General features: G+C 30.2%; 2 protein-coding genes across 2 annotated transcripts; both read left to right on the top strand.

Moving 5' to 3' along the window:
* The first annotated feature begins 29,570 nt into the window (after positions 1-29,570).
* Positions 29,571-31,662, top strand: LOC112284227 (L-galactose dehydrogenase). Its single transcript, XM_024523854.3, has 5 exons — positions 29,571-29,942; positions 30,060-30,383; positions 30,470-30,674; positions 31,087-31,215; positions 31,366-31,662. Exons 1-5 carry the CDS (start codon positions 29,773-29,775, stop codon positions 31,504-31,506), a joined length of 969 nt encoding a protein of 322 aa, XP_024379622.1. The 5' UTR covers positions 29,571-29,772; the 3' UTR covers positions 31,507-31,662.
* A 1,781-nt stretch (positions 31,663-33,443) lies between these two features.
* On the top strand, positions 33,444-36,884 carry LOC141045602 (small RNA degrading nuclease 5-like). Its single transcript, XM_073535279.1, has 4 exons — positions 33,444-33,458; positions 33,593-33,685; positions 36,210-36,458; positions 36,609-36,884. The coding sequence occupies exons 1-4, from the start codon at positions 33,444-33,446 to the stop codon at positions 36,882-36,884; spliced, it is 633 nt and encodes a 210-aa protein (XP_073391380.1).
* The last annotated feature ends 15,091 nt before the right edge of the window (positions 36,885-51,975 follow it).

Below are 51,975 nucleotides of genomic sequence, written 5' to 3'. Positions count from 1 at the left end.
TAGAACTAGACTTCAAGGCATCTTTGTTGCAATAACTTTTATAAAATAATCTTCAACAAGCACTGTGCTACAAAATTCCAAAACTAACTCTAATGAACTGCCTTTGTACCAGCCAACAGTAGATCTCTTCTTACTTAAGAATTCACTGAAAATTCATTAAAGCTTAAAAAATTCTAATAATTTTTTTTCTAAAAACAAGACTTTTAAAAACAATAAATACCAAAAATCACTTGGGAAGCAAGATATAAATCATTGAGAAATGATTTTTTGAAGTTGGCAGTTCTCTGAGGCCACGGCAGTGCATCCTTCTTCACTTGTAATTCTGCCAATAATTCATTAAAGCTCTAAATTATGCATGCTTGGAGACTTTAGAAAGCTATTAACTAGAGGAAGGTGAATACAAAATATTGCAAGAAAAAAATTACAGCTAAACAAACTGAAAGGCAGAAACCTAAGCAAAGTATTTTTTAAAAAATAGAAAAAATTGGCATAGCTTTGCCATAAAAAAGGAGAGAGAGGGCTTGGAAAATCAAGCCACTCTTATACAATTGAGTGGAGGCTTGTAGGAGGGTAGCCACATCTCCACCCTTGATTTCTAAGATTCCTAATCTAGATCTATAACCTACAATAATTCTAAACCTAAATCTGATTTCAAGGCTATAAATGCCATAACTCAAAAACTAATGCCTTTTTGGCAAAATTAACACCACCAATGTGTCCAGAACACAATTTTACCTTGAGATTGACCATTCACAAGCTCAAATCCGAGTTCTAAATCATTAAAACCAACTAATTTGCTAATCTAGTTGTAAATTTTAACTATAATTCTGATTCTAAGCATCCTAATTAAGAAATCAGCAAGGATTCTTGCCATCAAAGCCCTCATGATGACCATTCTTCAATTTGAACTCCTTTAAGTACAAACTCTTGGCAAATCACAACCCCTAATTTCAATTTGTCCTTGAGTTAATACACTTTTGATTTTTGATTTATTTAATTTTTCTCCATTCTTCAACTCCAAATAATGATAAAAATGACTATGAAAGGAACTTTCACCATAAAAAATAGCTCGTCTCCATCTTCTAAATATTATCATTAATTTAATAATTAGATTTTATAATTTTTAATTTATTTAAATTACAAAACGGAATTTAAGCTTCTAAGTCTTGAAATTAATTAAGAAAATAGAGCAATTAGATTTGATGATTTTTCTAATCATAGTCAAATTAGAAATTAGCCTTACAGTTGAAAATTAATATTGTGGATTAATTCAAGATATAAGTTCTAAGAATTAGAAGAAAATTCTACTAAAATTTTAGTTTTGGCACTAAAAGAGATTTTAAACCAAATCAAGAAAGAAATCATAGACCTTCTAAATTTACTATTCTTAAAATTTTAATAATCAATCAATCTAATAATTAGAAGTATCTATCTAATTAATAACCTAAAAATATGATAAAAGTCATAATTAACTAAATAAATAATTTGGATCTATTAATTAATCATCTTAGTATTAAAATTAACAAAAATATGTAAAAAATTACAAAATTAATTGTAATTAACCATTGGAGCTTTTAATTGTGTTCACAGTGTAGACATTATCATTTACTTCTACAATACCATAGAAAATTATATGAGATGTTCTTAGATTCCAGTGTCATGAATTTCAAGATTGAGATGAACACTTCTTAGGACTATAATAATTTTTTATACTACTGTGTATACTTGTTATTTAAATATTCTTTGAAAATTGAGTTAATATAATATATAATATAAGCAAAGACAATGATATTGGACTATCAATCCATCTAACTAAAAATCACTATGGCCACTTCAATAGACTTGATCTTTTTTTTTTTTTTTTTTTTTTTTTGTATAAAAGAAGCACCTCTCAATTTATAACAATGTACAAAGGAAGTGTCTTGCAGTTCTTGCTACTATTCCTTATGAATTAAGCCTTGCTATTACTTTTGTTCTTATATTCTAATTAATCAATTACTACTTGAGTGATTTAGGAACATCACTATAATTTATCTAATAGAAAACTCAAAGGTCCAATAGAGATGCACGTAAATAATTCTTAGCCATCTTTGATCTCATCTTGGTAATGAAACAAATGCAAGATATTCTAAAAATTGAGCACTAAAATACTAACTAGTTTGAAGAACATAAAAAATAAGTTGATGCAACTAGACTTATCTCTTTTGAAAATTTTTAGACATGATAATAAAATAATAAGTCACTTTAGACTCCAATCCTTAATTTTATTAGAAAAAATACCACCAACCATAAAAGCCAATTAAATTAGTTTTATCCAATTGAATTCAAATCCTTCATTTTTTCTATTAGAAAAAATACCACCAACTATAAAAGCCAATCAAATAAATTTTATCCAATTAAATTCAACTCTAATTATTGTACCAATAAAATTTATTGGCCTTATATTATACAAGTATGAAGATGAAGGTGATTTTTTCAAATGGCTAAAAGAGAATCTTCTTTAAGAAGATATTTACATTCAATTTGTAGAATTTAAAGCATCGTCCTTATATATTATCATTGAAAATGGATTGGATATATTTCAATTTTTTAAAAAATAATTAGAGAATTTCAAAAAAAATGAAATTTAAAGATTGTTAATACAATAAAAAGAAGAAATTCAAAAAAAAGAAAAAAATAGATATTTATTTATTTATTTATTTATTTATTTATTTTTTTTTTTCTTATTCTAAAGATATAAATGATGGTTCAAGATGGTAAAAAACTAGAACTTCTAGTCAAGTTTGATGCACTTTGGATATGACCATATATTATCAAAGAAGTCTTTGATAATAATTCAATTCAATTCAAAATATTAGATAGAATAGACTTTCCTATACAAACTAATAAAAGAAATTATAAAAAATATAGGATGTAACTAATGGTTCCAACACCAATACATCTTATTATTTATAATAGTTTTAACTCAAACCTATAGATTATTTTATCTTTAGAATATTATGAGACTAGGCTCAAAGCAAAAGTAGAGAGCATTATTATGTATTTCTTTTTTATGTGGTCTATAGAACTTGATTTTATTGTTATGGATTTACTATCAAGTAATATCCAATTTGAATCTCAATAGAAATATAAGTGCTATCAAATATTGAACTAGTGACTAAATATGAAGTTGCTACATATAGAGACATATCAAGTCTAAATTAAATAGTTATTTTTTTATTCTTAGGTCAATGTATCAATATTAAATATTTTTTCTATTAAATAATAATATTTATTATTATACTTTTTAATTTTTAATTTTTTCATAGACCATATTAAAAGTAAGAGTTGAATTTTCTCTATTCTTATAAATAGTTCCAAATAGTAATTATATGTTAGTTCCATTAATACATCTTAATTAGTAGAATAGTTAAAAAAATAATTTTAAGTCATTTCGTTTTATAAATATTAAGGTTAGATAATTTTTTTTATTATTTAAGTATGTATTAAAATTTAGAAATGTTTATAAGTTACAAAAGTCTTATTAAAATAAAAGTTACAAAAATTGTATTTTAATAAGACTTAGAAGTAATTATCTTAATTGATTTAGTATTTTTACTTATTATTAAGTATTAATGGTTAGTTATTGATACCAATGTCTACATTGGCCTCTTATATATATATATATATATATATATATATATTATCTATAAAAATCCTATCAATAATTAATTAGTAGTTAGAAAAAATGTAAAAAAGAACTTCATGTCTTTTTAATTAATTATATAAAAAATAGGATTATTAGTGGAATTCAATTTATTTTATTACTATAAAAAATTAAAAATATAAAATATCTTTAAAGAGATATTAATATTAAAAAATATTATAGAATTCTTTAAATTTTATTTAGAATTTATTTAGAATTATTTAGGAATTTTTAGAGAAGATTTCAAGACTTTGATAAAATTAAATTTTACTATCTTAGAAGCCATTATGAAAAAATGGAGTAATATTTAAAGGCCATATAAGATTCTTAGGCAATTTGGATGTTTTTGAATACCATGATAAAGCAAAAAATGCCAAAATATGAATTCTACGGGTAGAAAATAGGAAGACAAGTAGCTAGTCTAATCCTTATAAGAAAAAAGGTGCATAAGTCTTACATGGATTATAGTACCTTGAATAGAATTAAGAGGATAAGACTAAGGCCTTGTGGCCTCTCTTAATAATCTATATATATTATATATGAGCCTTAGTGAGGCTCAAATCCTTAATCTATAAGCAAGTTACTTTTGAAGTAAAAATATTTTTACTTAACTTTTTAATTATTCATTTCTTTTCTTTAAACTTTCACAACTTACTCAAAGTAATTCGGATTTATATGTTTCTTATGTCATTAAAAAGATAATAAAAATTTCTATCTTTAATATATTTTTAAATATTTATTTTAATTTTTTATTAGATAAAATTTAATAAATAGATTATGGATTACTTTTATTATATGTAATTTCTTGATTGTACTTATTTTATTTATTTTATGCTATACTTTCTTTTGTTCTTGTTTATTGCATCTTCTATTTTATACCACTAATTATAAGAAACTTTTAATTGAGGTTTTTTTTAAATTTAAATTGAAGAAAAAATTTACACAATGGTATAATAAATAGGATCTAATAATTGAACATTAAGTGGACTTGAGGTTCATTACTATCACTGTTACTTTAAAATTCTTTAAAAAAATCTATCATACAATAATTAAATAAAAGATCTAAGTTGAATACAATCTAGATTAGGTAATGTTAGTGATTGATTCTACATATAATCTATAAGCTATAGAATCATCCATCTACCTATAATATCAATGGAAGCATCTTAATCAAAAAAATCAATTGATTTGGAGCAGCATAATATAGCAATTGAATACTATATAATACAAAAAATTTACATCAATAACTATATAAGATCCATATTTAATTCTTGATAATTTTGATTAAATTTAGTATGAAAATATGTTCTATAATATGCCTTCAATTAATGAGTACTAAGCTATCCATTACATCAATCTTTATAATATCAATTTCCAAAATACCATCAAATTGAAACTTTATCATATTCTTTTTTGCTCCATTAGCCCTCCATAGCTAGAAACCTTCTAGATGTCTAATAATAGTGGCATATTACATCCAATTTTTTTTGAGCAACTAAGCTCTTTATCTTAGAAGTTAGATTGCAACTTTACTTCTAATGATTTCAATATAAGATTAAAAACTTACCATGCTTGCTAAATCCTTCAATCTTTGTATCTATATCCAATTGCATAGAATTGTGAAACCAATTTGAGCAAAGACGATATATAAATCTAGATAATCCAATGGAAGATAAGTTATCAATAATTTTATTAAAGCACAATTATATTTTGATTCTAATGTAATATCATGGATATACATAGATATTCTAATAAATACCTATATAATTAGATAGAAGTAAGTAAAAGTAGATAAAAATAGGTTAATTTCATAATATCTTCTAAAAAAACTTTCTAAAAGCTTCATAGATGTTGATTTGACTTTACATGTGTTTGTAGTTGATTATTATGTTAGAAACTTAGTCAACAAGTTAACCACATATTGATAGCTTGTAAGACAAGTTAATTCTATGGAACACATATAGAAAACTTGTTTTGTAAGTTAAGATATGTGTCTTCCAAAGTCAATATGTTTTGAAGGTCTTATAGGACATTGCTACATAGCTTTTAATTAAGAGAAAGTTTTAATTATATATAGAGACAAGAGTGAAGCCTTCTTCACTCTTATTAATGCCTTTTTAGTCCTTAGACTTGTTTCAAGTCTTTTTGATATTCTTGTTTTTAGAAATAGTCATTCTAGTTCAATAATATATCATCTTTGAATGACTTTTTAATTCTTTTTAGTATCACAAGACTCTTGTAGATTTCTTTCTTCAAGGTTCATGTCCTTGATACTTTGATAGGAGTGATAACTTATTATTTCTATCTTTTTTTAGAAGTTAGTAGATTACTCCATTCTATTGTTATATTTTGAAGATTGTGGACTATCAACCTTTAAACAAACAATCTTATTTTTTAATAGTGATCTTTTTTTTAAAGAAAGTGGATCATCTCTCTTTGTAAAAATTTTCATTTGATATTAGAGGTTGTAGATTATCCTCCTCTAATTTAATTTTTTTCACTTATTTGAATTGTCTATAGAGAGAAAGATTATGAATGCTACTCTTAGTGTAAGTAAAAATAAATTTGCAACTATTTCAGATCTTCATGAGCTTGTCAACAATTTAAGAATAAAAATCTCATGTATTTTTAATGTGAATTATAGAGGTACTATTCCTATACCAATGGAAGTAGTTCAAAGTCTGCAATAAGAAATTGTGCAATTGAAGGAAGCAAGTAGATAGACCTCACAACCAAATCTATGGAGTTTTTCTTCTACAAGTATGACGAGGATAAGGATTAGTATGCCTAAGAAGTTTGATAGAACAAGATGAAAATTTTGAGGATTTTTACAAGAAATCAAGTTTTATCTAACATTGCATTCTTTCTTATACTCCAATGGATTTATTTAAATCTAATTCATAGGTGCACTTTTATTACGAAGTGCTCTTTCTTAATTTATATCTTTAATGGAAAAAGATTCATGATTTCTTTATGATTTGAGTCTATTTCTAGAAGTATTTATAGCCATATTTGGAAAAAATAATAAAAAAAGAATATCAAAGAGTAAGTATAATATGATATAGATAAGATATTTGTATTATTGATATATAAAAATAGATAGTTGAAACCATATTTGAGAAGTTATGGAAGCTTTTAGAATAGGATCCATTGTAGAACATTTTAGAAAGAGCTCAAGGTGATTATTTAGATGAAGCCTTCTATGAAATCTTCTAAAAATAATTTAGGGTAATTATCTAAGTATAATCCATCATCTAAGAATATTTTAGAAAGTCTAGGGTAGTAAAAAAAAGTATAAATAGGACTAGCTATGGTCTTTTGGACATTTTATCAAGTATAGCTTTAAAGCTTTTTTCTTAGAAAAATTTGATTTTATATCTTCTTGTTCAATTCAGTTCTATTTTATTTCTATATACTCAGTTTTGTCTTTTGTATCCTATTTTATTTAGTTCTCTTCACTTTTATTCTAATTCATTTTGTCCTATTTTGTGATGAGGTTTTATGTTGCTATGGATTAGAAGGATCTTAGATTCTCAAGATAGATTGGTCTTGTTTCATTAGTATTAAAGTGAGTATTAGATTATTCTTTGGTAGTTTGTCAATAGTCATCATCTAGTTTGAAGTAAGTTATTGTGGTCACAGTGAGCATTATATTGAGGCTACTATGAGCTACTCTCAAAAAATCAATCAAAAGATGAGAAGACATTACAATAGTGGAATCCAGCCAAGAATTACATCATAGAAGATATGGCAAATCAATCCCAAATGGAGACTCAAATACAACACCTCTTAAGCCAATAGTTAATTTGTAAAGAAAAATAGAAGCCTTTAAGATAAAGAAGTCAACATCTGCTAAGCTGAAATTGAGTAAGCCTAATACATACTTTGAGACTTCAAAGCAAGAAGATGTATGTCAGTGGCTCTTCAATATGTGATAATATCTCCACCTATCTATGGCAAATACTACTAAATAAATTATATATGCAACCAACTATTTGAGAGATACAACAACTATTTGGTAGCAACATTGACTTCAAAGCTATCAAGCTCAAGGTTTATTTTGTAATTGGGAGGAGTTTGAGACTCACTTTATAAATCAATTTTGGTCCATCAATGTAGAAAAGGTATCACTTGATGAGTTGATAAATCTTATACAATCTAGGTTGATACAAGATTATGTCTCTTAATCTAAATTCTTATATTTCTTAATTAATAATATTTTAGAGGGGGAGATGATGGATTAATTTCAATGAGGTTTGAAACCTAGGGTCTAGCATGAGGTGGAGCTAAGGGATCAAAAAACCTTTGAAGAAGCAATTAGGATTGTAGAGATGGTCAATGCTATAGATTTCAAAAATTATAGAGCACGACCTATAGCACAAAGTTCTATGCAACTATTTAATCCTATGGCACAACAACCAATGCCAATGGAGATTGATGCTTTATAAGGATCATTGATGTCACAAATATTGGTGCAAAAGGGATTGTATTTTTATTATTAAGAACTAGACTATTAAATTGGAGGTTGTTCAAAACTTCAAAATTCAAGCAACAACAAAATAAGGTAGATTCTTAGTCTCGAAATTCATCAAGTTGATAATGAGATAGAATAGGGAAATAAGACTTTTGTCAAGGAAGTGAATCTTGAAGAAAGAAAATCTTCAATACATTCTTATATCACTAAAGAGAACTAGAAATTCATTCAAAAGGTGATGTAATATTGAACTAGAATGACTATTTTTTTTAAAAAAAGAATAGAAAGTCTTAAAATAGGACTAAAAAGTAGAAAGATATTGACAAGAGTAAAGAAGGCTTCGCCCCCACCTCCATACACACTCTTAATTAAGAGCCACGTGGTGATGTCCTATAGGACCTCCAAAACATGTTGACTTTGTAAGACACGTATCTTAACTTATAAAGGAAGTTTTCTATATGTACACCATACAGTTAGCTTGTTTTAGAAGCTATAAACATGTGATTAACTTGTTGACTAAGTTTCTAACCTATTAATCAACTACAAACAAATATAAAGTCAAGTAGTATCTATAAAGCTTTTAGAAAGCTTTTCTAAAAGGTCTTATAAAATTAACCTACTTTTATCTATTTTTACCTATTCCTATCTAATCATATAATTATTTAGTAGAATATCTATGTATGCCTATGATAGTTCTTTAGTAAATGCACCAAAGGCCAGTACTTCGAATAACTACTATTTCTCAAAGACAAATGGTATGGCCTTAGTCAACTTTAAGAAGAATCCATTGGTGGATCTAATAAGACTACTAAGAGGACAGCCATGTCAAGTGCTTGTGGATTGTGGTTCTACAAAAAATTACATCTTAACTAAAATTTTCAACCAATGTAGGATTAAAATTAAAGAAATCAAGGGAGGAAGTATATACCTTGTAAATTACCAAAAGAATATATTGAGTGAGATGTGTAAAGAAGAAACCTTGAAGTTAATTGGCACTTACATCTTAAGAGAGAGATTCAAAATAGGAAAGCTAAAATATGATATTATTCTTGGTATGCTATGGCTAGAGGTAGAAAATAAGTAAGTTGATTAGGTAGCAAGAAAAACCTCCTTCAAAGAGTGTAGATGTAAGATAATTCTTTGTACGTCCACATTGAGTGAAGAAGAAAAATAATCTACAATTAAATACTTACTCGTAGGGATTACCTTTATGAAGAAGCAAATACAACATAAAAAATTGATATATATATATGGTCGTTTCAAATCTTGCATTAGTAGTAGAAAAGACAACCAAAGGAATAAAATGAGTAGAGCAACTCATATGAAAATATCGAGATATCTTTCCAAGCAACCTACCTAGTAGCATGCTTTTTGATTGAAGTGCCCCCTTTCAAATAGAACTATTGCATGGAGCCAAATCAACAAGTCGGCCAATTTATTTTCCTAGAATCAAATAAACTTGAAGAATTATAAAAGATATTAGATAAACTCTTAGAAAAAGGCCTCATTTGAAAAAATATATCACCATAGGAAGTACTTGTATTCTTTGCACCTAAGAAGGATAGTGGACTTTGACTTTGCATCAACTATTTAAGCTTCAATAATTAGACTATTAAAAATGCATATCCACTTTTATGCATGGATGACCTTGTTGATCAACTTTAAGGTGTAATTATCTTAAGCAAATTAGATCTTTAAAGTGGCTATTGGAAAATACCTATTGCAAGAGAGAATAAAGAAAAGACAGCATTTTGTATGCATTATAGACATTTCAAATTACTTGTTATACCTTTTGGCCTCATAAATGCTCTAGCTTCTTTCATCAATGACATGAATAGATTATTTTGAGAATTTTTGGATAAATATATAGTTTTTTTTATTGATGATATCGTCAAATATAATAAAATCCCTAAGGAGCATGAACAACATCTACGAGAAGTATTATGCCACTGTCAAGGACAAAGACTCGATGAGGGAAAATATACACCAAAAAGCTATCTCGATATAACAAGTCAAAATATAAACAAGTAGATATATTAAAAGGAAACTGGAATGGCTATTGCCACAAGACAAGAAACTAAAGACTCTTGAACCTGGACTAGAAGCAAGAAAGGAGTTGACAAGACTGAAGAAGCCTTCACTCTTGTCTCTATGTATACTATCTAACTAGGGGCTACGTGGCGACGTTCTATAGGACCTCCAATATGTGTTGACTTTGTAGGACACATGCCTTGACTTATAAGGCAAGTTTTTCTACGTGTGGGCAAAGGACAAAGCCCAATTACTCTACACGTAATCGAGAGCAATAAGCAATTATACATACTATAAAAGTGTGGCAATACTAACTATTGAGGAAGCCAATGGTTGTTAGGACTAACCATAGATCCTTGCTATATGATTTACATTTGAAAAACATAAAATCACAAAGAGTAACCTTAATTCCTAATATTACAAAGAGTAACCTTAATTTGACTTGGCATAAAATTATAAAAATATTCTATTAATAAAAAAATTATATTTAAAAAGATTTATATATAAAGCTTCCTAAAGCATTTAGAAATGTTCTAATATCCTTTAATATACCAAGTCATAACTAAATCATTCACCGGTAAGCTTGATTTCCAATAAGCTTAAAAAAAACCCATAATCTCTTTACAAAAATCCATCTTTATACCATAATTTTGCTATAGCTCTATATCTCTATTTTTAATATGTATATAAAGTCTTGGCTCCCAAAATCCCCTTTATGTTGCATAAAATGTCCAAATTGTAGCAAAATCCTTTCAAAATATTTTTCTCTCATAGGATTTTTTTTCTTCAAATTTTATAAATTCATATCTCTTGTTCCAACAGTTTAATATTTTTCTAATTTTTAGATTATATAAATTTTATTCTTGAATTTTTTTTATAAGAAAAATAAACTATATATCTATTATAAATCATTTAGCATCTTAGAAATCCTAGCAGGTACTTTAAATCCTAATTTATAAGCACCTAAGTACTATTTTATTCATATCTTAAAAATCCAAAATTTAAATGTGACAAAATTTGTGTATAAAATTTAATAACATGATAATAAATATATTTAGAAAATTTTAATTAAAATCTTGTCAAATTGCTCAAGATATTACTCAAAATACAACCACTAGTAAATCAAATTACTTACTACCTTTAGATTATAAGTACTAACTTCAACTTCCTATATCTCCTTTATGCTACCTTAGATTTTATCAAAAAATATGTAAAAAGTGTAGCCAAAACAGTACTCTCTTCAATCTTAATTGCCGATTCTTCATTTTTTTTTATACACGTGTGTTATGTCTAAAAGAGTGATAGAAGGTACAAAATCAATACCTTAACTTTGAGCTCATATATCTCTTTCATAATAAATCCAAATCACTCAATATTTACACCAAAATCATAGCTAAAATCTTAAACTTCTTTAATCTAGCCATCTAAGCTCAAATAGCTTCAAAAAAGTAACCTTAATTCCTAATAAGGCCTCAAGTGGCCTCCTTAAAGTCCATTAGATATGAATTTTGGCCAATAAAAATATAGATTTTTATCATTCATCTCCATTCATCCATATGGTTAATCTAATTATTCTTTTTATACTAAAATCTTTTTCTAATTTTTTTTCCAATATTTTTTGTATAATACATGTCCTAAACATCAAATAAAAGAAATACAATAAGATTTCAAAAGTCACCAATGTTTAATAAACGTGGCTCTAAATGTATAAAAACTATTATCAACATAAAATCAAACTCAATAATAGCCTTTTAAAACTAACCACTTCAAAGTAGTAATCTAATCATATTTTGTAACTAACTAAAATCTAATAATATAGCTCTTATTACATTATATAGTAAATTATTTATTAAATATAAATATATATTATTTTCATATGGTAGCCAAACTACAATATGATAACATATCTCTTTTGGAGCCATACAAGACAATGAATATCCCAAGAAGAAGACAAATACCACCACCTCTTATAGAAGTAGATAATAATGAAGAATTTGAGATAGAAAAAGTCTTAGATTCAAGGCAACAGCAATTTAGATTAAAATATCTTATTCATTAGGATGGATATAATAATAAAAAAATACATATGAAAGCTAAAAAAAAATCTTGCAAATATAATAGAGAAGATCAAATTTTTTTATTAATCACATCCATTAAAATCAAGATGAAAGATAGTAAAAATTTGCTATAAAAGAAACATAATTTATGAAAGATTATATTCTACCTTCTATCTTTATTTATAGTTTCTATATAATTGTAGAATTCAAGATAATATAATAGAAATGAAGACCTTCAAAAATAACATATTTATCTTTCAATAGATGGCAAGATATAATATATTTGGTATTAAAAACCTAGGAAGAGAGTCTCAATGTTTAATCATTTTATTGGAGGTCGAAATAACTTTTGATGGTATTATAAATGTTTTGTTTGTAAGAAGTTACCAAGGTCTCAACAATGATCAAATAATAAGGTGGTTTTCTCACCTTGGATTATAATATTACTAATAGCTGAGAAGACCTATCAACTATCTTCAAAGAAAATAAAGATTAGAATACATAGCAAATATAATTCGTTGCATCTTAGACTTTCTCAATATATGATCATTGCTCTCTATAAAATTCATTCTTAGAAGGAAAGATAATGTCATGGATATGTATTTATTATAATTCTTATTTACATAATATAAATAGGTAGATGTATGTAAAAATATATTAATTTCATAAAACCTTCTAAGAATACTTTCTAAAAGTTGCATAAACATTTCTTTGATTTTACATGTGTTAGTAATTTATTGACGGATTAAAAACTTAATCAAAAAGTTTACCACATACCACACATATTGGTAGCTTGCAAAACAAGCAACTATATGGTATCTATATGAAAAACTTGCCTAAAAAGTTAAAATATGCGTTGTGCAAAGTCAATACATTTTAGAGGTCCTAAAGAACATTGTCATGTAGCTCCTAAGTATATAGTATATATAGAAGCAAGGGTGAAGCCTTCTTTATTCTTATCAAATTTTTTTATTTATTTCTAGTCTAGTTTCAAAAGTCTTTAGTTTCCTTATCTTTTGGCAATAGCTATTTCAGTTTTTTTTTTTAATATACCTACTTTCTTATTTTCATTTTGTTATACTTCTTGGAGAAAGTCTCACTTATTTATTTACTTTCATCAAATTTTTGTCCTTGAAAAGAAATTACAAAAGTTAAGAAAAACCAAGTTCTTATCATTAATGTATATGGAACATTAGAAGAACAAATTAAAGTTCTTAAAATGACAACTTTGACACATTTCTTAGATTTCAAAATCCTTCATCAAAAAATTTGGTTGGCATTAGACTTGTCAATTATTTTTCTATATGTAGTGATTGATATAAAAACTCTTTAGTATAATTTCTAATATGAGAATCCAAATAAAAACTCATAGATGTATCTCATAAAAGAAATAATTCAAAAATATTAAAATATAAACTTATTTAAATGAAGAAGAGATGTCTAGATATTATGATTTGATCATGAAATATTGAAATATTTTAACATGATTATACAAAAATTTGAAGGATATACCACTTAAAGTAGTTTAATGTTATATTTTCCTTATTCTTGATGCCAAGGAAATTAAACAAAAAAAAGCATATGAATTCCACTATCCAAATGATTATAAAAAAAAAATAGAAAAATTATTATAAGTTGGTTTTTTTAAATGAGTGGAAATAACAAATCGAATCTCTCTTATTGGTCTTGTAAAAAAAAAAAAATAGAAATAAAGAATGTACATAGATTATAGAAAATTCAACAAACATACTTAAAAAGATCATTTTCTATTTTTTTATTAATAGTATTTTAAATAAAATAGTATGTGTAATTATTTTTTTACTAACTCTAAACTAATCTAATCAAAATAAACATGTATAGGAGGATTCAAACATGGAAAAAGACTATTTGCATGACTTTTTATGTCAGGGTCACACAATTAATTATCTCTTAATCAACTAAAACAACCAAAAAAGCTATAATGTCTCTCACATTCTATCAAATAAAACATTGCAATCTATAATTCTATATTATGGATTCATTGTCTCTTCTCTTCTCCTAACTTATGATAACAATAGGTAATATCGTACTATCTTAAAAGACTATGTAAAACATTCTCTATTCAATCACTGGAATTCTTCAAAACTAATTGTCATTCTCAATAATCTGCTTCATATAATTCTAGACTATATAGACTTCTTCTTGGCACATTCTCAACTCTCAAAAATTAATGCATTATAATTCTCTTAGTTATATCCATACTTCACAAACATCTTCCATTATCAACTTTTCAATCCTTCACTTATAATTCAGGACACAATAAATTTAATTTTTCATTTGACATCATCTAAATCAAATCTTTCTTTCATTCTAGAATTTTACTTCACATTATTCAAATTCTATCCATAACTCTTCTTGTACAAAGAAAACAAAGAAACAAAGAGATAGCACCAAGCTTACCCTGGCTCATGACTATCACAGTCTCGCCCTATCTACTTCTTCTTCAAACTACTTATGCTTTTTTCAAAATGTCAACCACTACACAATTGACAATAACTACTTTTTCTGACTACATCATTCCTCGTGCCTTCTAAACTATCCATTCATCAGTTTACTAGCTTCTCTTAACTCTACATACTATGTATTATAAAACAAAAAATATCCTACCCATTCTACAGTGCATCATGAAACCTATATGTTTATGGATGGTTATTCACGTTATAATCAAATTTCCATAGCCTTGAAAGATTGCCATAAAATAGCTTATACCACTCTTTGAAGTATCTTCATAATTTTGATCATATCTTTTGAGCTTTGTAATGCCCCTTCTATCTTTCAAAGAGCCCTGACTTTTGTATTTTTGGATTTACTACAAAAATCTATGAAGTTGTTCATAGATGACTTTAGCACCTAATTCAATGCCAAGGACCATCTAGAACATTTAGAAGAGACCTTACAAAGATGTAGAAAAATAAAAATTTCTTTGAATTCCAACAAAATATATATGGCACTACAAAATGAAGTCTTGTTGGATTGTGTGGTGTCTAAAGAGGGAAGAAAATCCGATCCAAAAAAGATAAAGGTTATAGCTCAAATGAATCCTCCTAAAAATATTAAAAAAGTGAAAAGAATCTTAATACATCTTAGATAGTATAAAGAATTAATTTCCAACTATGCCACAAAAACTTTATCCATTATCAATCTTAAAAAAAATCGGTTAAGTTTAAGTAGACAAAGGAATGTCAAGAAGCCTTTGATTGGATAAAGGTAATATTAAGCTCCTATTCCATCTTAAAACCACCTAATTGAGATTTTTTTCTATATTTATTATGATGCTTTATATAAATATAATTAATAGCTCTAATGGTTAGTTATAATTACTTTTGTAATTTTTAACATATTTTTATTAATTTTAATGATAATAAAATTAATTTATAGATCTAAATTAGTTTTTTTTAGTTAATTAAGACTTAATTTATAGTTCTAGGTTATTAATTAGGTAGATACTTCTAACCATTAGATTGAGTGATTGTTAAAAATTCTAAAATAGTAAGTTTAAAATATCTATGATTTTTTTTTCTTGATTTGGTTTAAATCCTCTTTTTCTATTAAAATTAGGATTTTAATAGAATTTTTCTTCTAAATCTTAGAAATTACATCTTGAATTAATCCACAATCTTAGTTTTCAATCTCAAGGTTAATTCCTAATTTGATAATGGTTAGAAAATTCCTTAAGTCTAATTGCTCTATCTTCCTATTTAATTTTTAAGATTTTTTATGATTAAATTTCATGCTACAATTTAGCTGGATTAAAAATATAAAGTCTAATTGTTAAAATAATGATGATTTCTAGAAAATGGAACTGATCTAATTTTTATGGTGGAATTTCTTTTCATAGTGATTTTTATCACTATTTGGAGTTGAAGAATGGAGAAAAAAATAAATAAATCAAAAAATCAAAAGTATATTAATTCAAGGCCAAATTAAAATTAGGGATTGTGATTTGCCAAGAGTTTGTACTTAAGGAAGTTCAAATTGAAGAATGGTAATCATGAAGGCTTTGATGGCAAGAATTCTTGTTGATTTCTTAATTAAGATAAATAGAATTAAAATTCTCATTGAAATTTATAATTAGATTAGCAAATTAATTAGTTTTAATGATTTAGAACTTAGATTTGGACTTGTGAATAGTCGATTTCAGGATAAAAATGTATTTGGGACACATTGGTGGTGTTAATTTTTTCCAATAAGGCATTAGTTTTTGAGATATATGCATTTTCAAATGTGAAATCGGATTTAGGTTTAGGATCACTGTTGATCTTTGATCTTGGTTAGGAATTTTTGATCTAGATGGTGGAGATGTATCCACTACTTATGGGCCTCCTCCCATCTGGTTAAGAGGGCTTGGGTGGCTGAGCTCCCTCTCTCTCTCCATTTTTTTTCTTGTGGTAAAGCCATGGCTAAAATTTTTTCCCCATTTTGTGAATGCAAATCTTATCCCTAAACCTTGTATTGCCTCGGTTTTTTTTCACTCAATCTATTTTTATTTTCTTCTCATGAAATTTTGTAACTAGATTCTACTTACTCTTAGCTTTGTAACAGCATAAGGCATGCTTGATTTGGAGCTTTGAGGGATTTTTGGAAAATTTTTAAAAAGATAGGGGTCTATTACCCTTGGTAGCACAAAAGTTTTAAGTTCAAAAATCCATAACTTGGTGATCCCTACCTCAACTTTGATGTGAATTATTGGAATAAGTGTGCTTTGAATTATAGTTTACTATAAAGTTTGAATCACTAACTTCCAAGCTTTAAAACATTCGAAATAAATTGTTAAGTGAGAAGAATTCTTCTGCCTCAAGAGTTAGAACAATTGTTTTTGAAAAATCATACTTCAGTATTTACTTACGTCTTTGTACTGAATTTCATTGAAAAAGAAGCTTTAAAAAGTATAGTTCTAGGAAAAAATAAATTTGTGAACTTTGAATTATTAACCAATTTCTAGTAAATTTTTAAGTAGAAAGGGATCTACTATTTAGGTAGCTCAAGTCCTATTATTTTGAAAATTCATATCTAAACCATCAAGCATTGGATTACTACGAAATTTAGAATATAGAAAAAATCCTAAGTCGTGTTCAACCACAAAAAAATTTAAGTGCATAAAAGTTGTAGAAGAATCTTAGCAAATTTCTGAACAATAAGGAGTCTGCTGCCTCAACTCGACATACTCTAAGTAAGTTTTCTTTCTCTAATCACCCTCTAATCACATTTTTTAGCACCTAAATTTCTATATTATCACTCATTCATCTTATTATCACTAATAAATTTTATTTAATAATTTAAAAAAAAAATTACCTTACTCTAAAAATTAATCTTAAATTCTTATCTTTCTATCTATTTTCATCTTTTAAAGATAAAATAAAATAAAATAATATATCTATATATATATATATGAAAATTAATCTGATCTTTAAATTTTTCCTATTCTTTTTAACCTTAACCTTTAAACTTTTACTTTTAAACTTTAACTTTTATTTTTGTCACTTTTAAAATTTTCACTTAACTTTTAGTTATTAATTATAACTTTATTATTTATTTATTTATTTATTTATTTTTAATTTTTATAATCTTCCAACTTTCATCTTTTATCTTAAAAATCTTAATTTCATATTAGTGCTGAACTTAAATATTTAGGGCTACTTACTACAGGATTTTCAATTATGGATGAAGTTTGGTCATAAAAACTTCATCCGTAGATAACTTCCTATATATATCTCCGGTTCACATGGTTTAATATTCTTATGGAAAGCCCTAGATTAGAACTTTAGTGTGGTGTTAATTTTATTTTATTTTATTTTATTTTTTCTCTTTCTTTTATATTATTTTTTTAATTTTCAGAATTTAAGTTTGATGGGACAAGTCTTGGAAGGTACTTAACTAAATGAACTACAAATGCTAAAAATTAAATCATAAAAATGTGTAATTAACTTTTTTGTATTGTTGGATTAATTTTGATTATTATATCATTTTATTTTTTCTATCTTATATATGATTTGCATCTCCACATTAATTAATATTGGGCTTTAATCTAAGTTATAATCTAATTAAATCAAATTTAAGTGGGGGGAGAAAAAGCCATTCGCACTTTATCTATAGTAGTTAGTATTATATTATGACAACCGATAAAAAGTAGACATAAAGATTATCTTACAGTGTTTGCTAATAAAAAGTTAAATAAGGTAGAATGAAATTATAGTACTATAAAAAATGATTACTTAGCCATGTTTTTTTCTATGAAGAAATTCTATCATTAATTTCTATGAAATTCTATGGTATTTTTTGTTGATCATATGGCCATCAAATATTCAATATATAAGGCAAATTTGACTTGTCATATAGCTCGATGAATATTATTATTGGAAGAATTTTACTACAAGGTGAAATATAAATTCAAAAAATTATATAATCAAGCCAATCACCTTTCAAGGTTAGAAGGAAAATTAAGCCCTAGTCCTATTGATGACAACTTATTTTTTTCATTTTCATCCATCCTACTCGATACAATTACATTGCAATTTTTTAAATTCTCAATAGTTTCTTTAAAGGTTGTTTAAATATGAATGATGTAAGATTAGAATTAATAGCATTTATTTTGCTATTATAAAAAAAAAATTATATTATTTAAGAATAGATGGTCTACTCAAATAATGTATAATAATTGATGAAGTACTAGCTATATTAATGGCATGCTACAATAGTACATATAGGAGATACTTTTAGGATAGATTGACAACTCAAAAGGGAATGAAAGTAGGATATTATTGGCCAACTATGTTTTAAGATGCACATGATTATGCTAAACAATATGATGCTTGCCAACATTATGTAAAAAATGATTTATATATGGGACTTCTTTTTTACATTTTATGATTTTTTATTTTCTTTAAAAAATAAAGAATTGATTATATAGAGGAAGTTCATCCCAATTCTTTAAGAAAAATGAAATATATTATAGTGGCTACAAAATATCTAAAAAAATAGGCTAAACCAAGAGCTATCAAAACCAATAATACTATCCATGCAGCTAATTTTATATATGAGTAAATTATTACTTGATTTTTTTGTTCCAAAATCTTAATTAGTAATCTAAGTACTCACTTCTTAAATAATATAATTAAGAAGATCTCTAATAGGTTCAAAATAAATCATTATATGACTACTCTTTATCATCTACAAACTAACAATCATATGAAAAGAGTGAATCAAATTTTGAATAATATTCTAAAAAAAATAGTATAAGACTCTAAGAGGGATTGAAATACAAAATTATTAGCAACCTTGTGGGCTTATCATATAACTTACAAGGTCATAACTAAGGCCACTTCATTTTTCTCAATGTATAAAGTAGAAGCTATATTATTGATAGAATTTGAAGATAATTCTCTTGAATGATAAATAATAGATGATAGATTAACTATCAAAGAATCTTTGACAAATAGATTAGAAAAATTGGAAGGCCTTGGTGAAATTTGAAGGACTTGAACTTGATATAAAAAAACAATTTAAAGTAGGAGGATAATTATTTTTAATAAGAAAAAATATAAAAAGAAAGTCTTACAACTTGGAATGCTAATATTGTTATAAGATACATAGAAAATGGATTTTCCTAATAAATTTGATGCTCTTTGATTAGGTCTTTATTATATTTGAGAAATCTTTGAAAATAATTCTTTATAGTTAGAAACATTAAATGGTTAAGTATTTTCAATTAAAACATCCCTAAATAAATATAAGGAGTATAAATTGTAAAGCAATTACTTCATAGTTAAAATACACTTTAACCTCTTGTTACTTGAATGAAGTGGAGATCTAATTAAAAAACTTAAGAAAACTTGGTTTTTATGAAGAAAATAAGAATCTAGACTCATGAAGGGAGTAAGAATAATTCTTTACATGATTCTTGATTCTTGTAGAATATGTAAATAAATTTTGTAGTAAGTTATTGGTTGGTTATTGATAACCTTGAGAATTAGACTTATGATTAGGCAGTTTAGTTGGTAACAATAGGTTGATAGTAGAACAAATGGTTAAGAATTCAAAAGTTCATAACCTTTAGAATCTCCTAGCCAACGATCCATCTTTTGGTAGGATAAAGAGGTTGAGAAAGGGAAATCAAGGCCAAACTGTGATAGTCGTAAGCTAGGATAAGCTTGGTGCTATCTCTTTGTTTTCTTTGCTTTTATTATTTTCTTATGAAGAATTGTAATTGAGAGAAGTATTGTTGAAATTGTGATTAAAATATTATGGAATATGACTTTGGACTGACCATTTTGGAGAAAATCTGTGACCTTGAGAATTAAGATTATCGAATTGTGTTGTATTAAGTGAAGATATTGAATTCTGAGTGATGAATTGAAAAACTGAATATAATAAGTAAGCTAGAGATCAGTAATTGAATATATATATATATATAAAAACTGCAAAGAGAGTAAGTGGGAGATGAACTGATAAGCATATAGAAATATTATTGAATTGATATTCCTAGAATGGATTATGTGTTGAATTAAGATGGAAGTAGTAAGCCTTGGTCTTTTGTAGTTTGATAATTGATTTCAGATAGCTAGAGTATAGTCAATTGTGATACTAACAGACCCAATTCATATAACTAGTCTTTTCCCGTATTCGAAGCCATCTCTATTAGTTCAATTGCTTTGGTATATTGAAGCTTGAACACAACGAGAACAATATTTTGGTGCCGCTGTCGGAAAAATAATAATAATATAAAATATTAGAAATTGATTGTATGAGAGATGGAATTATATGTTGAATGAGAATGTGAGAAGGACCAATTTTAGGGTTACAAATATGTGAATTATAATTCAAAGCAGTATTGATTTTTTAAAGAAGAATGAAAGATTATGAGTGATAATCATAAAAAAGAGGATTATCAAAGAAATAATTGACAAGCAAAAGAAAGATAGGAGTGATTACGCATAAGAAATCTCCTACGGGAACGACAAAAAAGAATTGTAGGTCCAAATAAAATCAAAAGAAGAAAAATTCAAATTCAAATAGCAAGGAGACCAGTGATAATACCAATGGCCGCGGGAGTGCCAGAAGTACCAATTGTAGTACAAATGGAGGAAAAAGAGACCAAACTACAAGTATGGCACTATTACCTACTTTTAGTGGTTGGCTGGATTTTGATTCCGATCACCATATATCTCAATTTTTGACAGCCTGCTTGGCTAATAATGGTAGAACTGAAGACATTTGGTTGAGATGGTTGCCAAAAACTTTAAAAGATATAGCTTTTGAATGGTATAATCGACAACTAGTGGGTAGATTTTCCAATTGGGAGGCCTTGAGGAACGCATTCCTAATCCATTTTAGACCAATTGGATTTGAAGATCGACTTAGAGAAAGTTTGATGAATAGCAAGATATTTATTGGGGAATCAGTAGAGTCCTATTATGGCCGGGTCGCAGATATACTTCGTAAATGGCCAAATAATCAAATGCCAAATGCGTTTATATTGTCAATATTAATTAACAGTTTGAATCCACCAGAATTAAAATTGTTTGTAAAAAAGGTTCGACAAGCTACGGTAGAGGCATCATTGACACGAGCAAAGATGTGGGAAGAATGTCATTATGACCAATTATTAACAAAGAAGGCCACGATGATTCTAAGTTCAAGAAGCCAACAAATATAATCGAGAAATGTGTCGATGGATAATTATCCACAAATAGCTACTTCCAACATGAAGAATGTTATGTTACAAAAACGAATTAATGCTACCCCACTCCAAGCAATAGCGCTAATAACAATGACACCTTATTTTACATCGCCAACCTATCAACAATCGGAGTTGTTTACAAATGCGACTATTAAAGATCCAAATGAAGCCTTGTTATTAAATCTAATAAAGAAGATGGAAGAATTGGCCGTGAATTTGGCTACAGATAAGGAGAAACGACATAAGCCTTCTAATATAAGACCTAATGTATGGTGTAGTAATTATAAGGACAAGGTCATTTTGATACGGAATGTCCATCACCCAGACAAACAAATGTTCAATGTACATTTTGTGGAGGAAAGCACCCTACCCAAAACTATTGGTATTTACAAAGGCAACAACAATTCTATAACCAAACATTAATACAGCCAACTCAATGGGATGTTAATCAAGTACAAACTGGAAATATAGATGGTTGAAATAGTAATCACCCAAATTGACCTAATTATGGCTTTGGGAATTTTCAAAATACTAATTATAATCCGGTTTATGGAAAAAATATATAGAACGGTGGAAATAATCAAGGGAGTAATTCCCAAATTATACCAATTCAGTACTACAATTCTTGACCAGTAGCAACTAGTCAACTAGGATCATTTACTATGGCTACCTGGAATTGGCCTAGTAGATATATTCCCGTAGAGACTCCAAGTGTACCTAACGGTATGGGTCGAAAATCACTACGTTACTATCGGTGTTGGCAAATTAATCATTATGCCAGTGAATGCCTAATCCAAGGTTTATAGATAAATATACTCTAATATATGGAAATTGCAAGCAATCGGGTCATTTTCATTATCAATGCAATTTTCCATTTAACCCTAATAATCATGATCAGAAGATACAATCGACTATACAAATTATAGAGGAAAAATATAACAAGATACGTGAATCACCAGTTCATCAGGTGGAAGAAGTCCAAGCTATCCTTACAAGAAATCAATAGAGGAATAAAAGACTAATTCAAATATTGGAGGAATCAATTCTTGTAAATTGCGATGGACTATTATCAGGCAAAAGTAACCGAATATAAATTTTGAACAGAAATCCAATATTAGATGTGAGTCAAACTTCTCTATTTAATCCTATCAGTATATTTGGTCGACCATCGAATTTCAAGGAACCAATATCAGTCCAATTGGGAGAACAATCTTATCCATTGAAAGAATCAATTTTACAAGCTCAGTTAAATTTAGTTCTAATAGCTTTACCAATTTCTAATATAGAGAAAACCAATTTACCTACGTTGATGTCTAAGACTGGGAAGAAGAAATGGAAATTGGGAATTACCACTAATACAAAACCATATGATATTCTAAAAGATTTGGGCACCATACAATCCACGATCTCTATGAAGCAACTATTGGCTGTAGCACTTGAGTGCCGAACTATCTTGAATTCCTTATGAATTCATGACAAATCTCAAAATAAAGAAATCCAAGAAGTAAGTTTGAATCCTGATCTAGGTGCATTAACAATTGATGTCTCAATTGATGGAATATTAGTATCGGGAGTGCAAATAGATGGAGGATCTAGTATAAATCTTATGAATGCTGCTACAATAGAGGAGTTGGATTTGGATCACTTATTGCCTACTACAATGGTTTTGAGAATGGCTAACTCCAGCCGAGTTTAACTTGTAGGTAATTTACAAAATATTGATACAATAATTGCGGAGATTACTTACAAAATTAATTATATTATTTTTTGATTGCAAAGCTTTATACTGTCATATCCAATTTTATTGAGGCGACCATGGTGGTATTAAACTAAAGCTTAAAATGACTGGGGCCATGGTACATTGACAATTGGAAAAGGTAATGATAAAATTGTGCTTTAAATGTATCCTCTCCAATATCACGAAGAAACTCAATTTGTCAATTCAAAATTCACATCGGATTGTGAAGATGAGTCTACAGAAGAAGAAATTGGTGCATCTGACCCAATTTATGCTGATACAAGATAAGTTGTCGAGTACACTAGAATGAAGTACGAGTGTAGGGGACCAGGAGAGTACTTAGTTCCTCCAAATGTTATTCACGATTCTCATCATATGATTACATATTGGATGAATAGACGAGATATTAATCATGTTAGTGCTATGGAACTGGAATTATATTGGAGGAGAACACTATATCAATATGCCAAAGACAACATCGACTTAATCCAAAATACTCACTTATGGTAAAAGAAGAAGTAGATAAACTCTTGGAGGTTGAATTTATCTATCCAATTCCTTTCAGTGAATGGGTTTTACTAATTGTTATGGTACCAAAAAAGAATGGAAAAGTTTGTATCTGTCAAGATTTTTGTAAATTAAATGCGGCTACCAAGAAGGATTATTTTTTTTTACCATTCACGGATAGTATATTCGATGTTGTTGCTGGACATGAATGTTATTCATTTCTTGATGGATTCTCTAGTTATAATCAAGTTAAAATTATAAAAAAAGACCAGTTAAAAACTACTTTTATTACGGATTGGGGGACCTTTGCCTATAAGGTTATGCCATTTGGGCTTTATAATGCACCAGCTACATTTCAAAGGGTAATAATGCAAGCATTTCAAGATTATCTACGAATTTCAATGGAAATATTTCTAAATGATTTCTGTACATTTAGTACGAGAGTCAGGTATTTAGAATGTCTAGATCAATGTTTGAATCAATGTACCAAATATGGAATTTCTTTAAATTCAAAAAAATTATAATTTGATATGCCTTCTGGTAAACTGTTGGGTCATATAGTTTCGATGGCAAGCATTGCTACAGATCCGGATAAAATAAAGATTATAGTAGAATTAAAGCAACCAGACATTGTTACGGGTATTCGAGCATTTGTTGGTCATGTCAATTATTATCGACAATTTATCTATCTATTCACAGTTATATGCCTTTCCTTGACAAATTTCTTGAAGAAACCACCAATCGATGGGACCAGTCCAATTTGGGCAGAGGAATGTACAATTGCATTCAAAACATTGAAACAAAAATTAGTTTTAGCACCAATATTGGTGGCACCTTGTTGGACAAAACCATTCCAAGTTTATGTGGATGAATCTTATGTCACGATTGATTTTGTGCTAATCTAGAAAGATGACTAGGATTTTGATCACCCTATTTATTATGCAAGTCGTCAATTGGTAGCAGCTGAAAGAAATTATACAACAACCGAAAGAGAAGCACTGGGGATGATTTATTCTGTACAAAAATTTTGACATTATCTTCTTGGTTATAAATTTGTTTTCCATGTCGACCATAATGCTTTAAAATATATGATTAATAAGCCTCAATTGAGTGGTCGTATTGTACGATGGATTTTATTCTTGCAAGAATTTGACTTTATTATTCAGGTAAGACTAAGAAAATCACATTTCAATATGGACCATTTATCTCGGTTATTCAATATATTGGGTAATGAACCCATTAATGATGCACTATCCAATGCGGAACTGTTTGCGGTAGATATAATTACTTCGGAGTATAGTGAAATAATTCAATACTTGATATTTCAAACCTTTCTACCTAATTTTAATGAAAAGCTTAAACAATGCTTAATATTAAAATGTACACCTTATACGATGATTGGTGAAGCTTTATATAAACAAGGCAAGGATGGAGTTTTGCGACGCTATATTTATCAAACTGAAGTGAGTACTATATTGGAAGGTTGCCACTTCGACAATTATAATGGACATTTTGTGAGGGACAGCACGGCTCGTAAAGCTTTATAGGCTGGTTATTAGTGGCCAATAATGTTTGCAGATGCCCACCAATTCGTCCGTCATTGCGACCCATGTCAGAGAATGGATCGACCTACTGGAACTTCAGCAATGCCATTGGTACCAATTTTGACTCAAGCGCCTTTTGAAAAATGGGAAAAATGATTTTGTGGAACCAATTGCACCAACCTCGAGAAATGGACAAAAACGGTATATACTGATAGCAACAGATTACCTAACAAAATGGACTGAAGCTGTAGCTACGAAAATCGATAGTACAATTTTAGGAGCGGGAACAGATTGAGACACTAAGTTGTTCGTAATTTTACGGGTATACCATACTACGTATAAAGTTACTACCAATGCTACCCCTTTTCAATTGGTTCATGGCCAGGAAGCAATATTACCTATTGAATTGGAAGTCCAAAGTTTATGAATTGCTATAGATAATAGATTGGGAGATCATGATTCATTACGGCACCGTTTAGAAGAATTGAAAAAATTGGATGAAATTAGAGCCAATGCATTAATGATAATAGAAACTATACAAAAAAGAAAGAAGACTTATTATGATAGTAAGCTTAGACCAAAGGCTTTTATGCCAAATGATTTGATACTTCTTTATGATAGTTGATTTAAAAATTTTCCTAGAAAATTTCAAGTTCGATGACATGGGCCATATCAAATTATTGACGGATTTTCAAATGGTTCAATGCAATTGGAAGATTTTATGGATACTAAATTTATGACACGGATCAATGGCAATTGACTTAAACTTTACTATACATAAATCCGGGACAGGTTTTCTGTTACAAAAAGAGGGAGGATAAATAATGATGATGATAGGGTAGTAAATATAAGGTGATAAGAAGTATGAGGAATATGGATGGGATTAGTGACGGCGGTAATAAAGACTAGTTGTCAGACCTAGTTAGTAGGGTATTTCATCATGACAAATCATGGGAAATAAGGGAGAGTCGACCCAATTGATTAGACCATAGTAAGAAGTAGGAGGGGGGATCTTGACAAGCATTGTGTTTTCTTTTGTGTAAGTAGCCATATATGTGTGTTTTGAGAGATTAGTTGTGAGTACTTGCTTGTGTTAGAATATAATGGCGATTGAGAAGACTAAGAGGTAGTTGAATAGGGAGGAAAAACAACGCAATATAAGGTGCAAGGATGAATTGCCACCATTGGAGTGTATTATTGTGACTAATATGGACCCGATCCGATTGGATGTTTGTTGGACTAAGGAAAAGTAGCAGGATTTTTGAGGAGCACATATGCATAGGTTATTGCGCATTTCGTAAAACTTACCACCAATTGATGTTGCGTTGGTGGAGGTTAGGGTTAAGAAGAAGTGGATGGCAGAAAAGGAGAAGGTGGCGAATATGAAATCTGATAAAGCAAAGATGGAAACCGATTGGAAGGAACGACAAGAGCAGTTGTAGGTAGAAGTTGCGATGTTGTAGACTAAACTAGCCACATTAGAGAAGGAGGCCAATAAGTTAGTATGGACCAATACACCAGTTTCAACGACAACACCTTCAGAGATACCTTTGAAACCGACAGAAGAATGGCAGAAGATGTTGGAGGAATGCGATAACCAAATTGCCTATCTTGAGTCCCACATACGGAAATTGGATTTGTTGAATGAAGATCTCATGGCACATTTGGATGGAGAACCTTCGAACATCGAGTCAGACGACGAAGATGTAGCACAAGAAGAGGTCGCCAATTCAAAGGGTGGTAAGCCAACTCCATTGACTGAAGAAGCCAATGCTGCTACGTCTTTATAAGTTGATGCTAAATAATGTTTGCAAGGGCGTTGCACAATTAGGAGTGAGGCAATGTAGAATATGTAAATAAATTTTGTAGTAAGTTATTGGTTGGTTATTGATAACCTTGAGAATTAGACTTATGATTAGGCAGTTTAGTTGGTAACAATAGGTTGTTAGTAGAACGAATGGTTAAGAATTCAAAAGTTCATAACCTTTGGAATCTGCTGGCCGACGATCCATCTTTTGGTAGGATAAAGAGGTTGAGAAAGGGAAATCAGGGCCAGACTGTGATAGTCGTAAGCTAGGATAAGCTTGGTGCTACCTCTTTGTTTTCTTTGCTTTTATTATTTTCTTATGAAGAATTGTAATTGAGAGAAGTATTGTTGAAACTGTGATTAAAATATTGTGGAATATGACTTTGGACTGACCATTTTGGAGAAAATTTGTGACCTTGAGAATTGAGATTATCGAATTGTGTTGTATTAAGTGAAGATATTGAATTCTGAGTGATGAATTGAAAAACTGAATATAATAAGTAAGCTAGAGATCAGTAATTGAATATATATATATATATATATAAAAACTGCAAAGAGAGTAAGTGGGAGATGAACTGATAAGCATATAGAAATATTATTGAATTGATATTCCTAGAATGGATTATGTGTTGAATTAAGATGGAAGTAGTAAGCCTTGGTCTTTTGTAGTTTGATAATTGATTTCAGATAGCTAGAGTATAGTCAATTGTAACACTAACAGACCCAATTCATATAACCAGTCTTTCCCCATATTCAAACCCACCTCTATTAGTTCAATTGCTTTGGTATATTGAAGCTTGAACACAATGAGAACAACAATTCTATTGCAATATTATCTCATCTACTTACTAAAATATAATAAATCCTATTTAATATATATATATATATAGAATTTAGAAATAACTTAGAATAGATTAGCATTGTTGAATTCTTGAATAGTAGGCCACAAAGTAGTTATGTAAAAAGTGATATGGATTCAAATCCAATTCGCATAGACAACTATCCATATGAACTAATATTAGAGTAGGAAAGTAGCAAATTTATGCAACCTAAAGGATATGTAAGCCTCTATGGCTTCTAATCTACATTCTTTTCCTTAAAGGAGAATTATATAATACTAACTTTTAATTTTTTTACTTCTAATGGTTTAATTTTATTTCTATTTTATTTTTCTCTTATTTAGATTTTCCTTTATTCTTTCTTTTTTTATAGAATTATTTCATCTTACTTCAATAAATAGCCTAAATTCTTCCAAAGTTCTTATATTTCAAGAATATTAGAATTATTTAGATGGGAGACAAAAAAAAATGATGTCTAAATATATGTTGTTTGATTCTGACAATTCTTCTCCAAATTTTTGGGATCCCACTCTTATTTTGGAAATTTTGGGCAAATAAAGTATTCTTCTCTTTTTCTTTTTTATTCTTTTATTCTTTTATTCTTTTCTTTAACCTCTCTCCTTTTCTTTCTCTTCTTCTCTTTCTTTTCTTTTTTTCTCTTTCTTTTGATTTCTTTTCCTTCTATTATATTTTTTCTTTTCCTATTCTTTGATTTGTTTCTAACTTATAATTTTCTTTATTTATTTTATTATGTATATATATATATATATATATATATATGTTTTTTTAACTACTAATTACTAATGACTAATGACTGAAGTTTTTATTATTATTATCATTTAATTTTTTTTTAAATCAACCATTTTTAGCTTCCTATCTTAATTAAGAATCCACAACAAGAATGGATACTTCCATTGAACCATCATCTAATATTAACTAACATAAAGAAAAACTATTCATCTTTCAATGCCAATCTGGACCTCCGTGCGGGAGCTCCGCAATTGGTGGTGCCTATTGCGGCTTGTGCGATTTTATTTTTTTCGTGGGTTCCATAGAGCGGTTCCTGCTCGTGATTGGTTCTCAAAGCAATGGTGTTGTCTGGAAGTTCTGGCTCAAGCTGCGATATAACGAAGTTGGTGGTGGCATAGTCTGCATCAACAACGTGTTCTCGTTTTTCTTGCACGGCGGCTGTGGAGCATGGGTCGTGTTCTGGCTATCTTATTAGTGCGGATAGTGACCAATTGGATTTGTGCTTGCTACTTGAGACTATCCACAGTGTCGTTCGAACCCTAAGTACACATACTGCGCGATTGATTCTGTATCCAGGCCGGAGACATTTGAGAAAGAGAGGAGACGCACAGGATCGGCTGTTGAGATGGCAGGACTAGGATTGAGGGAACTAGGAACTACAGGCTTGAGGGTTACCTCTATCGGTTTCGGTGGTTCGCCTCTGGGCAATGTCTTTGGCGCTGTGAAGGAAGAGGATGCCATCGCCTCCGTGCACGAAGCTGCCCGCTTGGGCATCAACTACTTTGACGTCTCCCCGTAGCTTCCTTCGCCTTTTTCCGATTCTATTTCTAATAATTTTTCATTGTTTTACCTGCCAAACACATGTCCACCAGATGCCGAACTTGAACGTTTCTTCTTGCTTGACATTGATAGATATTACGGCGACACTCTAGCAGAGACCGTGCTTGGGAAAGCTCTTAAGACTATGCCCATCCCTCGTGAGAGCTACGTTGTGTCAACCAAGTGCGGCAGATACGGGTCTGGATTTGATTTCAGCGCAGGGCGAGTGACGCGCAGCGTGGACGAGAGCCTGGCGCGCCTCAACCTTCAATATGTGGACATCATTCTGTGCCACGACATCGAATTCGGTTCTCTTGATCAGATCGTGAACGAGACTATACCCGCCCTTCAGAAGCTCAAAGAGTCCGGGAAAATTCGCCACATTGGGATCAGCGGCTTACCGCTAAATATTTTCAAGTGCGTTCATTCTCATGATAATTGTTACCGAAGAAATTCCTCCGCATCATTGGATACTATGATCTCACGTAATTCCTTCTATGCAGGTACGTATTGGACCGAGTCCCCAAAGGATCTGTAGAAGTGATTCTGTCCTATTGTCATTACAGCCTCAACGACACATCCTTGTTGGAGCTTGTCCCTTACTTGAAAGACAAGGGAGTTGGTATAATCAGTGCTTCACCCTTGTCCATGGGTCTTCTCTCTGGATTGGGCTACCCAGATTGGCACCCCGCTCCTCCAGAATTAAAGGTTTTCCCTGCACTTCATATCTCCACCTCTTTTTGTGCTTCTATTTGTAATGGTAGTGGATGTCAGAACTTTTTCATGAGATATTGAGACGTGCACATTGGCATTGAAAGATGCTCGGTGCCTTCCTTTTCTGCAAGTAGTTTACCATTTCACCCTGAATCAAGGGTAGCAACTCTTCCTTCTTCTGGGGAGAATAAGTTTTCATTTTTCAGAGGCTGTCCGTGTTGGACTCCAACGCCCACAGCTGGATACTTCTCTCCCTTCCTATTTCCTTATGTGCATGAAGAGCTGAATATGCATATTTCCTTCTTTTTACTTTGTGGGAAACTTGCTTGGGTCATCAGCAGTGCTTCGACGTACGTGTGGAAGGTTTTGAATGTTTTCGTGTGTTGTCCATGTGGATTGTGCTCAGGCGGCATGTGCTCAGGTAACAGAGGTGTGCAAGGCCCAGGGCAAGAGCATCGCAAAGTTCGCATTACAATACGCGTTGAGGGAGCGTAGAATCGCCACAACTTTAGTAGGCATGAGTTCAGTAGATCTGGTATGTCGTCAATTTCAACGTTCTTGTCGTGACCTCTTTTACATATGTGAGATGTGTTGCCTACATTGGTTGACACTGTCGGAATACATCTGAACTGCACCATGTATAAACAAACTATAAATTTAGATTAACTGTGATGTTCCATCTCAGGTGCGAGAAAACGTAAAAACAGCCATTGAGGTGGAGCAGAGTATTGCAAGCATTGACGAGGAGCTTCTGCAGCAACTGGAGCAAATATTGCAGCCAGTAAAGAACATGACCTGGCCGAGTGGACGAGAAGAGAACAACTAGCTGTGGGAAGTGGCAGCACATCACAGAATCTTTACAAGCATGAAGTGACTGTGCAGAGCAACTGTGCAGTGTGCACTGTACAGTAGTGCAGTTTCTAATCTACAAGCTGATGTATAAGTGCATATGCAACGCAACAGAAGAATTTTCCAAGATGAACGGCAGTCGCATTTCATGTGTAACTTGTATGATGAGCCTTTATTTCTACCCTCCCTCATGGCCTCCACTACTACATCGTAGAGGCTCAGCCAAAATTGCATCATGTAGCAGTCTGCTTATCCAAAATGAACCCATACTGCCAACTCGTTCACAAGCTTACCTGCTACATTATTTTGAGGCTTGTCACTCACGAGTACTACCCAGCCCATTGCCTAATTTTTAGACGGTCGCCGAAACTATTGAACTCTGGCTACAAAGCCACGAACTCTGCTAGCATAAGATATGGCTGCAAATGAACTCCAAGACATATAGTTCACATAGCTCAGAAAATGCACTGGGATTTTAATGAATGTTTAGTCAACCTAATTGCTACATGAAAGATCCAGTGCAAAACAACAAAGTGATAACTACGCATATATCGACGATATTATATTAATACAGACTGGTTTTCAGATACAAAGTACCGAATACTTCACACATCTGAGTGCAAATCCGGGTACGAGTCTCATCATTGATACACTAGTGAACTCAAGCGTGGGACTCCTCGTAATAAGAAATTCTGTCATAAGATGTGGACAATAAGAACGCTGGAATTGTCTAGGTTGCTTTGTAGTGTTCAAGGACCTATTTCTTAATCATCAATAATGGTGTGAGTATGAAGTCGAAATTCGTGATCTCACGCTAGTGTATCGGTGCTGTTGCACTTAGCAACATGTTGAATCAGTTTAATACTGCATCACAGATCCCCACATCGTATCACCCGATTGGTACAATGGTTGAACAAGACAATGGTATTGCTTGTTGTACGTGAATGAGAAGCTTTTGAATCATATCGAGAACAATATGAACTCTTCTTCGTGACCAGTATTATTCTGTTCTCGTTCAAGTAACAAAGTAGAAATTTAAACGACGGTGCTACATCACTCCCCAAATGCAATAAGCGTACTATTCATAAAAAAACAATCAGGACCTCCATCTTCAGACCGCAGCAATGGACGACTTAGTGACACAGTAAATCGAGAAAATGATATAATCATTAATGTATTGTGGTGAAACACGTGTGCACATATCACGCGCCATTACGATGTTGGGGATATGGTCAGTTCCTTTGCAGCCGCTCCCGCTGTTGCATTGTGTGAAAGTGTGCCTTCATCTCCATCCCCTTACCGCAAAATTGGCCTTTTTGACTAGCTTTGACACGAGCAAATTCTGAATAGAAACAAGATTCTCTTTGGAAATATGCACATCACAGGATTGCGCCGTTTTAGTGGCGCCTGAGTGGGAAACCTTCTCTTCTACAAATCCTTTCTCCTCTCGACCTGAAGGTATTGAATATGGATAAGCGTGTGCTTCAACTGCATCAGATAGAAATACCACAAAATCTAAGCCTCTAATCTGCACAGCGATAGTCAAACGCACCCAGAAATCAATCTCTCAATTCGAAGGCGTTTGGCAACTCGCCACACTGAGCTCGCCAGACATGTATCGGTACTGATGGGTCTTACGTGATGACAGGATACGAAAACACAGTTCTCCAAGTAAACAAATAGATGTTGTGAGGGTGTTTAGGTATTGTGTGGAGGTGGGCAGCAACAGTAAAGATGGGCTCTCCTTTGGGTGGAAGGAGCTAGGACTTGGGCTCAGCCTGCCGTGCTGGGAGGGATGTGGCCCAATTTGGGCTGGGTGTGAGGATTTTGGAAACTGGTTCCTTGCATGGGCTGCGCTGCAAGTTCTTCCAGCCCAGCAAGAGTGTGGTGATGGTGCATTGTGAGGGTGGTGTGATGGATGGTGGAATGGTGGGCATCCAATGCATTGGGGGTGTGTGATGGGGTGTGTTGATTTGTTTGCTTTGGGGAGATGGGGTGGTGAGTGTGGTTTAAGGAGTGGGGGTGAGGAGGGGTGGGACTGCGTGGTGGACGATGGCGATTAGGAAGGGGGGGCGGCAAAACTAAAATCGATAGCGACAGCGAAACCAGGATCAGAACCAGGAGGGGTGGAAGGTGGGGCGCATTTGAACCATTGGGTTTGCGAGGGGTGATTGGGTTGGGGATGATTTGTTGATGATTGAGATACAGTGGGGGACTGACCTCTGACCTAGACTTTGAACTCTCTGACAACCCCACGGGAGACAGAATTGCCTCATGAGCTCTTTAGAAATGAACTTGTGTTGTGCATCTGTTAATTCATTTATTGGAGTTTCTGTGCATACAAGTTCTGTGGATTTCTTTGCTTCATTGGGTTCCCCTTTGGTTGTTTCCATTGTTTGTTCAATTCCTTGCTTCTCTCCCCTTAAATTCCTTCCTTCTTTCTTTTGTATTCTGGATTTGGGATCCTACATGTACAAGTTCTGGGTTTCCAAATTCTGGTTTGTTGTGGAGAAGGGTGGGCAGGGGAGCTTGTCATGCAACACTATGGCCTATGTGGCACTTGGGTCATGGTGATGAGTGCATGAAGGCAATCCAGGAGGGATGCCAAGAGTTGGGGATCTGCAGTGAGGGGTTGAAATCCAGCACCACCACAACTGCTCTCCCATTGTGCTATCATACCCCATGGTAACCCTGCACATTGGCCCCCTCACTACCCAAGTGTAGCAATAAAGTAAGGGACTTCTGGATGGAGTTCTAAGAAGGAACTAAACAACCTATGGCATGAGAAAAGAACCTAAATAAACATCCAGCCTGCCACCTTCCAATCTAGCCATCCATCTTCTTACATACAAGCATGTAAACAATTTTTGAAGACTTTAAAGTTTATTTTTAAATGAGATGTGTTGGAAAAATGAAGTTACTATTTTTTTGCCAAATCTTTTTTCTTTTCTTGTGTTTCACATTGTGATGATGTTAATTGGCTTTCTTTTTATAATAAAATGAGTCATTTGAAGGCCATGGTGAGCTACCATTTATTGTGCTTACTTCATTGAGTAAAATTTCAAAGTTGATTCATCACTTTGTCTAATTTCTACCAAGTCTATAAGCTTTAGTGTATTATATAAATGTGCCACTTAGAATGATGTATTTTTTAAAAGATACACTAGGAGTTTAAAATATACTAAACTTTGCTATAGACAATCTCTTGATTTAATTTGTATGGTCATTTGTCATATAATATCTTAAATACATCAAGAGAATTCCCTTTATTCTTTTACTTTGGCCATCTTATTGTGGATGTAAAGCCATGGTTGTTATGACCTTTGTATCCAATTTCCTCATAATATGTTGCCAAAAATGCATTATAAAATACACATTTCTATCATTTAAAATAAGAGCTAAAAGTTCATATAAAGAGATCCAATAATCACAAAAGAAATTTGATGTCATGTCAAAAGCTATTTCCACTTCTTTCTTTAAGAAACTCTCAAAAACATTGTCATAGAATAAATTTAGTTGCTTTACTAAATCTATCTATAATTACATATAGAATTTGCCTCACCACACTTTAATAAATTTGTTATGAAGTCCATCAAGAAATCTTTGCAAAATTTAGAAGAAATGGATAATAGTTGAAGAAATCTCTACTTAACTAATATCAAATGTTTGTTTTTCTAATAGTTTTGACAATCCTTTATATATTGTTCATTGTTTTCTTTTATAAAAGTCAAATATTAAGACTTTGATTGTTCTTTTAAATTCAACTTAACTCTTTCTTGTCTCATACATAAGACATCATTGAAATCATGGAAGATTTTTTGTCTCCATTTTTTAAGGAACATATAGGCTCTTCTTTGTTTAAATTATATATAACTATCTTTTATGGTTGGAACTTCCATAAGTCTTTTTTGTTCTCTTATGGATTTTATTTGTGTACAATTTTCTATAATCTCTAATGCATCTTCATTTTCTTCATAACCATTTTTTTATACCTTTGATAAAAAGAGAGTCATTATTCCACATTATTATCTTAAGTGACACAATATTATTGATGATTTATTCACCAAAACTAGGTCCAAACAAATTGTGATAATATAGAAAGGTACCAAAGCTAGAACTTAAAGGAACTAATAGATTAAACTAGTAGAGATCCTAAATCTATAGAAAGACAATCTATAGACTTCTAAAATTAATTATGTGACAATGCAAAGTCCTAAGCTTAACCTAATGTTCATCTAAATAGCTAGAACAACCATGTGGCAGAGAGTATATGGTGCCACCAACACAAAGAAAGTAGTATAGTAACCAACCACAATTTAAAGGAGGAATGATGGACATTAGCAATTAGAATAAGCATAACAACCAATTTTTTAATAGTTTTGGAATTTTTCTTCTATAAACTTTCTGTTTATACAAATCATTAAGTATAAAGTTTTCCTTATTCAACTTATATATTAAGTATTGACTACTTCTACTATCTTGATAGATTAGAAGGTCCGTAGTAGTGTAAAACATGGTTGTACCTGCATGATTGAATGCAAAGTATCATAGTTTGAGAATGATTTGGTTGCTCTGAAGATTTTGCACCCTCTTGTCATTGATACGGCGTTGCTGTATCATCATCCCTCAAGAGGGCCCACGCGCAAGCCTGCTCTGAGAATGTTAACTGGGCGATACTAGAAACGGAGAATACAGAGTGACAAAGGACGCCATGACAGTGTGAAAGATGCGCAGGCGGCAATGGATTTGACTCTTCTGAAAATCAGCAAGGGTCCTGGATTTGGGAAAAGGTTGAAGCCCAACTTCGAGAGTCTAATTGAAGTCCTGGGACGTCACGGTTGTCGAACCTCATTAATAGACAGGCGGCCCATCCTGCACCAGTACGCTGTAGGGTCATGCAATGCAATCATCGCAAATTCAGACGAGGAGGTTTGTTTGGAAGCGGTGAAAGAAGTCAAGAAAACTTCGTTTGGGCTCAGTTCACGGACTTAAAATGCGTACTATGAGGACCAAGCGCGAGCCACGGAGGACTGGTCTACTCGCATGGCTGAAATGGCTGCAATCATGATCTGCAAGCAGGAAGCAGGGTCAGCTGGTATATCGCTACCCGAAGGTTTGCGAACAGTCTTGGCTAGATTGGATGACCGCTTCAACAAATTCTACGACGCATTAGAACCGAACACCTTGCTCATAGTAGCAACTGGCCATGGCTATACTAGCAGTGTTCGACGTCTGCAGGAGCTCAAGTGGATAAGGCAAGGCAGCTCACAGAAATGGAGTAAGTGCGACGAAGACGTTCAGGAAGAAATTGCTGCTCGAGCAGAGACTACTCTCGTCTTCACATGTATCAAGTAGTCTTCTTCTCTATGCTGCTTACTTCTTGGTGGAGCTACTCGTGTTTGTGAGAAATGCGGACCAGTAGCGTCTGGGCGAAGTTTACTAAGATCTTCGTGAGTTGTGTCTATGCTCTGAAGATGATGCTTAGTGGAAGAAACTAAGCATGCAGGATGCAGATAACAATGCAGGCAGGTTTACTCTAGGATAGACACTAGCATTTTTGGAATATTTTTGGCAAGCTTCTATTGCTTGGCTTAGGTTCTATAGGTTGGACTTTAGTGTACAATGTCATCAAATTATGTTGTGGATACCTAAATTCACTGGAAAAGTTATTCATGTCTCTAGTTTTATGTCAATGATGGCTTTTTTGTTTTTTTGTCATTGGTTATCCTCATGCTTTGATTGGCTATCTTAGAGTGAAGTTTGATTTGAATAACTAGCAGCTGTTGGGAATCCTTACATATGGGTCAGCCAGTGTAAGCTTGCAGAGAGTGTGTTTGTAAACATGGACGTTATTCAGGGCCCTTTGACGATTGGTAGTAAAGTCTGCAGTGTTCTCCCAAGCTTGATGTAAAGATTTGGCAGAGAAGGTTTCTTTACTCAAATAATTCTTTTCATTAGCGAGAACATTTTTGGGAATATTATCTAGCTAGTAGTGATGAAAGACATCAATCAACCTGTCAGCAGTCAGTGCTTAACCACGAGTGCCATTATAATTTTTACCAAGATATGGAAGTTGAATATTGACAGTATGATTATACCATTGAATATTATTAGAATATTGACAGTATGATTATGCCATTGATGTTCAAAAAAGGACTCTACCACCATTTGGTACAATTTACAACCTATCACAAAACAAGCTTTCAGCATTAAAAGATTATATCAACAAAAATCTTGCAATGGACTTTATTTGATATTCCAAATCTCTAGCACATGCACGAATATTTTTTATGAAGAAAAAAGATGGATCTTTGCAAGTGTGTGTTGATTATCTTAGTCTCATTAAAATAACAATGAAGAATCATGTGAGCTAATATAAACCTCATCTAGTTGGAAGTTTATTTTGATTCGCAACAAATAAATTAATTATGTAATTTTTATAAGCTATAGTTCTTATTTAAATTCTAATTAAATTATACTTTAATATTCTTAATTGTCTTGTATGGCTCAAATAAAGACATATGGAACACAAGATGGATTTTCATAGACTTTGGTAGGTGTAATTGATAAGCAACTAGATTGATGTATTTACAAATGAAAAACGGTCCAAGTCTACAATAATCCAATTTGTCACAAGGACGAATAGTTTTAATATTATAAAAAAGTAACCATACCTTATCCCTTACATAGAATTGAGGTTGTTCCTTGCGATGGACATCTACATTGGCTTTTTGTTGTTCTTGAGCTTCTTTTAGTTGTACCTTCATTGTTGCATGTAGCTCTGACAATCGATTTGCTACATCTTTTGCCATAGGATTATCAACTTTTAAAAAGTTAAAAGTGTCAAATCGTATATAATAACTGTAATTGGCAAAGAAAGGTATTTTTTGAGTAGAAGAATGTACCAAATTATTATAAGCAAACTCTGTGAATGCCAAAAGAGTTATCCAATCATCTTATTGATAGCTAATAATATACTTCAAATACTGCTCTAAAACTTGATTTATCCATTTTGTTTGTCCATCAATTTGAAGGTGGAAAGCCAAAGATAGTTTTATATCCACTTCCAATATCTTAAAAAGAATATCCAAAATCTTGATAAAAACTAAATTTCTCTATCTAATATAATATCCCTTGGTAATCCATGATAGCAATAGATGTTGTCAAGGAAGAATTTAGTTGTTCTTTTACTTATGATAGATTTTATACATGGTACAAAATCTACCATCTTAGTGAAATGATCTACAATCATGAATATAAAATTATATAAACTTAAAATGGAAAGATTTGTGATAAAATCCATAGAGACAGAAGACCATGGTTGTTCTAGTATAAATAATAGTTGGAGGAGTCTATAAGGTCAATGACAAGGAGTTTTTGATCTTGAACAAATATCACATGTCTGCACAAATTCTTTAACAGCCTTCTACATTTGAGGCTACCAAAAATCTCTTGATATGAGCTCCAAAGTCTTATCATATCCAAAATATCATATTGCAGGGAAATTGTGATGAGCTTCAAGAATACGTAATTGTGCTTCTTCTTTTGGAACATATAAGCATCCTTGGAAATAGAATAGGTTATCCTTAAACTCAAACTTGGAAGTATGTTGAGATTTAGACGAATTATTTTTAATATCATAAATTAGAAGGTCTAAAGATATACTTGCTTAGATCTACTTGAAAAAAGTCAAATCAATAATCAATATTGATTTCATTGCTTAGAAATGAAATTTTTCTAGCTTTAGTAGAATTATCCTTTGTTGGACAAAAGCTGCTTTTCCTTCTTTTGGTATAAGATAAGAACATCTAGAAAGGGCATTATACAAACCATGTTCTTTTTCTCACTAATAAGTGATATTGAACTCGAATCTTGATAAAAACATGCTCTAATAAGCCTGGTGAAGATTCAAAACATGTGCTACCATGAAATATTTGAGGTTCTTATGATCCATATATATAGTAACTGGACTTGAAACATCTTCTAAATAATGATGTCATTTTTTAAAAGAATCCATAATTGCAAGAAGTTCCTTGTCGTGGATCTTATAATTAATCTCGACTGTTAAAAATTTTCTTGAATGAAAAGCTACTAGATGAAGTTTATCATCTACTCCTATTTCGAACAAGACTACATCGAAGGCAAAGTCACATGCATCTATCTCGATAAAAAATGCTTTAGAGAAGTCGATGTGATGCAAGATTAGTGCAGAAGTAAAAGCTTTCTTCAAAGCTTCAAATGATATTTTTGCTTCTTTATTCCATTCAAGCTTGTCTTTACAAGTTAAGCATGTAAGTGATGCTACAACTTAAAAAAATTTCTTGATAAAGATCTGATAGTAATTGACAAATCTCAAAAAATATTGTACATCTTTTACTGTTTTTGGAATCTTTAAGTCCATGATTGTTTGAATTTTTTTAAGATCTATCATTAGACCATTGTTTGAAATGATATATCCTAAAAAGACAACTTGAGTAGTGTGGAATACATACTTTTCTATCTTGGCGTACAATCTTACATTTTTAAGTTTTTGTAATATACAACGAACATGAACTTTATATTCTTCTACATTCTTAGAGTAGATTAAAATGTCATCCAAGTAACAGACAAAAATGTCATTCAAGTAACAAACAAAAATGTCATCCAAGTAAAAGACAAAATAATCATCTAAAAACTCACAAAAAACATCATTCATAAGATGTTGAAAAATAATTGGTGTATTTGTAAGTACAAAAGGCATAATATTATATTCAAAGTGTCTATACCTTGTTTGAAATGTAGTCTTCCATTCATCTCCTTCTTTAATACGGAATAGATTATGTGCTCCTTGTAGATCTATTTTTGTATAGATCTTAGTAGAGGATATCTATTCTTTATGGTAATCTTATTGAGTCCTCGATAATCCACACATTTGTAATGATCCATCTTTTTTCTTCACAAATAAGATAAAAGCTCCTACGAGAGATTTTGAATGGCATATGAAATTCTTGGCTAAATTCTCATCAATGTACTTCTTGAGTTCAACCAATTCATTTTGTGATAAATTATATATTGAATCAAATGGCAGTTGAGTTCCTTCTTTAAGATTAATTGAGCAATCATATAGTCGATACTTTAGGAGAATATCTACATTCTTCTTTTCAAAAATATCTTAAAAATCTTGATATTGACTTGAAATTTTACTTGAAATCTTTCCATCATTTAAAATGGATGGGGCATAAATAACAAAAGATGGTTCTTCTTTTGCAGCATGCAAAAAAGCTTTTGCACCTACAAATACAAGTTTGACTATACTAGACTCATAGCTTTTTACTAGATTAGAAAAACTCTTAATGATATTTGAAGAAAAATTAAGTTTACAACAAATCCAATCTATCACAAGATTATATTTTTTTAGCGACAATAAATCTAAAATGACTAGATTAGAAGGAGATCTAATTATATTAAAAATTACATGACTACTATGACCATTTATTAGTACATCTATAAGAAGTGTTTCATGAGTAACATCTCGAAAAGATAAGAGACGACCGTCTATGACTTCTATGTGTACGAGTTTAGTTTTTTGTACTAATTATATATTATGACATTTAACAAATTTTTCATTTAAAAAATAAGCTGAGGCTCCTAAATCTATTAAGGCAAAGGCTTTGTAATTATTAGATCCTAAACACACATCTATTGTAAAATAAAGAGAGGATTCTGAGGAGAGAATATGACCTTCATTAGGAATTGTACAAGATTCCAGTCATAGGGTTCCTATTGTAGTTAGACAAATTCATTTTTTGACATGTTTTTATCTTTGATAATAGTACTCTTCATTTTGTAGTTGCATTGTTTCTTTCGACAATCTTGAGCAGTATATTTAGTTTTTCTATAATATAAATATAGTCCTTTTTGATGATGACAAGTCTTTTTTTTTTTTTTATAAGAAGTTTAAAACGTACTGAATGAATTTGTATATCTTCTACTTTCAAATATTTAGATTGAGAAATCATTGGTAACATCATTGAATCTTTAGATTCTTCACTATAGCCTAGAAAGATAGCTTCTTGTGAATGAGAGTCTAACTTCTTTCTTATTTCTTTAAGAATGAATATATGAGCTTTGCAACCAAATATTTTAAGATAGGATAAATTTGGTTGGCATTTGGACCATAATTTAAATGATATTTTGGTACCTTCTATAAATTTGATAAGATTCCTATTTTAGAGGTAATTGGTAGTTTAGAGTACTTAATCCAAAAAAATTTTAAATAAGTTTGAATAGAATAACATTGTAAGAACTGTTCTTATTAATATTTTATTTTTAAAAAAATACTATTTTATTGTGATATATAAGCTATAGTATATTTTTATTTGATTCCTTTTTCTTTTACATAAACCTTTGAATTCATTTGATTTATATTCATCTCCATGATCAAATTTTAAGATTTTGATTTTGAAACTTATTTATTTTTCTTAAATTTTTTGTATAAGGTGAATTTTTCAAATACTTTAGATTTGTATTTCATCAAATATACTTGGAAATATCTTATAAGATCATCAATAAATGTAATGAAATAAATACATTCTAAATGTGTGCCTACTTGTATATAACCACAAATGTCAGAATATACAAATTCTAAAAATTTAATAGTTCTTTGTGTATCTTGTGTAGGAAACTTCTCCTTATATTGTTTATCTTCTATGCGAGGTTTACATAAGGTAATTTTCTTTTCAATAAGAGATCAATCCCTTTTGCCATTGTTTGTATTTATTTAAGTCTTTGGTGATTTATATGTCCTAAAATTAGGTGCTATAGATCATCTTTGTTGAATTTTATTGTTGCTGGAATTACAATTAGAAGCTTGTTTAAAAGTATTATTATACCTAATTCATATAAATGAGGATTTAATTTATTAATTACAATTGTGTTACCAAAATTATTGATAAGTGTAGTTTCTCTAGCTCTTATGTAAATTTTTCCTCTTGTCTTATCTAATTGTTTGGTAGAAAATAAATTCTTGTCAAGTCTTGATATATGTAATATATTAAGTATGATCTTTTCATCACCATTTATGAGTTTGATATTTACATCACCATGTCCTTCTATGATGTATGTTGTAGTATTGTTTCCTACATAAATAACTTGTTTGTCTTTACTTTTGATGTACTTGACAAATCTGGTTAATTTATAACTCATGTCTTGAGTGACTTCCAAGTCCACATATGACATTGAATTTGAATTTTCTTTAATTATAAGTATTTCTACTTATAATTTATTTGATTTTGTAATTTTTTTTATTACTTTTTTCAGTTATTATTCTTGTTTTGTAATCTTTCATCAATTGACCTCATTTTTTGTAAAAAAATATCTCTTATTAATAGCAAAATTGCTCTTTTCATATGGCTTAGAGGTACTATTTTTTTTGTGATTCCTTTTGAAATTCTTATTAAAATAAGAATTCTCATTTTATTTTGAAATTTCTTATTTACATATAAGGCTGAATTATTATCAAATGTTAAACTCATGTTTTTCATGAGTGTTTCTTCTTAAATCAAATTTGTTATCAAAGATGCTAATGTAATCTCAAACTACCTTCTTAAAGAGCTCATAAAGGATATTTAAATTAGAGGCAAACTTCTCATTAAGATGAAAATTGCTTAATCATCTAGAATTTCTAATCTTGCTGCCAATAATTATTCCACATGTGCTCTCAAGGTATGTATGTATTTAATAACATTATCACCTTTTCTTATTTTTAAGGCATATAATTTATCTTTTAAATATATCATAGTTACTACATTATATAATTCAAATATTTTTACTAGTTCTTCTATACTGAATTTGCTGATGTGTAAGATTGTATATGTAAAACAATATGATTCAAGAAAAAACACTCATGAAAGACTCACTCTTCTTGAATTACATTGTTTTGAATTACATTGTTATATTATTTTTTAGGCAATTGTTGATTATGGTTAAAGACAAGGTATCATTGTCTATCTATACGCTTATACTTCCTACTCCTATGGTAGGTAAAGCTGGAATTCCAATAGTAATTTCAGCTATTGTTTATTCCACTAATAAGTGTTCTTCACCACTTACTATGGACCATAACTTTTTAGCCTTAAAAACTAATATTAATCTATGATTTCATAAATTAAAATATGAACCATCAAATTTTGGAACATGCTTGAAGTCCACTTTCTGTATCATCTTTAATACTTTTAATTTGAAATTGAATTACAATTATTTATTAATCTATTATTGATTAATTCAATTTTATATTTACTTATTATTTGTATATTGCTATTTTGAAGTTTAGAATTGCTTCTCATGGTTTGAAGAACTTCAAATTCTTCATCAATCTTTTTTGTTATAATAAATTATATAATTTTTGTCATTATAATCTATTTTGTATTTTTAGAAATTCTTTTCTAGGTAAAGCATTCACTAGAGTTTTGTAAGGATTAAATATTTCTATAGCTCTAATACCATATTAGAAATAATTTTTATATTATTAATATAATCAATTCTCACACAATATATTGAATATATTGTGTGGACAAGAGTGACACCAAGAGTCACAACTCTTTGTGTAAGGTCACAATTAATAGATAGTATTCTATACTATAGACTAATTTATTATATTGAATATTTCTCCCAATAGTTTAAAGGCTCATATTGTGAATTACCACCAATAACAGCACTTGGTGCATTCAACAACATCAAAGACCCCGATGCTTTTAAGGTTTATATATTGATATATTATGAAGCGTCGATACATCAATATCAATCTTTTGCAACCTCAAACAGCTACAAAATAATGAACGCCAATATAAACTACATGTGCCGTTTGCCTCCTTCCCTTCTCTACTAGACTAGTCACACTGATCTCGATCCTAGACCAAGTCACAACGATCATGCTATGGCCACCAATTTTTCTATCCTTCTTGTTTTCTCCACGCCTTCTCTCGAGCATCAAGTTCCAACTTGGAGAACAGTCAATCTTGACAAAATGTTGCAGTTGCTGCTGCCGCTTCCTTTATAGCTTGTGAGCTCGTCGCCTCTCCAGCCAACACCAACTGCCTTAGCCAACATCACTGAATTCGAGCTAGACATCACCAATTAAGATTAGAACAAAAAGCAAAACTTGAGGGCACCCCAAGCACCACCTTCTTGACAACCACTCGTCGAGCTAACTACCATAGCCAACCACAGCTCCATGGTGCAGGAGGAACTCTCGGTGCTCGACAAAACGCAATGAACGACGATAAAAAATAAAAAATAAAAATAAAACTAGTATCGAAATGCCACGATAACCACAATGCCAAACAAGAGCTTCACGTTGATCACCAAAAACAGGCAAGATGCTGCTACAGTACCTCAATCGCACAAAGCAAAGACACCTTAAATACATACTCTGCCAGATCAGAGGGCAGCAGCTCGTTGTTGCATCACAATGCAAGGACCGCCAGCTCCAGCTTCATGATCTTGCACACCCTCGACGTCATCGTGGAGGCAACACCAAAGACTAGGGCTGTCGTTGATCTACTTAGTAACAGCACAAAGCCAGTTCAACATCAAGTCTTGCCTACCGTGCTCAACAAAACGAAAAATAAAACGAAAAATACTACGCTGACGTAGAATCCACCACGCGTTGGCCTCTTAGCAAGTCTAACAAAAAATCAATCACGGCAAGATGTGATATCAATTACAATTGCAGCATACACAACGCAAACACAACATGAAAAGTTATAGAGATCTGTCTAATGCGGAGCTCTATCACCACACACACAACAGTAAGAAAAATGAAGAGAGTGGAGAAATTCCAGAACGACCCAGACCCCTGCGGCCCTCCTAAAAATCCTGCAAATAAAGGAAATTTTTTTCTTTTTCCTTTTTCCTTTTTTTAAATTTTATTTTATTTTATTTTCCTTCTCCTCTCTTCTTTTTTCTTTTTCTTTTCCACGACTCGTGAAGAATTTAAAGAACTTCTGAAATTAGTCTTATAAAAGTTATAAGATGCAAGATTATATGCCAAATTAAAAAATATATATTCTATTTACTAAAAATAGAATTTTTTGAATATATTATATCCAATGAAGGCATATTGATGAATCCAAAGAAAGTTCAAGCTACAGCAAAATGGGCAACTCCAAAGACAATACAAAATATATAATATTTCTTTATATTTGTTAATTTTTATTGAAAATTTATCAAAAATTATTCTAAAGTTGCTACTCTTTTCACTTGATTAATATCTAAAGTCAAATTGAAATAGAAATCTCAAGCACAAAGAGCTTTTTAAGATTTGAAGATAGCTTTTACTACAACTTTAATTTTAATATATTTAGATTTTATGAAAGGCAATCTATTTGTAAACTAATGCTTTTGACTATGCATAAGAATTTGTATTATTATATATAGAAAAGGATAGAAAGCTCCATCCAATTATATTCTATTTTAAAAAGTTTTAGCTACAAAGATCAATTATAAGATTTATAATAAAGAAGTTCTTGCAATTTTAGATTCTTTTTAAGAATGACATCACTTGTTGGAAGATACTATATATCCCGTGATTATATATATAGATCACAATAACTTTGAGTATTTCATGTCACCTTGAGTTTTGAATTACTGCCAAGCTTATTACGACATGTCATTATCTTGTTTTGATTTTATAATTATATCAACTAGAGGAGCAATAAGGACAATGAGATGCTTTATCAAAGACATTTTATTTCACTCCAAATGCTAGAGAATTAACATTTGATCTATAATATATTACTTTCTTGAAGCCAAAAAACTATATTTTTATATAACTTCTATAGTTATATCTGTTGATTTAAATTTTCTTAAACAAATTTGTGTAATAATAACTAAGTACTTATGAATTTGTAATATCAAGTAATATCCTAATAATGACAAGTTCAAGTTTGTCAAAGATCTTTTTATTTTGAAGATTGTTTATATATTCCAAAAGGACTAGCAAAACTTCATATTTTTCAATTTGTCATGATTTTTTAACTGCAAGCTATTTTGGATTTAATAAAATATTAGAGCTTATCTCTTGAGATTTTTGGTGGCCTCAAATGTGGAAGACCATGAAGGATTTTGTCTTCTTATATGACATCTATTCAAGATCTAAGAATTCTTGATATTATTCTTATGGACCTCTACAACCATTATTAATTTTGAAGCAACCATGGTCTTTAGTATTAATAGACTTTATTACTAATCTATTGCCATCACCTATATTTGATGCTATCTATGCTTTTGTAGATCAACTTATAAAGTTGACATATTTTGTTTCATACAAAAAGATAATTTTTGGAGAAGAAATGGTAAGGCTCTTTTAAGATAATATATATCACTATTATGGCCTACTTGATGATAATATTTTTGATTAAGGACTCAATTTATATTAAATTTTTGAAATTTTTTTTTTGAAATATCAAACGTAAATATCAAACTTTCTACTACCTTCCACCTTCAAATCAATTATCAAATAAAAAAAGTCAATCAAGTATTGGAGTAATATTTATAATATATCATCAACTATTAATAAGACAATTGGACCTTTTAATTACTTTTAGTAGAATTTTTTTATAATAATATTTATCATGCTTCAACTTAAAAAATACTATTTTATGCCAATTATGGTTACCATCTCAAGCTTAATTTATTAGGTACCATCATAGATATATGCATATAAACTAATAATTATCTATATGATTAGATAGAAGTAGATAAAACTAAATAAAAATAGGTTAATTCCATAATATCTTCTATATAAGCTTTTTAGAAGCTTCATAGATACTACTTTGACTTTATAAGTGTCTATAATTAATTTTTTAGATTAAAAACGTGGTCAATAAGTTAGCCATGTGTCATACATGTTGGTAGCTTAAAGAACAAGCTAACTATATGGCGCACACATAAAAAACTTACCTTGTAAACTACGACATGTGTCTTGCAAAATCAACACATATTAGAGGTCCTATAGAACATCACCATGTAGCTCTTAGTTAGATAGTATATATAGAAGCAAGAATGAAGTCTTCTTCTTTCTTATCAATTCTTTTTTTGCTTCTAGTCTAAATTCAAGAATCTCTAATTTCCTTGTCTTTTGGCAAAAGCCATTCTAGTTTCTTTTTAATATACATACTTTTTTATTTCTATTTTGTTATACTTGTTTATTTTCTTTTATGAAGTTATGATCCCTAATAGTTTAATAAGAGTATACTTACAATATGAGAGCCTTGTCTTTTCTTAATTAAGAGTGGATTACGTCTTTTTCTTGATAAGACATAAGCATATTAGAAGTTGCACATTACCCTCTTTTAAACTAATATTATTCTTAATATCTTCTTTGATGTCTAATCTTCTCTTCTACAAGACTTGAACAAAATTAGATATTTTTTTCTAAGTATTATCATGGTAGAGCTTCTTGAAATGAAGAGTGCAAGGCACAAATGTAAGAGCAATTGAAGGAATTAATGCTTGCAATGTATTAACTCAGTTTACTATTACAAAAAGTAATAAGAATGGCAAGAAGTGAAAATATAGATATAATTGGAGTTGCTTTAATATTTTTACCAAATTATGTCCATTCTCTTACAACAAAACATCCTTCGAGTACTAGAGAATTAAGAGTTGATGTGTCTGAAAAGTTTGATGACACAAGATCTAAGTTTCAAAGTTTTATCAATTAAATATAATTTGTAATTGAACTTCAATTCCAAAGCTATCTAATTCTAAGATCTCAAGTTAGATTTATTGGTAAACTTCTTTCAGGTTCAACATTATTATTGTTTTCATCTTTTCTTGAATGACAAGATCTAATATTGGATAATTTGGAGGTTTTTTTAGTAAATTTTTTATCTATGTATGAAAAAAATGTGTCAAATCATGTTGCAACCAACAAGATCTGTATTGTATAATAAGGCAATCGATCTGTAATATTATATGTTTTACAATTTTGACAACTTACAACTAATATCAAGTAGAATGATGCTTCATTTATTAGCCAACTTTTTTATGGATTACAATATGAAGTAAAGAAATTGATGCTCAACTTACTTGATCCTCAAACATTGAGTCAAGTAATTGACTTTCTTGTGAAGTATGACAATCAAATTTTTGAATTTCAATTTGAGAGTTAGACAAATAGGCCTCAATGTTACTATAATTCAATGGCAATATCAACAACTCGTCAACATATACATTCAAAAGTAGAGGATATATAAATTGATGGAATATATTTCAAACCACTTATTGAACAAGAAAAGACTCGTTGTTGTCAAGAAAGATTAAGCTTGTATTATAGAAAATTTAAGCACACTGCTCAACATTATTCAAAGAAGTAATATAATTATAAAATGAGAAGTATGAATATCAAAAAAGACAATATATCAAAAAATAAGTTTGTCTTGCTATAATAGAGGCCATGTAATTGGAACCTTATACAATACCTAATAAAGGTCCTCTTTTCTCTTCAAAATCTTTTTTTTTTAAATTAAATATTATTTTAAAATCTAAATATTATATAGCATCTACCTTGTTAGATTCAGGAGCCTCAACATATTTTTCAGATGAAAATTTTGCTAAAAGACTTAGCATATCTTTAATGAAGAAAACTAAACTTGTTCATGTAGAAGTTATAGATGGTCATCCATTATCTTTTAGAGATGTTACTTACCAAAATCTTCCTATAGAAGTAATAATCCATGGTCATAATAGCTTTATGGTATTTAATATCATTAGATCTTTTTTTAATCCAATCATTTTAGGCTTATCGTGGTTAAAAAAATATAACCCTTAAATAGATTGAATTTCTTGTATTATCAAATTTTCTAAAAGTATAACTAAGAGTATAATTAATCAAGTAAAAAATCACAAGTCTAATACAATTAAACTTATGTTTGTAGGTACAAGAGCTTTCTTTCATGTTGCAAAAGAAGGATCACCTTGTATCATTTATACCACATCCATTTTTAATGGTGCAAAGTTTTCAAGTGGCATTCCAAGGCAATATGAAGAATTCTAAGATTTATTTGAAAAAAAGAATGTAGATACTCTTCTATAATATCATCTCTATATCTGCTCAATTGACCTTCAAGAAAGAACATAATCAATATTTGGACAAATCTATAATTTATCACAAAATAAATTGGCTAAATTCAAGGAATATATTGAAGAAAATCTAGTCAAGAACTTCATATGCCATTCAAAATCTCTAACAAGAATTCCAATTCTATTTGTCAAGAAAAAATGATGGATCATTACAAATGTGTATTAATTATCAAAGACTCAATAAGATCACCATGAAGAATAAGTATCTACTACCTTTAATATCTAGACTTCTTGATCAGTTGAATCAAGCTAAGTTCTATAAAAAAAAATAAATCTACAAGGAGCATACAATCTGGTATGCATCAAAGAAGGAGATGAATGAAAGACTGCATTTCAAACCAGGTTTGGACACTTCAAATATAATGTCATGCCTTTTGGACTTACAAATGCATCAACAGCTTTTCAACATCTTATAAATGATATTTTTTGAGAATTTTGAAACTATTTTGTTTTCTATTATCCAAATGACATCTTGATCTATTTTAAAAATACAAAAAAAATATGAACTTCATGTTTATTATGTGATAAAAAAATTAAGAGATATAAGTTTCTATGCCAAAATAAAAAAAAAATTGTATATTCCACACTACTCAAGTTGACTTCTTAGGTCATATTATTTCAAATGATGGACCTCCAATGAATCCTAAGAAAGTTTAAACTATTATGGATTGGAAGATTTCAAAAATGATATGAGATATTTAATATTTTTTTGAGATTTGTCAACTATTATCTGATCTTCATCAAGAATTTTTCTCAATTTGTAGCTCTACTTACATGTTTGACTTATAAAGACAAAATTTAGTGGAATGAAGAAGCAAAAGCAACATTTGAAGCTTTAAAGATAGCCTTAATTTTTGTACCAATCTTGTATTTTGTTGACTTTTTTGAGGCATTTTTTATGAAAATAAATACATTGGACTTTCTTTTTCATGTTGTATTATCTCAAATGGGAACAAATGTTAAACTTCACTGAGTAGCTTTTTATCCCAAGAAATTTTCAGCAACCAAGATTAACAATGAGATCCATAATAAAAAAAACTTCTTGCAATTATGGATTCTTTTCAAGAATAGCATCATTATTTAGAAGTCACTTCATTTCTAATCACCATATATATAGATCACAAGAATTTCAAATACTTCATGTCAATACTTATTTTGAATTGTCGACAAATTTTTTGGAATATGTCTTTATCAAGATTTAATTTCAAGATCACATATTGACTTGATAAACAATAAGATTTATTAGGTATCCTTTTTAGACATTCCTATCTTGCACCAAAAGAAAGAAATGCATCTTTTAATCAATAAAGAATGATTTTCTTAAAAGTCGAGCATTTTCATCTTTGACTAATGAAATCAACATTAATTATTGATTCAACCTTTGTCAAACAAATTCAATCAAGTATGTCTTTTGATTATCTTATTTATGATATCAAGAAATTTTTTTTAAGTTTCATAATGCTTTCAAATTTAAATTCAAAACCAATCTATTATATTTCAAAGAATGCCTATATATTCCAAAAAAAAAAACATGTTTACGTGTTCTTTAAGCATATCACGATTTTTCAGCAACTAGACATTTTAGATACAATAAGACTTTAGAATTAATAACTAGAGATTTTTGGTGGTCGCAAATGTGGAAGGCAATGAAAAATTTTGTTCAATCATGTGATGTTTGCTTAAGATAAAAAAAACTTCCAATCATGATTCTTACAGATTTTTTCAGCCATTACTTATTCCAAAACAACCATGGTCTTTTGTTTCTGTAGATTTTATCATGGATCTTCCAAATTCAAATTCAAATGATTCTATATTTGTGATAGTAGATTATTTTATAAAAATGGCAAATTTTATACTATGTACAAAATGTATCACAAGTGAAGAAACAACTAAGTTTTTCTTTGATAATATCTATCAATATTATGGATTGTTCAAGGATATTATATTAGATAGACAGACTCAATTTATATCAAGATTTTAGAGAATCTTTTTTAAGTTTCTAATGATATACATAAAACTATCTTTGACCTTTCATTCTCAAATTAATCGACAGACAGAGTGTATAAACTAAAGTTTAAAACAGTATTTAAGGTATATAATCAATTATCAACAAGATGATTGAAAAACTCTTTTGCCATTGACAAAGTTTGCTTATAATAATATGGTATATTTTTCTACACAACAAACACCTTTCTTTACCAATTATGGTTATCATCCATGACTCTATACTTTTGATTTTTCAATAGTTGACAATCCTATGATAAAAGATTTGGTAAATTATTTATCACAGCTACATGCAACAATGAAGGCTCAATTAAAGAAA

This window comes from Physcomitrium patens, chromosome 7 (assembly GCF_059467195.1).
Source record: "Physcomitrium patens ecotype Gransden chromosome 7, ASM5946719v1, whole genome shotgun sequence".
In the NCBI taxonomy this organism is placed as follows: domain Eukaryota; kingdom Viridiplantae; phylum Streptophyta; class Bryopsida; order Funariales; family Funariaceae; genus Physcomitrium; species Physcomitrium patens.
The sequence above is the reverse complement of the archived record's forward strand: the minus strand, read 5'-3'. Positions and strand labels throughout refer to the sequence as shown.

Coding starts and splice junctions, on each gene's coding strand:
- LOC112284227 (XM_024523854.3), top strand. CDS start 29,773: ATGGCAGGACTAGGATTGAGGGAACTAGGAACTACAGGCTTGAGGGTT. Junction 29,943..30,059: donor AACTACTTTGACGTCTCCCC/GTAGCTTCCTTC, acceptor TGACATTGATAG/ATATTACGGCGACACTCTAG. Junction 30,675..31,086: donor CCGCTCCTCCAGAATTAAAG/GTTTTCCCTGCA, acceptor GATTGTGCTCAG/GCGGCATGTGCTCAGGTAAC.
- LOC141045602 (XM_073535279.1), top strand. Junction 33,686..36,209: donor GGGCGCATTTGAACCATTGG/GTTTGCGAGGGG, acceptor GGGCGATACTAG/AAACGGAGAATACAGAGTGA. Junction 36,459..36,608: donor TCGCAAATTCAGACGAGGAG/GTTTGTTTGGAA, acceptor ATCTGCAAGCAG/GAAGCAGGGTCAGCTGGTAT.